The following is a 70775-nucleotide window of genomic DNA, read 5'->3' as shown; positions in this document are numbered from 1 at the left end:
TTTTTCCGCCTTTACAGCAGGAGTTACAAGTAATTCTATTTTGCCGATGTGAAGAATATGATTTAATCCGCTCTTGGTGCCAGAATATGGCATGGCAATGCTTGCATGTATAATCAGGAAATCCTAGATAAGACCTTTCAGGATAGGATCCTATTTTTTTCCATAAAGAACATGAGGATATCATTGTTGTATCAAGTTTGGATTGGAGGCCAAAAGAAGTAGTCAGAAAACCAATATGGTTAGTTGCTAAAATTAGCTTTTGCTAAAGAAATCAGTGGGAGATTAGGTAGAAAAGTACCATAATACCTTTCAGTGCATTAATGTATTCTTGTGTGAAATATCCACATTTCCGAGATAGATTGTGTTCAGATGTAGGATCTAGTGGTAGGCCAAGCGTAAGTATAATAAGTAATGGTTAATATAATTATATGTCCGACAAAGGAAGTGTGCAACCAATACCTGTTGTAGCAGCACGTTTCTGTTTCAAGATTTTAATCCTTTTGGCACGGCATTCAAATGGTGTTGATATGACAAGATCATAAGAACCTGTGTCGGCAAGTGTTCGTGGTCGTTTTGAGGAACCTCCACGATCATTTGGGTTTTCAGTACATGTATTCTTTGATGTAGACATTATTGGAATGTTTCTAAAGTTATATTTATTTAATTTGCAGTCTCCAACTCTTGTGGAGTATATAAACTGCAGGTGGTGTAAGCACATAAGTAGTAATTAGATATGTTGTTAGGACTGGCATATAATGGCTATGTCTCATTAGTAACATTTGGAATATTATAATTGACAGTACAAAGTACTTAGATGGTAATAATATATGTTTTTAAAATAAATTATGTAAACATGTATTTAGGAGAAAGAAGCTATTATAAATGGAAAGGAAGAGGAAAAGTAAATAGTAGTATGAAAAGGATATATGGATTAGAGGGAAAAAATACAAAACAGGAGGGAAGAATATTTAAAACTTCTCTCATCGAATTACATAGTACACAGTATTGGCAAATTAGAAATAAAATAAAATAGTTACAGCATACACATTAAAGAGAGGGAAAAAAAAGAAAAAAGGGCAGGTAGGTCTATGGCTATCTTTAGTGTGCAATAGCTTCAGTGTAAACATTTCAAAAAATAGGAATCTAGCTGTGCTTGTCTCTATAGTGTGGTTCTGTGCTAATTTTGGGCAAACGCTTCACTTTTAGTGGAAAATTATATGCCAGGAATTCAGATTGATGTTCTATGTTCAGTTCCCTATAGATAAGCATGCCAGCGCAATAATAGTTTGTTATTTTTAGATTGAAAAAAATCTGCAAGAATGACACTGCTTTTAGGCATGCTTTTGCATATGCTAAGGAGGGTTCAGAAACTAGAGGTTCCCAGAAAAAAAAATTCACGGCATGGGGCTATTAGTTCCCTCTGTGGTAGTTCCAATTCGACACGACATAGGACTGTCTGATCACTTGCTATCTCAGTGATGAGAGACACATATTGCAGGTGGCATTCTGAGGCCGCAGCATGAAGCAAGGCTATTGGAGAAGTTTCCTTTATGATCATGGTGTGCTTGGTACAATACGGCAGTGCCGCTTCCTGGGGCTATTTTACAAAGAGGAGGAAAAAAAAAGAAAAGAGAAAAAAATAGGTACACTAAGCACAGGGAAAAAGGTAGTTAGATAAGATAATTACTTTAAATTTTGGCTAATGTAATATTAGTAGTAAGAAGTGTAATTATGTAGTCAAGGTAGAGTAAGGAAGAGCGAGGAAAGGGATAAGATTTAGAGACACATACTGGTCTCTGTAGTATAGTAGACAATAGTAGTTTTTAGTTATTTAATATGAGACAGCATGCCTGATATAATAGCCGGTCCAGGCTACATATATATAGTATTTATCAATACGGTGTTCAACTTGATAGTTTAGATAGCAACTAGTGAAGATGTAACAGTAGGCAGTATGGTTTGTTTGAGGAGTATTAATATACCAATACGCATTAACTTGCTATGTTTTAGCCCGAGCTGTGGGCTGTGGCGCCCGCCGGTGAACCCGATTAGCCCGGTGACACAGCAGGCGACTGGTGGCGGCAGCGCCACCAGCTGCATGGATTGGCTCGACGCGCAGCCCCAGAGGTCTGTGTAGTTCGTGTCGTTCGCAGCGGCGGCGCGCTGGCCATGGCGCAGACGGGCGAGCTGGTGCGCGGCCGGGCTGCACTTGTGCCAACGGCGGAGCCAACCTGAGGAAGAGCTGCTAGTCTACTACGACGGGTCGAGAAGCAAGGACGACGCGCTGACCTGAGCTCGCGCGGGCTCCGGGGCGGGGCCATGCCGCCGGCAAACCAGCAGTTGCTGCGCTCACTGTGGCCAGGCGCTAGCTCTACTGCGGCGTGCGGCACCGCAGGCGGCAGCCCGTGTTGGATTCATTTTTCAGCTCTATTTAACGGCAAGCTAACAGGGATGCTAGAATGCTACAATAACGGAGGAAACTTTCGATACTAGTATCCTAAAACATAAACTTTCAATGATATTTTTCCAAGTTTCGATTCTTTTGATGGTACTCAACCGATTTATATATATGTTGCCATCACGATATGTATCATAGGATTATCCGGCCGGAGATCTTAATTTTGTAGAAATACGTATGTAGTAGTATACTGCTCCAGGTCTCCAACTATATATTGTTACCTAGTTTGCATCAGATACTTTACACCCCAGTGCCTAGCCTAGTGGCGCTAAAATCTAAATACATGTATCGAGACTAGTCGTGATTCGTACATGTAGCAAACACTACTGACGGAAAGATACTCTCTAGTGGCGTGAAACTTTGAGATTTCAGGTCAAAGCTCGCACCTTTGAGCAAAGCACAGGTGCTATATATTCCGTTTAATTTGTTTTCATCTCTTCCGCCCCCATCGACGGCCTCGATGCGTCCATGTCCATCATCCTGCCTGCTAAGTCTTGTTGTCGTGGCTGTGGCCCGTGGTTGATATTGATTTGCTGTAAGAGAAAAATATTGTTGGTTGGCTAGTGGCTGGTACTGATTTGGTGTGAGAGAAAAGCACTGCAGTGGTTGCCAGAATGCAAGCGAAACCTCTGTCGGTCGGATCGTGGCCCCCAGTGGCATGCAAGCCGGCACCACCTCCGAGAATCACGCCTCCATTTAGTTCAAATTTTTTTTACAATATCTGTCGCAACGAATACATGAAGCATTAAATGCGATTAAAAAATAACTAATTATACAGCCTAACTGATTACCACGAGATAAATCTTTTAAATCTAATTAGTCTATAATTAAATATTATTTGTCAAATAATAATAAAATATACTACAATATCAAAACTCAAACTTTTTCGCGAACTAACCACACCAAACCCAAACCGGAAAGGCTGCTCCGCTCACATCATATCCAGCGGCATGAACTGCTATCGTGTGGCCATTGGCCCTGGCGCGGCGGAAAAGTGCCGCCCGGCCGACAATGCCACCGCATGGAAAAAAATTTTGGGCGAAATTTTTTCGAGAAATCCAAAAATCCTGTTTCTCGACGGTTTGTTTTTCTTTTTTTCCTTATCGCTCGAAATTTTTGGCCTTTTAAATCTTCACCCAAACCAAATTAGTGCGGTCAAATATCAGGCCACCCCGTTGCCTCCTAACACTAAAACTTATTCATATTCCATTCCCCATCTCTCTCCGTCCCTCCACAACTCCATAGAAAGCCATGTCGGCAGCGGTGGTCATGTTAAACAGACTGTCCGTTGCTGCAAGAAGTCATATTTATATGCATTGTTGTATTTTGTTTTAACTATTAGATTGTTTGGAAATAATCTAGGTTATTTTCTGCATAAACTGAGGATTTTTTTCTAAATTTCGTCCGAAAGCAAAATGGCAAATCTAATAATTTTTCAAGAAATCCGATAAACACGTTTCTCGGTGACCTTCGGTTTTTTTTTTCTTACCGGTAAGGAAAACCTTGCCACCGGCCGGCTCATGCACGCGACCGAGGATTCCAAGCCCGACGTGGAGGGATGTGGCTAGCCTTCGCGGAACCATCACACGAAGGCAGCACCCACGAGCGGCCCATTTCTTCTCTCTTCCTCGTCCTATTTACTTCCTCCTTACCGAGCATTGCCAGCTCCCGCCATCCACACCACCCGCCGCCCAACCCTCTCGTACCCTATCAGCGCGTTCCAGCGGGATTCTAGCTGGCCGCCCTCCCACCCCATCCCCGCTGCCGCAACCGTCCACCGCCGTCGCCTCCCCCGCCTTGGCGCCGGCTCAACCGCCATCTCTCGCCGCCCCCGCGCCTGCCTCCTCCGCCGGGCCGGCCTGCCAGTGCCGGCCAGCAGCAGCCACCCAGCAGCCCCGAAACCCGAACATGAGAGAACTCTAGAAAACAAAAACGCCGGCGTTTTTCCAGTTCCAATAAAAAAAAGAGTAAATTGCACCCACCATACAATAACTTGGCATGCGGGTGCAAATTGGTCCAATAACTTGTATAGTTCTCAATTTAGTATAATAACTTGACAACAACTTAAAAAATGCTTAATTTAGTGCAATAACTTGGTAATTGGTGCATTCACGGTCCAAACATTACACAACAATGTATTTGCTAACGTCAGGTCATAATAAAGAGTATATTCACGTCAGAACGTACTATTTGACCATAGATTTTTCATGTCGTAATGGACGCCAATAATTTTATTCACAGAATAAACTAACTATGGTTTTATTAAAAATAATATATTACTTATCCACCAATACAACAGCAACATATTAAGCACAGTAGATGAACGTCAATAATTCTTAAATTTTATAAATAAAAATTATTGATGGTGATCCTAGAGTTGCTTTTCAACCATGTACAATTTCTTATTAGTTCAAATTCAATCAAATTTTAGAATTACACCATTAGCATCACTAAAACACTGAAGTCGATAAGAGAGACACCGGTACCTTAGATTTCTTCGGCGCTTCCGCTCATGTATTCAACAATGCTCATGTTTGTTTGTGTTTATTACTTTATTTAGCTCATTTTCCTTTCTAACGAATATAGGAGGCTTTAAAAATATATGTACCAAGCTCCTAAAAGGTATCTATAGTTTGTATCAACATATTGACTTTTTTACCTTAACAGTATAATCAAACATATCGAAAATAGTGAGGGTGAATTTTTCAATATTGAATATCAAATTAAATAGTTTTAATTAAAATTAAATCACTGTATAAAAATAATTAATGTAAAGACATAATATTAATTTCTAAACACAGAGGTTCTTATCTCGGCCAAGTACATTGCCACGCAGGCGCAGCACGAAAATTAATGGTTAAGTAATATTTAATAATTGTCCTAATGTGAACCTTGCTAGTTACACTATCGTGTACTTTTTGGACTGTGAATGCATCTATTTGTCAAGTTATTGCATTAAATTGGACATTTTATAAGTTGTTGCACTAAATTGAACATTTTACAAGTTAGACCAATTTGCACTCATCTGACAAGTTGTTGTATGATGTGTGCAATTTACTCAAAATCATCTGACTGTATTCCTACCAATGGCCCATGGGCTCCAGGCCATCGGTGTCCTCCATGGGCTTACCCATTCTCGGCCCAGGAATGTATTTGAGCGGGCGTCATTATATATTTTTTTTATCAGCAGCATCTGAGCAGACTCTGCTTCCTTCTCCACTCTAGCAGCAACTCTGCTCTACAGCAAAGAGGGTGTTCTGACGGAGTTTCGAAACGAGGGTTTTGGTATAATCCTCAGGACCAATTCATTCCAAATTTATGGAGATGCGTCGACCCTACTCATTCATACTCAGCTGTGCGGATACAGGCATGTGTTTATGTACCAGCGTCGCATTTGCATCTCCCGACAGAAATGTTAAGGCAACAAAGGCTAGTAGTGGTAACATCCCATTTTGTTTTGGCCATGTCATGCCAAAATGCATTCCATTGGCTGCTCACAAGAGGTCTTTTATGGTGCACGATACCACCACTCATAGGTATATAGTACAGTTCATCGACTGACTTACTTTACGAGTACTAAGTAATAACCTTCCTTAATCTAAAAAAAAAGTAAAAACCTTGTATTCCAATGCGCTGGAATTCGGATGCTCACACAAAACAGTGGCGAAGCTACATGACTCATCGAGGTTGTCAGATCCCGACGAAATTTGCAAATTCCTGTGTATAACACCGTTATATATGTATCTGACCCTGTCGCCGTCTCAGTGAAGCTGACGCCAGTGGCAAGCTCGGCTGGCTCTCCATAGAAGCAAAATAATCTCGCACAAAAGGGTGATCCATCAACTGAGCTGCAGTGGGGCGAGACTCTGGGTCACGTCGCAAGCACTTCCTCAGGAAATCTTTCCCTTCCTCCGAAAGACTCTCTGGGATTTCAGGTGTACCGTCAGAGTTTGCCGTCCAAAACACTCCCGCTTCCTGAAAGACAGGAGTTGGAGAAGATCAACTCAGCATCATCCATTACGGTTATCTTTTAAATACACCTGCTAAGTGAAAGCGTACCGGAGGATGGCATGGTTCCCCGGGTCTACAATGTTCATGCCAAGGATGATGCCCCGTTGCCATTTCAATAACAGTACATGCCAAACTCCAAATATCCGCCAATAGATTGTAACCCCTTCCACTGCCATTACTCTTTATAACCTACCCGATGATGAGAGAATTTTGTTCAGGAACATCTGGTAGGTTATGACAAATAAGGGAATAAAGTTTAGAGCTGATAAACAGCTCACCTCAGGAGCCATCCAGAATGCACTCCCTTTGAAAGAGTGTATTGCAGCCTCATACGATATCTGCTTCAACATAAGTAACGAAATGTAGGTGTTAGAAGAAGAAATCAAACCATTCCAATAAACGAAGAAATCAAAACAAGAACCAAATTCTGCGACCGTGAATGTTCTTTCTGATGGTGACCACCAAAAGAACAGCAAAAATTTTATGAGTATATTCGTCAATGTTTCAGTTTTTAAGCTACGTCCTTCATCTGGGCATGCACAACAAAGCGCAGGCAGTGGATGAGTAGGTGAAACAACAATTTTATGAAAAAGCGCTGCAGTCCTATGCTCCTGTGTTAAGTCTTCCATAAAAGAAAACTACAATGATCCTACAGCCGAGCCGTATCCACTCAGCTGCATTCATGCAGTGCTCCTTTGCCAAAGCGCAAAGCACTACACATTGTAATCTCTTCAAGGATTCACCAGCTAAACTGCATTTTAGGATAATGGAAAGCTACAAACCAGGAGGGATTCCTTTCAAAAAACACAAACCAGGAGGGAAAGGATGGAAAGGAAAAACTGCATACGTGCTTAGCCAACCCAAAGTCAGCAAGTTTGACTTCACCATTAGGGCCCACAAGTATGTTTCCTCCTTTTATATCTCTGCCAAGAAAAGTACTGGTATGAAGTGATTATTGCATTTTGAACTAAATATGGAATAAGCAAACAGTTTTAGACAATGCATATTACCGGTGGACAATTTCCATCCCATGCATGTAGGCCAGCCCAAAGAGAATCTGTCACACCCAGTTTATGAAGGGAAACCGAATGCATCTCAAATGTGCGCCAGGATCAAGTTTACACACATATGATAGACTATAAAGCGAATATCATCACAATGCAAAACGAAAGAGAGTATTAAGAATTTTATTACATGACCGAATGTCTTAACCTTAAGCGAATAAATAAACGTTTATAGAGTAGTAGCGGAATCTTCTTCTTCACAGGCAGATGACTGGGAGACATACGCCTAGAAATCCCCGAAGTCTTCGGGGTATACCGGGCAGTTATCTTGGTCTGAGCAGCAATTATGCAAGGGTGAGTACGCTTATGGTTGGTACTCAACAAGTGGTAGGGAAACAACTATAATACATGCAAGGCTAATTCAAGGAATAGTTGACACGGTTTAACTGCACTCGGCATTTTTAGTTGATCAAATTTTATTAGCAAGCATTAACTAGATATAAGTATATACCATTAACCTACAAGATAAGCATATGAAATAAATAACCGAGCATCATAAAGTAATAACATCGATTTAAATCAACTTCAAGTTCAATTATCATGTGAGGGTCCCAACCGCTCATGACCGTGAGCACGGCTGATATATCAGTTTTACACTCTGCAGAGGTTGTACACTTTCACCACAATTCGCGTAAAAGTTCAAAGAACTTTATACCCAATTTATGCAAGTGCGGGCCAAGCACCATATCACACTTCCTTAGGTATGACTGCATAGGGACGCTACGAGATCGTTACAAAGATTTCCTATCCTATGACAATCCGCTAAGGTTTCAAGCCAAAGTGGTCATAACACTTCCTAATGAGGTGATACCGTATCAAAGAACCAACATTGCCCCAAGAGGACCGAGCTATACCCCATCAATGCATCCCCTCTTGCCCTTTGGTAAGATTGTTACAAGCTAGAGTTTCTAATTAATCAGTCAAGACCAGAGCCATATGGTATTGTGGTTGTACGGTTTTCTTGGGTGGTTTTCCATGTTCCAATTAAATCACATGATCTTGTTTAAAACATGAGCCATTGAGAACATGAAGTAACAAGTATAGCATTTGTCTCATTATTAACCAACCATAAACCATAGTATAAGCAACTAGCAATACTACCAAACATGAACTAAATAACCAAAATTGACCAAGGAAATAGATAAACAAACTAGTCATGTCCTTAATCGGGTCCCATCTTATTATAGACACATGCATGCAATAGAAAATAAATGTCATTATTTAGTGTTTTGTTTGGGACAACAAACATGATCAAGGGTCCACTTGCCTTGCTCACAGTGCTGCTGGTCCGGTCCTTCGAAGCCTTGATCTTGCTGCTGCCCTTCGAACAGTGGATCGTCTATCGCACCAAACACGCACATACAAGCAAACAAGTATAAACAATAAGAAACAGTACACCAAACAATATAAACAGTACAAAACGATGGTATAAAACTATTGTACACATTGCAAGGATTGCATGAGCGCAAGAATCGTCAAAAACGGATCTAAAACGATAAAGTTAAGGCCAAAACAAGTTGTAAGGACTAAAATGTAAATAAACCTTATACGCAGGGGCTAGGATAGAAAACTAAGGACGGCGGGTTCTATTTTAGAAAGAGCTGGAGGTTTTATTTGCAAAAACAACATGGTTGACCGCTATTCCTCTGGTTGACTTGGATTGAATCTAATCTGGGCCGTTGGATGGAGATCTAGCGGCCAGGGTTAAAAGGGGCGGCGGCGCGCGGCGGCGGGGTCGCCGGACTTCGCCGAAAACGGCCGTCTGGGGCTCGAATCGAGCGCGGTTTGCACTAGGAGCACGAGCGCAATGCGGGTAGATGATCTAGGGCTTTTGGAAGTCGATTTGGAGGCGGAACAGGGTGTGTGGCGGCGGATAGCGGAGCAAGAACTCCGGCGAGTGATTCCCGGCGAAGGAGAGCGATAAAGATAGGGGAAAAGAGGTCGGCGGCTTCATTACCTCGACGCGAAGCTTCGGGAAGGCTCAAATTCGTCGGGGAAGCAGCGGAACGGAGAGATTCTAGCGGGGGTCGAGCTCGAGCTCAACAATGGCGGCGGCTAGGGTTTCGCGAACTGGGGCGGCGGCTACGGCTCGATGGAGCTCAAGGGCACGGGGTGCGCTTTATATAGGGGCGGGCGAGGCCGCTTGGCGTCCGCACCAAGGCGCAGAATGGTGGGGCGCTGCCAGACTCTTCCCGAGTCCGAGCCCGACGCGGGGTAGGAGAAGGCCCCGACAGGTGGGGCCCACCTGTCGGCGGCAGAGAGAGGGGAGGCAGGAAGACGGGCTGGGCCGAGAAAGAATGGGCCGGCGGTGGAGTTTGGCCCGCGGGGAGAAAAAGAGAGAGATAGAGGGAGAAAAAGGAGAGATGGGCCAGCTGGGCTGAAAAGAGAGAGGGAAAAAAGAAAGGCTTTGCATTTTCGAAAATGATTCAAACACATTCAATTTAAATTCAAATTCAAGAATTCGAATTCAAACTTAAATTGAACAATAAACAATAAAAGATGCAAAGGCAGCATGAAATGCACAAACCTATTTCCCTTATATTTATTTTATGGTTAAGTATTTTATTTAATTAACGATGAATGCTCTAAATTCAAGATAAATTAGATAAAACCTTATCGAACCTATAACAAATCTAATTAAATTTGTTTGGGTTTCTAATTTGAATTTGTTTGGGTTTCTAATTTGAATTTTTAGGGTGTTACAAATCTACCCCCCTTAAAAGGAATCTCGTCCTCGAGATTCAGCTGGGTTAGCAAAGAGCTGGGGAAATTCTGCCTGTAAGTCATCCTCTCGTTCCCAGGTAGCCTCATCTTCTGCATGACTCCGCTGAACCTCACACATCTGTATCCTCTTACTCCGAGTAATTCTCTCCAATGTGTCCAGGATTTTAATCGGATACTCAGTATAAGTCAGATCATCCTGTACATTCAATTCTTCCAGTGGCAATTCCTCCTTTGGCACTCTCAAGCACTTTTTGAGCTGCGATATGTGGATCACGTTGTCCACATCTGACAATCGAGATGGTATTCCAACTCGTATGCCACCTCACCCTTCCTTGCCAAGATCTTGAATGGACCAATATAGCGAGGTGACAACTTCCCTTTGACCTTGAACTTGCGCAAACCTCTAATAGGTGACACCTTTAGATACACATGATCCCCTTCTTCAAAGGTCAACTCTCGACGTCGAGTGTCTGCATAGCTCTTCTGCCTTGACTGTGCCACTTTGAGATTCTCTCTGACAACTTGCACCTGTCGTTCGGCCTCTTTAATGATCTCGGGGCTGAACAACTGGCTTTCGCCTGTCTCACTCCAATACAAAGGTGTTCTGCACTTTCTGCTATACAATGCCTCAAACGGTGCCATCTTCAAACTGGCTTGATAACTATTGTTGCAAGAGAACTCTGTGTACGGCAAACTCTTATCCCAACTTCCTCCGTGTTTCAGAGCATAAGCTCTCAGCATATCCTCTAATACTTGATTAGTCCTTTATGTCTGACCATCTGTCTGTGGATGATAGGCCGAATTGAAATTCAACTTCGTATCCATTGATTCATGCAATTTTTGCCAAAATCGAGACGTGAACTGAGTACCTCTATCAGACACAATCTTCTTAAGTACCCCATGTAAACACACAATCCTGGATATGTACAATTCTGCTAATTTAGCTCCGGTATAAGTAGTCTTCACTGGAATGAAGTGAGCTACTTTTGTCAATTGATCCACGATGACCCATATGGAATCATAACCATCCTTTGTATGGGGTAATCCCACAATAAAATCCATGCCGATTTCTTCCCACTTTCATTCGAGCACTTTCAATGGCTGTAACAAACCGGCTGGCCTTTGATGTTCTGCCTTGACCCTCTGACACACATCGCATATAGCCACATGGGCTGCAACATCACGCTTCATGCCATACCACCAATACCTTTCTTTCAAGTCCTCGTACATCTTGGTACTGCCTGGATGAATCGAGTAAGCTGAATCATGGGCTTCCTTCAGAATCTTCTCTCGCAAATGATCCACATCCGGCACACATATCCTTTTTCGGAACCACACTGTTTCCTGTTCATCAACCATGAAGTCAGGTGCCTTGCCTATCTCCATCAACTCCTTGATCTCCTTGATTTTGACATCCTCAAGCTGACCCTTCTGTATCTCCTGCTCAAGAGTCTGCTCGACTTCTATGGTGATCCTTTCGGTATGCGCAACAAACCCAAGATTGAGTCTCTCAAATTCCCAACACAATTCCTGTGGCATCTGACTGACCCTAGCTATATTGGCATAGCTCTTGCGACTTAGAGCGTCGACAACCACATTAGCTTTTCCGGAGTGGTAGTGTATCTCTAGGTCATAATCCTTTATAAGCTCTAACCATCTTCTCTGCCTCAGGTTGAGATCATTCTGAGAAAAAATGTACTTCAAACTCTTGTGATCTGTATATATCTGGCATCGGTGTCCCAACAAGTAATGTCTCCATATCTTCAAAGCATGTACCACAGCTGCCAATTCTAGGTCGTGAGTAGGGTAATTCTGCTCATGCTTCCTCAACTGACGAGACGCATAAGCAATCACATGTCCCTCTTGCATCAGCACACAACCAATTCCTTCCCTAGACGCGTCACAATATATATCAAAGCTCTTGTGAATGTCTGGCATAGCCAATACTGGTGCTGTAGTCAACCGTCTCTTTAACTCCTCGAAGCTGGCCTGGCATTCTTCTGACCAAACAAACTCTTTTCCTTTCTCCAATAGTGAAGTAAGGGGTTTAACTATCTTGGAGAAACCTTCAATAAACCTTCTGTAATAGCCTGCGAGTCCCAAGAAACTCCGAATTTCTGACACTGTCTGAGGGGGTTCCCACTTCAACACATCTCTGACCTTCCCTGGATCAACAGCAATACCTCCATTGGTGATGACATACCCAAGAAACGAGACCTGATCCAGCCAGAATTCACACTTGCTAAACTTGGCATACAGCTGATTCTCCCTGAGTTTCTGCAGAACAAGCCTCAGATGTTCCTCTTGTTCTTCCTCATTCTTGGAGTTACCAAAATATCATCAATGAACACCACTACGAACTTGTCAAGATACTCCATAAACACCTTGTTCATCAGATACATGAAATAGGCCGGAGCATTTGTCAACCCGAATGACATCATTGTATACTCATAAAGCCCGTACCTTGTAGTGAAAGCAGTCTTGGGAATATCTGATAGGTCGTATCCTCAACTGATGATAGCCTGACCTCAAATCAATCTTGGAGAACACCTTGTCTCCTTTCAGCTGATCAAACAAATCTTCAATACGCGGCAAAGGATACTTGTTCTTGATAGTCACTTCATTCAGTGACCTGTAGTCTACACACATCCTTTGCGTACTATCTTTTTTTCTCAACAAAGATCACTGGAGCTCCCCAAGGCGAATAACTAGGATGGATAAACTTCTTATCTAATAATTCTTTTAACTGTGCCTTAAGTTCTTCTAACTCAACAACAGACATTCTATAGGGCCTTTTTGCAATGGGTGCAGTTTCAGGTAAAAGATCTATGATGAATTCAATGTCGCGTTCGGGTGGCATACCTGGCAAGTCATCATGGAAAACGTCTGGATACTCGCACACTACCCTGATATCTTCAATAGAACTCCCTTGTTGCTGATTCACTGTACAGTCTGCTGCGGCTGGAAGTGTTGCCATGAATTCAAACCTTTCACCTTTTGACCTAGTGAGGAGCACTGACCTCTTGGCACATTGGATGACAGCATCATACTTGGTCAACCATCCCATCCCAAGAATGATGTCAATACCATTAGACTCCAGAACTATAGGATTTGCATCAAATTCTCTGCCCATGATTTGTATTCTAACCCCAAAGCACCGATACATAGCCCTCATGTTTCCCCCAGGTGAATTTACTAGCATGGTTCTAGGCATGGTGCAAAAAGGAATAGAATATTTGGCTACGAACTGAGCAGATATGAAAGAATGTGTTGCTCCGGAATCAAATAAAACTGAGGCAGGAGTACCGAACACAACGTCCTGTGCCTCCTGCACAGTCTTCGCAGCTACATGGTTCACCCTCCCGTGAACGTAGTTTTGCTGGCCTCTGTTGCTCTGGGGAGTCTGATTGCTGTTCCAGGGCTATTGCTGCTGTTGTTGTTGAGGAGTCTGCCTCTGCCCACTGTTATTGAATTGGCCTGGAGTACCCTGGGTACCCCTCTTGGGACAAGCGTGGGCAAAGTGTCCATGCTCACCACACTTGAAGCACACATTGCCTCCGGTAGGTGCGGGGTTGCTTTTCCTCACGGGAGTGCCTGCAGGGGTGTTCTGACGGTTCTACTGGGGATTGGAGCATTGAACCGACTGCAGGTTCTACTGGCCCTGCTGATTCTGCTGGACTGGGCGCTGGTACTGATTCTGTCCGAAGTTGACATTCTGCCCTCCAGAACGAAACTGATTTCCTTGTAGGGGTCCAAAGCGGGGCGGGAGTTACTGGATTGACCTTGCGACTCATACTTTCTTTTCATCTCCATGCCCATCTCCTTGCGGGCATTCTCCACCATGATGGCATTGTCCACCAACTTCTGGAAGCTCTCAAACGTATGCACCATCAGCTGGTATTTGATGGGTGTATTCAATCCCTGCCAAAAGTGATCCTGCTTTTGCTCATCCTTAGCAACATTTGCGGGGGCGTAACGGGACAACTAGATGAACTTATCCCAGTACTCACTTACATACATCCCTCCTTGCTTTAGAGCAAGGAACTCCTGCCTCTTGAGTTTCATCAGACTCTTGGGTATGTGATGCTCCCTTAACTGAATCCTGAACTCTTGCCAAGTGATCGTGTCGGCGTCAGCATGAGCTGCAGTATAGGCGTCCCACCTGTGGCAGAACCGCCTAAATTATCCCGGCTCAAGTGCGTAAACCATCACCATAAAGGCAACATTAGCTTAAACGCACTTCAAACGGAACAATTTTTGGTCTGTCGGGTAACGTCCCGATACAACCACCGATTCTCGGATCGAACAAGCATACCTCGCACGAAGGCGAGTCCAGAGATATTACAACCACAAATTTTACAACACAGGCAAGTTCAGTAGTGATTACAAAATAGTTCAAACCATTATTACAAAACCAACTTAAGTAAAACAGTTCTACAAAACATAATTATAAGTTCAGAGTCTAAACAGCGGAAGATGAAACACGATTTCTACAACACGTCGCCAAAAGTATACCAAGCTAGCCCAAGCCGGGTATCACTCGTCATAGTCATTGCCGGCCGAAGACGTATCCCATTCTACGGACCAGCCAGGAGGCAAAGCGCAAGGATAGGTCAAGCTAGCGATCTGATCCTCAAAACTCATACCTGAAAAAGGATTTCAACAGCAAGGCTGAGTATTCTAATACTCAGCAAGACTTAACCGACAACGGGTATAAGTAGCCCACCTTAGCTAGACTATGCAAGGCATTTGTAAGGCTCTGGTTTTCCTTTGCTGAAAAGCAATAAAGAGTAGGTCCTTACTTTCAAGTTTTAGCTTCAAGATTCTAGTTGATTAACCATTCTATGTAAGCATCTACTAACCAAACATGGTGGAACTTCTAAGCAAGCATCAAGATTAATAAGAATATTGTTGCTCTTATTACTCTGTGTGGCAAAGAGATCAAGCAGTCTCATTTCATCGTGAGAGGCGGACGATTCTGAATCGAAATTCAACCTTGCAAGGGTAACCTAGCACACACGTCTGGAATACCGTCGGGTCATTCCCAAACAACCGTTAACCTTTCTTTCCGGCTTGTGGATAGTGCCACTCTCCCCGACTACAGGGCTCCAAGGCCGAACCTTGTCCCTAGAAGTCGTAGTGTTGCGCAACATATAATAAAACCTATCCCTACTGAGAGAGTGGGAGGTATATCCACTCCCCGGTCCAATCGGCTACTAGGCTTGCCGCGTACCATATTTACGGCATGTGACTAGTACTTTCAAAAACTTAACCAGCACTACCACACACCGCGACCTTAGCAAGTTCATCAACACAGACGGGGTCTCACATAGGACATAATATCGAACACAACCCCGTCCGTCGTCCTTATATTGATAACAGAAAGTAAACAAGCAATTCCTATAAAGCTCGCGAGTGACAGGCAATCACTCGACTTTTACCGTTCCTATAAGCTTAGCAGATAGTCGAACTCAGGTCTAGTGTTCAGTACATAGGTTCCTAGGATCATGCATCTAGGGTTTTCAATTCAAATCCTAAGAACTGTAAATGCACAAGTAAGTAACAACAGTAAATGATAATAATTTGAAATATAGGTTATGTCCGGGGCTTGCCTTCTCGGTAATTGCTAACTATTTCAGCGCTAGGCTCTTCCGAACTTTGGTTCGGGGCTTCAGTTAGTTCCGCAGTGTTCACTTGAGTTTCGAGATCACCTCCGTCAGATTCCGGGATCAGCTCGTACGTCCCGTCCGATAAGGCAGTCGTGTCTATATGCAATGCAAGAACAACATTAAAAACAAACATGGGTAATCGTTTATAGAGTAGTTAAATAACAAATTTAACTACACAAGGCATTATGATCAACAGCACAAAAGAAGTTAACTAACTTCACAAAATGAGTGGTGGTGATTTTCCTATACAAGTAAGTCATGGTTTGTAAATAAATTAACAAATCAGAGTACAAATAGTACTAAAATCTACCAAAATTATCCTAAACAGAACGTGAACAAAGTAATCTACCCTGTAAAAATCATGCCAAGACATTTAACCATTTAAACACAAAAAAATCATTTACTACAATAACATCTAGAACAAGCAAGAATTACACAGGTCAAACTAAAGAAGATCAGAAGCTCAAAATTTAACATGAGATCTACACAGGGATGATCTAGCTACTGTGAATTTTTCATGATTTTATCTACACAGAATTTATTCTGAGAAAATAAACAAAACAGACATCAGTTTAACAAAAATCAATTTTAACTACTGATCTAGCCATGAACTGAAGCTTAAACTTCCTGGACAAACTAAACTACTCAAAAAGAACATGTCAAAATAAAATCATGATTTATTACAAACAGAAACTATTTACCATAAATAAAGTGTACTAAACAAAGATTAAAACAAATAAATAGCTACACAAGAGAACTGACCATGAAATTTTTATAGAAAAGCTAGTGTTACATAAGTAAACTACCACCAAAATTTCATAGCAATATCAGCTTTCAAGCACCAGGTAAGAAAAAGATTAAACATCTAGTATTTCTTTATCTAGTGACACAAAACCATTTATACAGCAAAAACTTGCAACTAAAGCCTAACATATTATGGTTCTACTGCATAGAGCTCTTCAAAAGGATTCCAAAACATCAAGATTTGCTATTTTACGAATTTTCTATGAATTGATCTAGAATTTCAAAGTTCACTGAAAATATTACAAAGCAGCCCCTACTGGCACTATTCATCTGAGTCTAGGCCTATGCAAATAACCCCCTGGGTTTTCTTTCCTTTCAACCCGAGGTCCCTGGGCCGGGTCAGAGAGGGGAGGCGGCGGTTGACCGGCCGTTTCCCGGCGAGGGGCTCACCGGCGGCGAGAGGGGAGGGGTGCGTGAGCTTCACGGGTGCAAGGCGCACCTCTGGGTGGCCTAGGGTTGCGCGGAGGGGCTCGGAAGCGGCGGCTCGGCGGAGCAGGGCGGGTCGGCGGCGGAGGCAAGCGACGGCGAGGGTGCTCCGGTGAGGTTCAGGCGAGGGGAAGTGGCCTGGGAGCTGCGCGAGGTCGAGGCGGTGCTAAAGGTGGGGGCTGTAGGGGTAGAGCGGGTCTGGGGTGGCGGCTCCGCGGCGGGGTGAAGCTCGCCGGCGTTCGGGGTGAGCGGCGGCGGCGTTCTGGGGCGTGGGGTTAGGGAACTGGCTAAAAGAGGAGGGGAATAGAGCGCGGGGCTTCTTGTAGTGCTCAGGCGCGCGAAAGATCGAGAGCTGGGCCTCGGGTTTGGGCTCTCCACGGCGGCGTCGCGGTGGCGGCCGCCGGGGAGGTTCTGGGCTCGGCGGGGGCGCGTGGCGAGGGGTGGGGGCTCCAGCGCGAGGCAACAGGAGGGGGAGGAGCTCGCCGGCGACGCGTGGGAGCCAGCGCACGGCGAATTGATGGCCGGGAAAGCCGGGAAGGCGTCGGCGGGCGGCGCTGTCGGTGGCCGGCGGCGAGAAGCAGAGCAGAGAGGGGGAGATGGTCATAAGGGCGATTTTGCAATTTCCAAAAGTTCCAGGGACCTTTCTGTAAACAAGCAATAACTTTTAAACCAAAGCTCAAATGGAAAAGTGCCCAACATGAAAGTTGTTCAACTTTTCAAGATCTACAACTTTTATGTTGTGCAAAAATTTATTTGACCAAAGATTCAAGAGTTAAAATTAAAAATCGTTGAAGGATTTTTGAATTCCAGGAATTTTGTCTTTTTCAAAGCAATTTCACTTCAAATGTAGACCTTTAAGCAAAATTGACTACCATGCATTAAATGCACTGAAATTTTGCACAAACACCCTCCACTAAAACTATAATTACACAACCTATTCAACACAACTGCAGAAAGGACCTTGCATAAAATCATAATTACACATATACCCTTTCATAATTACAAAAAGATCCTTTTTAAGCATTTCAAGCACATGATGCAAAGCAAACCTACACCATTACTGTGCGGACACTTATTTAATTACTGTGCAAACACCCGGGGTGTTACAGCATCCCCCCCTAAAAAGGAATCTCGTCCCGAGATTACAGGAAGAAAAGGGTGCAAAGAATTGGTACCTGGATTGGTTCTAAGAAAGTCGGGAAAGTTTCTTTGAAGAAAATTTTCAGTTTCCCAAGTAGCTTCTTCTACCGTATGCTGATTCCACTGGATTTTGTACATTTTAACTTTCTCCCTTCTAGTACTTCTTTCTTTTGTGTCAAGAATCTTGATTGGATACTCCGTATAAGATAGATCGGATTCAATTTCGATATCTTGTGGTTCAAGGATTTCAGTAGGTACCCTGGTGCACTTCCGAAGTTGTGAGACATGGAAGACATCATGAACGGCGGCCAACTGAGATGAAAGACGAAGTCGGTAGGCAACGGGTCCACAAGTTTCGATAATTTCAAATGGTCCAATGTATCGGGGTGCTAATTTTCCTTTTAAGCCAAAGCGTTGAACACCTTTAGTAGGAGATACTCGCAAATATACAAAGTCTCCTACCTCGAATTGTAAAGGATCTCTCCTTTTGTCTGCATAACTTTTCTGTCTTGATTGAGCTGCTTTAAGATTAACCTGGATAATTCTGACTTGCTCCTCTGCCTCCGAAACTAAATCTGGCCCAAAAATTTTGCGTTCTCCAGCTTGTGACCAATTCAAAGGAGTTCGACACCTTCGACCGTATAATGCTTCAAATGGTGCCATTTGCAAGCTGGATTGATAGCTGTTATTGTATGAAAACTCTGCCAGTGCTAGGCACTTAACCCAATTCTTGCCGTATTGAATAACACATGCTCTCAACATGTCTTCAAGGATTTGATTGATTCGTTCAGTTTGCCCATCTGTTTGTGGATGATAAGCTGAACTATGAATCAATTTTGTTCCAAGGGATTCCTGCATTTGCTCCCAGAAACGTGCTATAAACTGAGGCCCACGATCAGAAATAATCGTCTTTGGAATGCCATGTAAACGAACAATCTGATCGAGATAAATCTCTGCGTACTTCTTGGCAGAATAAGTGGTGTGTACTGGAATAAAATGAGCGGTCTTGGTGAGTCTATCAACGATTACCCAAACAGAATCATGCCTATGAGGAGTAATGGGTAAACCAACGATAAAATCCATACTGATGTCCTCCCATTTCCAGGATGGAATAGATAAAGGTTGGAGAGTACCAGCTATTTTCAAGTGACTAGCTTTAACTCTTTGACAGACATCACACTCAGAAACATATTTAGCGATCTCTCTTTTCATTCGAGTCCACCAGAAATTTTGTTTGAGATCATGGTACATCTTGGTACCACCGGGATGAATCGAGAATTTCGAAAGATGTGCTTCATCAAGGATTTGCTTTCTAAGCTGATGATCCTTAGGTACCACCAGTCGGGATTCAAACCATAGAACTCCCCTATGATCCACTCTGAAACATTTATACTTTGCTTCTCCTTGTGATAACTTTTCCTTGATGACCTTGATACCCTCATCATGTAATTGCCCCATGATGATGCTATCATGAAGTGTAGGCTCAAGGGATATATGGTTCAAACTTCCTTGAGATACCATTTCTAGGTTTAACTTCATCATTTCCTGGCATAGAGTTTCATTGAATGGTTCTACAGATAGACAGTGGCATTGTGACTTGCGGCTGAGTGCATCCGCAACCACATTAGCCTTTCCTGGATGATAGAGCACTTCTAGATCATAATCCTTTATCAACTCTAGCCAGCGTCTCTGCCTCATGTTGAGATCAGCTTGAGTAAAGATATATTTGAGGCTCTTATGGTCAGTGTAAATATTACAGTGAGTTCCCATAAGATGATGTCTCCACATCTTAAGAGCGTGAATAACAGCTGCTAATTCCAAATCATGGGTCGGATAATTCTTCTCATGATCCCGGAGAGCTCTTGATGCATAAGAAATAACCCGGTTGTCCTGCATAAGCACACAACCAAGTCCCGTACCCGACGCATCACAATAGACATCAAAAGGTTTAGTACTGTCCGGTGTAGACAATACTGGAGCGGTAGTTAATCTTGCTTTAAGAGTTTGGAAAGCTTCTTCACACTTATCATTCCAAACGAACTTCACTCCCTTCTCATCCCAAAAGATCTGGGAACAAGTCGCCATCTGAATCAAAAAGGATTCAAATGTGAGTAATGCAATTATCTCAAGACTTCTCAAATAAAGCTTTAAGAAGACTGCGGTAAAACAAATGTGATTCTAATTCACAAGATGATATGATTCCAACTCAAAGAATAATAAACCACAATTGGTACTGGTTCATCATTTGAGATTCTAAGGAATGAAAAGATCCTTATAACAACAAGATGGGGCTTAGGAGGAAGGCATGACTCGAAACCATATTTTTCATCCAAGGAAACCTATGCATTTTACAAGTATGCTTCTAAAATCAGATTTTCACTCACTCATGGTTTAAGCACACTAACACTTATCTTATAAGGATTCATACTAGAAATTCCTTAACAAGCTCATGTAGCAACTGCAAATATTATGAACCAATTAAACATCAACCAAATATGTATGCACTTCCTAACCGTCCTCACAAGATAGACAATTGCCCACTATGGTTGGGCTTACGGGGTTAGCACGGTGGTATACATAAATACGGCTCTCCCTATATAGCTAGTCGATACATTCTAACCGTTCTTATCTTAACAAATCGCGGTTAGTGTTCCTGCAGAAGATTGACAGAACATAAATATATATCCCCAATGAACCTTTCATGCCAGCACTCATGAAAGCGTTCCCAGACATTACCGCTCACTATAGAAGCGGCAGCCATACAATTTCCGCCGTATGGCCAACGTTAACATACGCTACTTAGTGGCGTATTCACTTGTTCCTTTACTCCCAATATAGTCGACCGAGATCGGTATATTGGCAGCAGCTCAAGTAAGTCACTGCTTGAGCGCAGCGTTCGGTTCGCATCACCGACGGGAAGGTCAGACTCCCTCAGCTGACTGAGGATCCTTACCATCTTACCTCACGTAGGTGCGTCGTTACAAGAATTAAGAGTTGCTTGTGAGTATGGTTTGACAAAATGTAAAGTGCTGGAAGTCAGATAACATAAACCATACAAAAAAAATAACCACCTAGTAATTCCCATAAATTCCCTAGGACTTTACGTTCTAAACACAACTCTTAACGAATCCAACGTAGTTTTCCGAAATTCTTTATGGTTCCAATTTTATATGGAAAACGATTTTTAAGGTTCCAACACCTCTGGTATATGCTTGTAGCTCTGATGCCAGCTGTGGCAGAACCGCCTAAATTATCCCGGCTCAAGTGCGTAAACCATCACCATAAAGGCAACATTAGCTTAAACGCACTTCAAACGGAACAATTTTTGGTCTGTCGGGTAACGTCCCGATACAACCACCGATTCTCGGATCGAACAAGCATACCTCGCACGAAGGCGAGTCCAGAGATATTACAACCACAAATTTTACAACACAGGCAAGTTCAGTAGTGATTACAAAATAGTTCAAACCATTATTACAAAACCAACTTAAGTAAAACAGTTCTACAAAACATAATTATAAGTTCAGAGTCTAAACAGCGGAAGATGAAACACGATTTCTACAACACGTCGCCAAAAGTATACCAAGCTAGCCCAAGCTGGGTATCACTCGTCATAGTCATTGCCGGCCGAAGACGTATCCCATTCTACGGACCAGCCAGGAGGCAAAGCGCAAGGATAGGTCAAGCTAGCGATCTGATCCTCAAAACTCATACCTGAAAAAGGATTTCAACAGCAAGGCTGAGTATTCTAATACTCAGCAAGACTTAACCGACAACGGGTATAAGTAGCCCACCTTAGCTAGACTATGCAAGGCATTTGTAAGGCTCTGGTTTTCCTTTGCTGAAAAGCAATAAAGAGTAGGTCCTTACTTTCAAGTTTTAGCTTCAAGATTCTAGTTGATTAACCATTCTATGTAAGCATCTACTAACCAAACATGGTGGAACTTCTAAGCAAGCATCAAGATTAATAAGAATATTGTTGCTCTTATTACTCTGTGTGGCAAAGAGATCAAGCAGTCTCATTTCATCGTGAGAGGCGGACGATTCTGAATCGAAATTCAACCTTGCAAGGGTAACCTAGCACACACGTCTGGAATACCGTCGGGTCATTCCCAAACAACCGTTAACCTTTCTTTCCGGCTTGTGGATAGTGCCACTCTCCCCGACTACAGGGCTCCAAGGCCGAACCTTGTCCCTAGAAGTCGTAGTGTTGCGCAACATATAATAAAACCTATCCCTACTGAGAGAGTGGGAGGTATATCCACTCCCCGGTCCAATCGGCTACTAGGCTTGCCGCGTACCATATTTACGGCATGTGACTAGTACTTTCAAAAACTTAACCAGCACTACCACACACCGCGACCTTAGCAAGTTCATCAACACAGACGGGGTCTCACATAGGACATAATATCGAACACAACCCCGTCCGTCGTCCTTATATTGATAACAGAAAGTAAACAAGCAATTCCTATAAAGCTCGCGAGTGACAGGCAATCACTCGACTTTTACCGTTCCTATAAGCTTAGCAGATAGTCGAACTCAGGTCTAGTGTTCAGTACATAGGTTCCTAGGATCATGCATCTAGGGTTTTCAATTCAAATCCTAAGAACTGTAAATGCACAAGTAAGTAACAACAGTAAATGATAATAATTTGAAATATAGGTTATGTCCGGGGCTTGCCTTCTCGGTAATTGCTAACTATTTCAGCGCTAGGCTCTTCCGAACTTTGGTTCGGGGCTTCAGTTAGTTCCGCAGTGTTCACTTGAGTTTCGAGATCACCTCCGTCAGATTCCGGGATCAGCTCGTACGTCCCGTCCGATAAGGCAGTCGTGTCTATATGCAATGCAAGAACAACATTAAAAACAAACATGGGTAATCGTTTATAGAGTAGTTAAATAACAAATTTAACTACACAAGGCATTATGATCAACAGCACAAAAGAAGTTAACTAACTTCACAAAATGAGTGGTGGTGATTTTCCTATACAAGTAAGTCATGGTTTGTAAATAAATTAACAAATCAGAGTACAAATAGTACTAAAATCTACCAAAATTACCCTAAACAGAACGTGAACAAAGTAATCTACCCTGTAAAAATCATGCCAAGACATTTAACCATTTAAACACAAAAAAATCATTTACTACGATAACATCTAGAACAAGCAAGAATTACACAGGTCAAAATAAAGAAGATCAGAAGCTCAAAATTTAACATGAGATCTACACAGGGATGATCTAGCTACTGTGAATTTTTCATGATTTTATCTACATAGAATTTATTCTGAGAAAATAAACAAAACAGACATCAGTTTAACAAAAATCAATTTTAACTACTGATCTAGCCATGAACTGAAGCTTATACTTCCTGGACAAACTAAAATACTCAAAAAGAACATGTCAAAATAAAATCATGATTTATTACAAACAGAAACTATTTACCATAAATAAAGTGTACTAAACAAAGATTAAAACAAATAAATAGCTACACAAGAGAACTGACCATGAAATTTTTATAGAAAAGCTAGTGTTACATAAGTAAACTACCACCAAAATTTCATAGCAATATCAGCTTTCAAGCACCAGGTAAGAAAAAGATTAAACATCTAGTATTTCTTTATCTAGTGACACAAAACCATTTATACAGCAAAAACTTGCAACTAAAGCCTAACATATTATGGTTCTACTGCATAGAGCTCTTCAAAAGGATTCCAAAACATCAAGATTTGCTATTTTACGAATTTTCTATGAATTGATCTAGAATTTCAAAGTTCACTGAAAATATTACAAAGCAGCCCCTACTGGCACTATTCATCTGAGTCTAGGCCTATCCAAATAACCCCCTGGGTTTTCTTTCCTTTCAACCCGAGGTCCCTGGGCCGGGTCAGAGAGGGGAGGCGGCGGTTGACCGGCCGTTTCCCGGCGAGGGGCTCACCGGCGGCGAGAGGGGAGGGGTGCGTGAGCTTCACGGGTGCAAGGCGCACCTCTGGGTGGCCTAGGGTTGCGCGGAGGGGCTCGGAAGCGGCGGCTCGGCGGAGCAGGGCGGGTCGGCGGCGGAGGCAAGCGACGGCGAGGGTGCTCCGGTGAGGTTCAGGCGAGGGGAAGTGGCCTGGGAGCTGCGCGAGGTCGAGGCGGTGCTAAAGGTGGGGGCTGTAGGGGTAGAGCGGGTCTGGGGTGGCGGCTCCGCGGCGGGGTGAAGCTCGCCGGCGTTCGGGGTGAGCGGCGGCGGCGTTCTGGGGCGTGGGGTTAGGGAACTGGCTAAAAGAGGAGGGGAATAGAGCGCGGGGCTTCTTGTAGTGCTCAGGCGCGCGAAAGATCGAGAGCTGGGCCTCGGGTTTGGGCTCTCCACGGCGGCGTCGCGGTGGCGGCCGCCGGGGAGGTTCTGGGCTCGGCGGGGGCGCGTGGCGAGGGGTGGGGGCTCCAGCGCGAGGCAACAGGAGGGGGAGGAGCTCGCCGGCGACGCGTGGGAGCCAGCGCACGGCGAATTGATGGCCGGGAAAGCCGGGAAGGCGTCGGCGGGCGGCGCTGTCGGTGGCCGGCGGCGAGAAGCAGAGCAGAGAGGGGGAGATGGTCATAAGGGCGATTTTGCAATTTCCAAAAGTTCCAGGGACCTTTCTGTAAACAAGCAATAACTTTTAAACCAAAGCTCAAATGGAAAAGTGCCCAACATGAAAGTTGTTCAACTTTTCAAGATCTACAACTTTTATGTTGTGCAAAAATTTATTTGACCAAAGATTCAAGAGTTAAAATTAAAAATCGTTGAAGGATTTTTGAATTCCAGGAATTTTGTCTTTTTCAAAGCAATTTCACTTCAAATGTAGACCTTTAAGCAAAATTGACTACCATGCATTAAATGCACTGAAATTTTGCACAAACACCCTCCACTAAAACTATAATTACACAACCTATTCAACACAACTGCAGAAAGGACCTTGCATAAAATCATAATTACACATATACCCTTTCATAATTACAAAAAGATCTTTTTTAAGCATTTCAAGCACATGATGCAAAGCAAACCTACACCATTACTGTGCGGACACTTATTTAATTACTGTGCAAACACCCGGGGTGTTACACCACCAATCTACGGCGGTTCCTTCCAGTCTTCCTGAGGCATACAGTACTTTCTCCCTGTCGGTGCACTAAACTATGTTCAGCATCTTCTTAATGGTCTTGATTCAGTCGTCGGCTTGGAGAGGATCTGGTGAATGGGAGAAAGTAGGAGGCTTATGACTCATGAAATCCCGATGACTATCCCTCTGTTGCGGCTGAGGTAGTGGAGCTTGGTTCATCTGGGCATGTATGTTGACCATAGCATTAGCCATATTGGTCAACAACTGAGTCTGTGCAGCGAAGAACTGCTCCATTCCTGCTGGTGGTGGGGGTGGTGGCGGCCCCTGATTCTGGTTGTTGCGTGCTCCACTCATGTTGTTGGGTTGGGAGTTGTTGCCTCTTCTCTGACGTTGCACAGGTGACAGATCAATCCCTGATCCAGACCTGGTGTTCACCATCTGATCGGTTAGACAAGTGAGACTCATGAAATAAATCATGGTAAAGTATAGGTGCAAGGATGAGATAGAGACAAGAAATAAAATAGATAACCCCAAACTTTACTAACTAGCTAATTTTATTAAAACTTGATGCAATTATGGTCATCACTCCATAATTCCATCACATTCATTACAAAGAAGCAACTCATAAATGTTTCACAAGACCAAACATAAAAGCACACTTATAAAACTAACACACTTTAACAAAATGTTTAAAGACTAACGATTACAACTGACTCTTAACAAGACTCAACCTAGAACTCTTAAGCCAAACATCTAGTAGAAGCGGTTCTGGTAGCCACGGTAGCCGAAACGAAGCCTCTTTGCGTGGGGGTGACAAGGCGGGAAGAGGAGGCTCTTCCTCCTGAACAGGCGGGGGCGCTACACCTGCAAGCTGGGCCTCAAGCTGGCGGATCCTATGATGAGCTTCCCTTAATCGATCCAGAGTCTCGTCCAGCTGGTCAGTGACGTGCTCCAGATCCGTGTTGAGTGCGGCGCAGGCCCGCACAGTGACATTAACGCGGCTCTCCCCGCTTCCTCCAAGTGTCAACTCTGTGTCCTCAGTCCCACGAGCACGGCGAGGAAGATGCTGGTAATCTGTGTCCTCCAGGGCCCGGCGGTTGGTATGGCAGAGGGACCAGAGAGCCCTCCTTGCTGCACTGCTGACTGCATCACGGTAGGTGGCCATGGGTGTAGAGGAGTCGTGCGCTGAAACGGTCCTCCTGCCTCGGTGCCCATCATCCACCCTGATGTGGATGCGAGTGACGTAGTAGTCGCCGAGCGTGGGGTCTTCATAGTGCGTCGTGTGGTACATAGGGGCCACATGGTTGTTAAGCTCGTCAAGCACGTCCCGTAGCATCATGGGGAAGTAGCTGTCTTCATGGAATGAGGTATGCTCACAACATGGCTCCCTCTGTGCTGCAGGCCGTCATCCTGGTTGTTCTCCTCTTCTTCATCTCCTGGGTCCTCTAGGTCTCCTCCAGCTGGTGCAGGTGCTGGAGCTACAGGGGCAAGCGGTGGTGCTGGGTCCTCCTGTGCTGGTGTTGGCGACGGCAGTGGATCCTCGGTGAAGAAGTAGTCCCTCCCCGGCACCTCCTCAAGCTGAACTGGAGTAGGTGCAGGCACTGGAGCTGGGGCTGACGCAACAGGTGTAGGAGCTATATGGCGAGCGAAGGCGCGAATAGGTCCGGTGCGCTTGCGAGCTGTTTGGCGAGACCTGACCATCTGCAGCAAAGGACAAGACAGAGAAAGGGAGTTTATTTAGAAAAATACATACTTGAAGGAAAAGTTACAAGTATGAAACCAAGGATAAGATAAAAGATGTCAATATAAATAAGGATTATGCAGTTTTCAAAATAAGCAAGAAAGAGCATGACTTCTAAGCAAGATAGACCTTAATTTCGACCATTCCTAACTAGGCTAACATCCTACAGTCAACACTGCTCTGATACCATTTCTGTCACACTCAGTTTATGAAGAAAAACCGAATGCATCTCATATGTGCGCCAGGATCAAGTTTACACACATATGATAGACTATAAAGCGAATATCATCACAATGCAAAATGAAAGAGAGTATTAAGAACTTTATTACATAACCGAATGTCTTAAACTTAAGCGAATAAATAAATGTTTATAGAGTAGCAACAGAATCTTCTTCTTCACATGCAGATGACTGGGAGACATACGCCTAGAAATCCTCGAAGTCTTCGGGGTATACCGGGCAGTTATCTTGGTCTGAGCAGCAATTATGCAAGGGTGAGTACGCTTATGGTTGGTACTCAACAAGTGGTAGGGAAACAACTATAATACATGCAAGGCTAATTCAAGGAATAGCTGACACGGTTTAACTGCACTCAACATTTTTAGTTGATCAAATTTTATTAGCAAGTATTAACTTGATATAAGTATATACCATTAACCTACAAGATAAGCATATGAAATAAATAACCGAGCATCATAAAGTAATAACATCGATTTAAATCAACTTCAAGTTCAATTATCATATGAGGGTCCAAGCCGCTCATGACTGTGAGCACGGCTGATACATCAGTTTTACACACTGCAGAGGTTGTACAGTTTCACCATAATTCGCGTAAAAGTTCAAAGAACTTTATACCCAATTTATGCAAGTGCGGGCCAAGCACCATATCACACTTTCTTAGGTATGACTGCATAGGGACGCTACGAGACCTCTACAAAGATTCCCTATCCTATGACAATCCGCTAAGGTTTCAAGTCAAAGTGGTCATAACACTTCCTAATGAGGTGGTACCTTATCAAAGAACCAACATTGCCCCAAGAGGACCGAGTTATACCCCATCAATGCATCCCTTCTTGCCCTTTCGGTAAGATTGTCACAAGCTAGAGTTTCTAATTAATCAGTCAAGACCAGAGCCATATGGTACTGTGATTGTACGGTTTTCTTGGGTGGAGCTCCATGTTCCAATTAAATCACATGATCTTGTTTAAAACATAAGCCATTGAGAACATGAAGTAACAAGTATAGCATTTGTCTCATTATTAACCAACCATAGTATAAGCAACTAGCAATACTACCCAACATAAACTAAATAACCCAAGTTGACCGAGGAAATAAATAAACAAACTAGTCATGTCCTTAATCGGGTCCATCTTATTATAGACACATGCATACAATAGAAAATAAATGTGATTATTCAGTGTTTTGTTTGGGACAACAAACATGATCAAGGGTCCACATGCCTTGCTCAAAGTGCTACTGGTCCGGTCCTTCGAAGCCTTGATCTTGCTGCTGCCCTTCGAACTGCAGATCGTCTATCGCACCAAACACGCACATACAAGCAAACAAGTATAAACAATAAGAAACAGTACACCAAACAATATAAACAGTACAAAATGATGATATAAAACTATTGTACACATTGCAAGGATCGCGTGAGCGCAAATCATCGAAAACGGATCTAAAACGATAAAGTTAGGGCTAAAACAAGTTGTAAGGACTAAAACATAAATAAACCTTATACGCAGGGGCTAGGATAGAAAACTAAGGACGACGGGTTATATTTTAACAAAAAGCTGGGGGGTTTATTTGCAAAAACGACATGGTTGACCGGTATTCCTCTGGTTGACTTGGATAGAATCTAATATGGGCCGTTGGATGTAGATCTAGCGGCCAGGGTTAAAAGGGGCGGCGCGGGCAGCGGCGCAGAGCGCCAGCGGCGAGCGGGGCGGCAGCGGGGTTGCCGGACTTCGCCGAAAATGGCCGTCCGGGGCTCGAATCGAGCGCGGTTTGTACTAGGAGCACGAGCGCAACGCGGGTAGACGATCTAAGGCTTCTAGAAGTCGATTTGGAGGCCGGAACAGGGTGTGTGGCGGCGGATAGCGGAGCAAGAACTCCGGCGAGTGATTCCCGGCGAAGGAGAGCGATAAAGATAGGGTAAAAGAGGTTGGCGGCTTCATTACCTCGACGCGAAGCTTCGGGAAGACTCAAATTCATCGGGGAAGCGGCGGAACGGAGAGATTCGAGCGGCGGCCGAGCTCGAGCTCAACAATGGCGGCGGCTAGGGTTTCGCGAACTGGGGCGGCAGTTGCGGCTCGATGGAGCTCAAGGGCACGGGCGGCGCTTTATATAGGGGCGGGCGAGGCCCCTTGGCGCGCGCGCAAAGGCACAGAACGGTGGGGCGCGGCCGGACTCCTCCCGAGTCCGAGCCTGACACGGGGTAGGGGAAGGCCCCGACAGGTGGGGCCCACGTGTCGGCGGCAGAGAGGGGGGAGGCGGGAAGACGGGCTGGGCCGGGAAAGACTGGGCCGGCGATGGAGTTTGGGCCACGGGGAGAAAAAGAGAGAGAGGGAGGGAGAAAAAGGAGAGATGGGCCGGCTGGGCTGAAAAGAGAGAGGGGAAAAAGAAATGCTTTGCATTTTCGAAAACGATTCAAACACATTCAATTTAAATTCAAATTCAAGAATTCGAATTCAAACTTAAATTGAACAACAAACAATAAAAGATGCAAAGGCAGCATGAAATGCACAAACCTATTTCCCTTATATTTATTTTATGGTTAAGTATTTTATTTAATTAACGATGAATGCTCTAAATTCAAGATAAATTAGATAAAACCTTATCGAACCTATAACAAATCTAATTAAATTTGTTTGGGTTTCTAATTTGAATTTTAGGGTGTTACAGAATCTGTGCAGTACAATGGCGAATCCTATTTTCGTTAAAAGGGCCAGCTTTAAGTAACTTAAGGATTGAACCCTCGGACATATATTCCATATAAATTGAAAGAATGCCATCAGTCTGTATAGAAAAATGCACAATTAGAAAGCCTAAACAGGTCGACAAATGTGTAATGTAACTCCAAAACAATTGATAATTGAACAGGGAACTAAAATCAGCAAACTAACCCTTCATGAAGAATAATGCAAAATAAGCACAAAAAAACGCGAGTCAAGAACAACATAATTTTTTTAATCAAACATTGAAGCACCGCTTACCCTCTTTGTTACATGCATGCCCTCTGGACTTCAATTGTAAGTATAATGAATTATACTGTACAACCAAAAGATGTTGCACTATCACAGTATTCTACTTATATCTGTAACTCCCAAGTGGAAATAATATCATTTCTAAATGCTAATACCCTCCGAATTGTTGAATCAAAGTCCACACAGTGTGCAGTTACATGCTTTGGAGGGCAGGATTTTGCCACTCCACATTTATATAATACCAGCTATATATGTTTTATGGATTTATTGTTAACTGTTAACAATGTGCCGGACATATAAATGGCCTTAACAGATCACAAAAATGATCCTATCAAACAGTATACATTGAACAGATTGCATGACAGGGAAAAACAGGCACGGGAACTGCATGGCTGCACGGAGACAAGTGCAATGCATTTGCTTATGAAATTGAACTTACCAATTTACTTCCATAGTATTGCACAATGTTTGGGTGTGAGAATTGACTAAGAAAATTTACTTCCTGTCAATACAAAAAAAAATCAAGTTGATCAGTCCATCAAACAAGAGATACAAATACTGTGATACTCATTAAACACCGGCTACTAAGCCAACTAAAATGGATAACAAGTACCGAATATTATTTCTTGATCTGTTCCTTTGAGTATGCATCTATTTGTATTTCCTTAATCGCACAAAAGATCCCACATAGCCTGCATTGTTGAACTGAAAAAGTTATGCATGTTTCTAAACTTGCTTCCAAGACAGGTAATACATACCAACAATATGGTAACTTAAGGATGATTAATCGAATGGGTGTTCAGTGGACATTCCTTTAACCATGAGGAACTTTTAGACAACGAAAAGCAGCACGTCGATGATACACATGTAGCCATTACAAAGAAAGAAAAGATTAACACTCAATATGCACAAAGCAAAACTAAATGTCAACACAAGACTAACAGTCCTGACAGTGAAATTTGGCTGCAATGTCAACACAAGAAACAGTTCTGACAGTGAAATTTGGCTGCACTTTCCACTACTCATTCATCATGAATAGAGAGGCTCTCGAAGACACTCTAGAAACAGGCCGATGTACATCCACAAATAGGCGAAGAATATAAAGAACTAAAGCTTCTCAAAAGTCAAAAGAACCCATAAGCTTAAGAATTACATGCATACTTAAACTTAAGCCCATGGAGAAATATGAATATTTATGTGCACCATCGTATATATCAACTAGTGTATAAGCTTGGAATGTGGCTCTAATACATGAATTTCACACGGTGGCACTAATTTGATTTTTCATGGTCAAAACACAGAAGGGATCAATGCTGTACCTGTTAGAAGCGAGGTAAACCTGTCCAAATGAACCACTCCCAATCCATTTCTTTTTTTTTCCACTGTGACCAATGAACGAAAGATGGATGCGCAGTTGCATAATGGTGTTCGTAGAAAAAGGACGCGGACGCGATCAGGAACAGGATAGGATGTAGAGCCGCCAATCTATCGCCTGAAGACGTGTTTCAGCAGCATGATTATTAGATGCTTGCAACATCCCGACGATACTGCGAATTCTGAGAGCAGGGCATACTCGGGAAATCATGACACAAGATGATTAAGTATTAGACTGTTAGTACATAATTACCATCTCCTTGTAAACGATCAAGATAATGTTTGAAATGGTGAAGGCTCCCGACGATGTTAAGGAACATAAGAAGAACGGAGATGATGCGCAGGGGACGGATACCCTTTGGACGCTTGCTCTGCGCAAACTGATAACCAGCAACAGAAAAATAAGCACAAAACAGATGAATTAGTGCGCTCGTGCAGAGCTAGGTTGAATATATAAGAAAGATTCACGGGACGACTGGACTAGAGCTAAAGCGACCACTACGCGAGCTGAATCCGGCGCGCAAGCATACCCCGCTCCAGATCTTCAGTATCCGGGTCCGAGTGTTGGAGTGGCGATTAGAGCGAGGAAATTCTTCTCGGACTCTCGGAGGGCGAACCCCGTCGCTACCATTCTATCAACGTCAGTCATGGTGCCAGAATGATAGGAGGAAGAAGGTGGAGCTGACCTCATGGGCAGGGTTTCATTTACCGACTGGACCGGCCAAACCGCCGGGGTCCGGTACCGGTATACCGGTCCGGTTTGGCCGGAAATCGGTCGGTACCGGTCGAATTCAAATTTAAATTCAAAAAACTCAGTTCAACCGGTTCGTACCGGTATACCGGCAGGTTTGACCGGTTTACCGGCCGGTTTGACCGGTTTGAATTCAAATCCAAATTTAAAATCGCATGTGTAACCGGTTTAGAACGGTATACCGGCTGGTTTGACCAGTTTACCGGCCGGTTTGACCGGTTTACCAAGTGGACCTTAATGGACCGTCTCATTTTTTCCTTTTCTTTTTTGGTTTAACTTTAAATGCCCGAAAAGTATGTTAAACGAACGAATTTTTGAGAAAATTTGACACCATTAGATTCGTCGCACCTTAAAGTATTTTTAGGAATTTTTTAGAAATTTTTCATTTTTTTGAATTCAAATTTGAATTTTGAATTTGGGCCGGTTTGGTACCGGCCCAAACCAGAACCGGACTAGACCGGTTTGACCGGTCAAACCAGACCGGTTCCCAATGGTTTTGTAAATCCTACTCATGGGTAAAGAGTAACCGGTCAAACCAGACCAGTTCCCAATGGTTTTGTAAATCCTGCTCATGGGTAAGGAAGACGCCCGCCGCCGCCACAGCCATCCCCGACGATCAATGTATCCCCTTTCTTCCTGGCTCCGTCTGTCCTCGCTTCGCTTCAGGACCTCGTCGGCTTGGTTCAGGACATCGTTGCTCCCTCCATTTTTTAAGAAAAATGTGATGACGGCAACTTTGACACGGTCCTCCTATTGGTGGCGCCATTAGACCCAGCGACAGCGACAGCGACTAAATCAGATCCTCTAAATATTACAACATAGATTGTCTTTAATAGTTTCTAAATTTGCTTTCACTTCAGCAATAACCCTCCACTGTAATTTATAATATAGGGCAGATCCCACAAGAATAGAGGATAGAGGAAGGAATTTTTATTTTATGAAATAGGAGGGGTGGTGCCCCTGCTAGTTATATATTTAAAATACGAGTTTACAAGTCCAGCAAACAATTTCAAGAAGAGGAAGGGATTTAGAGACCTTCCGAAAATAGAGGGTATAGTAGAGGGAACCGGTTCCTATACAGTAATTGCAGAGGGACTCGGTCGATAACTAAATTCACCTCTGCATCTACTGTCTCAATCCATAGTAGAGGGTTTGCTTGAGTTACTCTTTGATGTTTAAAGTTTTATCAATTCTTTGGGTATCGTAAGGTTCAAATACGATGAGTGGTGTAAGAATATGGGGTAGCAAAAACAAAAAATTTCTATCGCATAAACTAGGATTACTGTAGTTATAGATCACGGGATTATCACTAGATGCGCGGTTGCGAAACTTCTGTAGCGCATCGGTGTAGTGCGAGAAAAGGCTAGGGCTAGCCTAGGTGCCCCCTTCCCCTTGCTTTTATAGCCCCTGAGCGCTCTCTTAGGTGGGCTCCTCTTGGGCCCCACCTTGGGCGCCTCTTTTGTGCCTGAGAGGCTCATTAGTGCACCTAAGCCCAATCTAATTTGGATCTCATCCTTATTAGGCTTCTTTTCCTTAAATGTGTGACCCTATGGGCTCACATGCGAATAGACATGGCCCGAGTACTCTTACTCGGCCCAATAGTAGACAGCGGCCTCTAGCAAGACATGTCAACTCCTATACGCACGCAAAGATCATATCAGATGAGCCGTCACAATGTCATATACATGTTGTTCCTTTTGCCTCACGATATTTGGTCTAGCTCCAAGCCAACCGCTCTTTCTTGATCCTGTGATTCGGAATCCTTGGTTAACTCTTAACCCCAGCATGGCCATGCATTTCCTGATCCGAATCACTCGATGGGCCCAGAGATATCTCTCTCTTGCAGAGAGGGGCAAATCCCATTTTGACCGACCATGTCTCACAGCATGCTTCTTGACAGACCCGAAAGCCACCTTTATAACTACCCAGTTACGGTGTAGCGTTTGATGGCTCCTAAGTAAGTCGGTTCACATCTTAAGTACATACGACGATCTCAGGTCTTAGGACACAGCGTACATATTGTGTAATGAGAAGTTATCATCTCGTGTTGGGTCAGTTCAGTCTCATGTCTCACATGAGACCACATTATTAGTTTGACATCCCCATGTCAATGACTTGTGAAACGTAGTCAATCAACTAATACATGTGCCAATCTAATATTCATGTGTGTCCTCACATGAACTCCGACTAGGAACATTTTAGAATATTCATATAAGTAAAGAGTTTCACAAATACTTCACATAAGCATTAATCAATGCAAGTTGTCATCCATGAATATTCAAGGAACACTTTATTAACCATGAATACAAGGAAATATGATTGCTTCTAGGACATATTTCCAACAGTCTCCCACTTGCACTAGAGTCAATCCAGAATGTATCTAATACCCATTGCTCTTGTGTGCCTCTCATGCTTGGGCTGTGGAAGGGGTTTTCTCAACGGATCTGAAATGTTCAGGTCCGTGTGTATTTTGCATATCTTGATCTCACCCCGATCGATGAACTCTCGAATGAGATGAAATCGCCACATAACGTGTTTACTCTTCTGGTGATTCCTTGGCTCCTTGGCTTGCGCAATGGCTCCACTGTTGTCACAGTAGAGATCCAGCGGGCTAGAGCCATTAGGGAACACACCAAGCTCAATAAGGAACTTCCTTATCCAAACACCTTCCTTCGCAGCTTCTGAAGCTGCGATGTACTCGGCTTCTGTTGTAGAATCGGCCACCGTCTCTTGCTTGGAACTCTTCCAGCTAACAGCACCACTATTTATTGTGAACACGAAACCTGATTAGGACTTTGAATCATCTTTGTCAGTTTGGCAGCTAGCGTCGGTGTAACTCGTTACAACGAGCTCTTCCTCACCTCCATAGACCAAAAACGCATTCTTAGTTCTTCTTAAGTACTTAAGAATGTTCTTCACAGCTGTCCAGTGACTCTCACCCGGATCAGACTGGTATCTGCTCGTAACACTTAGAGCATAAGAAACATCTGGGCGTGTACTTATCATTGCATACATAATAGATCCAATTGCTGAGACATATGGAACTTTGCTTATGCGCTCTCGCTCATCAGTCGTCGTAGGACACTGAGTCTTGCTAAGATGTATGCCATGTGAAATAGGCAAGAACCCTTTCTTTGCCTCTTCCATGTTGAACCGCTTCAACACTTTGTCAATGTAAGTATCTTGGCTTAATCCTATAAGCCTCTTTGATCTATCTCTATAGATCTTGATGCCCAGTATGTATGCTGCTTCTCCAAAATCCTTCATCGAAAAACTATTTTTCAATGAAGTCTTTACGGACTTAAGCATAAGAATATTATTTCCAATCAGTAGTATGTCATCTACATACAAGGATTAGAAATGCAACATAGCTCCCACGTTCCTTCTTATAAACACAAGGTTCTTCTTCGTTTTTAATAAAGCCAAACCCTTTGACTACTTCATCAAAACGAATATTCCAACTCCGAGATGCTTGCTTTAATCCATAAATGGATTTTTGAAATTTGCATATCTTTCCAGCATTAGTCGGATCGACAAAACCCTCGGGCTGCATCATATGTACGTCCTCAGTCAGATTTCCATTAAGGAAAGTTGTTTTGACATCCATCTGCCATATTTCATAATCGAAATATGCAGCAATAGCTAGAATAATCCGAATAGATTTAAGCATCGCCACGGGCGAAAAAGTCTCGCGGTAGTCAACTTCTTGAACTTGTCGAAAACCTTTTGCGACAAGTCGAGATTTATAGATGTGAACATTTCCCTCTATATCTTTCTTCTTCTTATAGATCCATTTGCACTCGATGGTTCTCACACCATCAGGCGGCTCTATCAAGTTCCAAACTTGATTTTCCTTCATGGATTCTATTTCGGATTTCATGACATCTTGCCATTTCTCAGAGTCAGGGTCTGCCATCTCCTCTGCATATGTTGCAGGCTCATTATTGTCTAACAATAATAATTTCCGCGCTGCGCGGAGCCTTGCTGACCTTCGTGGTTGCGGAGGTGCTTCTGTTGCCATAGACATCTCAACTTGTTCAGCTACATTAGCGTCACTTGTAGAGTCTTGTCCTATTGGCTCATCTCGAACTTCTTCGAGTTGCACCGTTCTTCGACTTTTCTCTCCTTTGAGAAACTCTTTCTCTAGTAAAACTCCGTTCCGAGCGACAAACACTTTGACCTCAGATCGATTGCAGAAGTAATACCCTAAGGTCTCCTTTGGGTATCCCACGAATATGCATTTATCCGATTTGGGTGCAAGCTTGTCAGACTGGAGTCATTTGACATATGCTTCACAACCCCAAATCTTTAGAAAAGACAAACTGGGAGTCTTGCCAGTCCATATCTCATATGGTGTCTTATCTACGGATTTTGATGGCACCCTATTTAATGTGAAAGCTGCTGTTTCTAGAGCGTAACCCCAAAACGATAACGGTAGGTCCGACTGGCTCATCATTGATCGAACCATGTCCAACAGAGTTCGATTACGTCGCTCAGACACACCGTTTTTCTGAGGTGTTCTAGGCGGCGTAAGTTGTGGAACAATTCCGCAACTCTTTAGATGATTGCTAAACTCGTGGCTTAGATATTCACCTCCACGATCAGATCGTAAAGCTTTAATTTTCTTGCCACACTGATTTTCAACTTCACTCTAAAATTCTTTGAACTTTTCAAAAGTTTCAGACTTATGCTTCATCAAGTAGACATAGCCATATCTACTCAAGTCATCAGTGAAAGTTATGAAGTATTGGAATCCACCTCTAGCAATCGAGCTCATTGGTCCACATACATCAGTATGTATGAGTTCCAGTAAGTCCGATGCTCTCTCTGGAAAACCTATGAATGGCGTCTTGGTCATCTTGCCTAGCAAACAAGCTTCGCATATCTCGTATGATTCAAAATCAAACGAAGTTAGAAGTCCATCTGAATGGAGCTTCTTCATGCGTTTCTCGCTTATATGACCGAGACGACAATGCCACATGTAGGTAGGATTCAAATCAGTAAGCCGAGACCTTTTAGCATTAATATTACAGATAGGTGAATCATCAAGATTTAAAACAAATAGCCCATTCACAATAGACGCAAAAGCCACAAACATATTATTCTTAGAGATAGCACAACCATTGTTTTCACTCGCAAAAGAATAACCATCCTTCATCAAACATGAAGGAGACAGAATGTTTCGACTCAAACTAGGAACAAAATAACAATGACTAAGCTCCAAGACAAATCTTGACGGTAGGTGAAGTTGCATCGTCCCGACGGCCACAGCAGCAACTCTTGCATTATTGCCGACGCGGAAGTCAGCTTCTCCTCTTTCAACGCTTCTACTCTTTGTCATTCCCTGCATCGAATTGCATATATGAGCAATCGATCCGGTATCAAATACCCAAGAATTAACATAAGAGTCAGCGACAAATATTTCTGTAATATGAACAACAAGCGTACCCGAGGTGGAAGAACGATTCTTCTGTGTGGCTAGGTACAGCTTGCAGTTCTTCTTCCAGTGTCCTGGCTGGTGACAATGAAAGCACTCCTTGTCTGCATTTGGTCCAGGTTTATCCTTGGGTGTAGGGTTTGGCTTGGGGTTCTCAACCTTAGCCTTGCTCTTCTTCTTCTTCTAAGAAGAACCTTTCTTCTTGAAAGTAGGTTTATTCTGGACAGCCATCACATGACCACCACTTGTGCTTTTCTTGATGTCACTCTCTGTCGTCTTGAGCATGCCGCACAGCTCATTCAAGCCCTTCTCAGCCCCATGCATGTGGTAATTCGAGATGAAGTTTCCATAGCTTGGCGGTAAAGAGGCGAGAATAAAATCAGTGGCCAACTCTTGGCCAAATGGGAAGCCCAGCTTCTCCAACCTCTGTGTGTAACCAACCATCTTGATTACATGCGGACCCACTGCAGCGCCTTCTGCCAGCTTGCTCTCGACAAAGGCCTTGGACACATTGAACCTTTCAGTCCTGGCCTGAGTTTGAAACATGTCCTGAAGCGCCACGATCATATCGTGTGCCTCATGGTTTGTCTCGAACTGCATCTGTATGTCAGGTTCCATGCAAGCGAGCATAAGGCAGCTTACTTCAAGGTTGTTGTCACAAGCCTTTCTATAAGCAGTCTTTTCCTCAGCAGGTGCATCATCAGCAGGCTCTTCTAGTAATGGGTATCTAGAACATCTTCTTTTTTCTCTGCCCTGAGAACAATTCTCAGGTTGCAGATCCAATCCGCATAGTTAGTCCCATTCGGTTTGTCCTTCTCAAGGACCGAACGCAATGAAAAGGATTTGGTGTTATTGCGGACCATGATCTACAAAAAAATAATAATGCAAAATACTAAGACAAACGTATTCATGATGGAGTGAACAATATTAAGCAATTAACAGAATTTACTCCCACTAAAATCAATATCCCTCTATTGATTCTTAGCGATTCAAGACCCACAACTATCAAGTCGATTAGTGAGCTTTAGCATCACCGCTAGAAGACTAGATAGATCGGTAAGCAACTCTTTGCTAATCATATCACATATGACTCTTGTTGTTGGGCGACAACTCCATGTCTCGCTCCCAACCTTTATGCCCCTAGGTCCTTAACCGTTAAGATGACCTTGTCAAGCTAACCAACCCTTTATACGTGCATGTATCTGATACAGCCCGTCTAGTCAAGGAAAACCAGTGGCACCCTAATTTCAGACCCACCACCAATCGTACAAGACATGTGACAGTGCAAGGTTTAGTTGGTAGGGCATGATAGCTCGAAGTTTGTGAGGGATCGTTCTACTTCTACTATGACGCACGTAGTAGTAAAACGTCAAGAACGGCAAGCACATAATTATGAATCAGTATGACCCTTGTTCTTCTGGTATTCTTCATCTCCATAGAACTTGTTCGCCATGTAGATCTCCATCTTCATGGAATTTGTTCACCATGTTGATCTCCATCTCCATGTATATGTGCACCATCCTTCATGTGATGAAAACTCCAAGAACTAGAACTTTCTATTACACCTAATAGCTAGTAAATAAAATTACATTCACGACTTGAATCATCACAGGTTGGCACGCAGACCATTACATCAAATGCAACAATTCATATGGTTCCGGCCGAATTGTCATAGTCACGACACACAGGTCATGAAATAATTACACACATGCATCACATACACATAGGGGTCATACCGATCACAAAACCTGCAAAACAGAGTTATGCGATTCCGACGTCCGAACTTAAAACGCCGAAAACTCTATCTTCCAGGCCGAATTTCGCAAATCAAAATTTCGCGAAAACAGCAGTTCTGTTCTGAACCAAGTCTAACTTTTTCTATAGATACAAATTGATATAAAGTTTGCCTAAATCTGAGTCCGTATGCAAAAGTTATGACTATTTTACTGTAAAACACGCTTTTGCAACAAAACGGAATTCGCAGTAGATCCAATCTACTGCCCTATGCATCTCATGCATCTAGCTTATGCTCAAAGTTTCGATTCGACCAATCACATTGATCTCCAACCGCAGCGACCGGGTTTATGTGCATCACTTAACTCCGATGGCGGAAAACCGACCGGTAGGAGTATGTTGTTGCACAACCTTCGCAGCTAGTTTACGAAACTGGGTCATAGATCGATCTGAAAGTACGCATATCTCCATATGCACATATCCGAATCTATAACGAGACAGCACTGGCTCTTAATACCACTGTAGGAATATGGGGTAGCAAAAACAAAAAATTTCTACCGCATAAACCAGGATTACTGCAGTTATAGATTACGGGATTATCACTAGATGCGCGGTTGCAGAAGTTCTGTAGTGCGTCGGTGTAGTGCAGATGGAAGCCGGCAGTGCAATTGCGTGAACCACCTCACGAAAGGCTCGTCCTTGTGCAGCAAGCGCAGCACCTCCATGAAGTCCACACGTACGGGAAGAAGCGTCGTGATCCGGACTGCTAGGTCCGCGAGGGCGACCTAGGGCTTAGCGCACAAGAGGGAGGGGGCGGCCTAGGGCTTGGCGCACAAGCGCGCGAGAAAAGGCTAGTGTTAGCCTTGGGTGCCCCTCTTCCCCTTGCTTTTATAGCCCCTGGGCGCTCCCTTTTGGGCCTGAGAGGCCCGTTAGTGCACCTAAGTCCAGTCTAATTTGGATCTCATCCTTATCAGACTTCTTTCCCTTAAGTGTGTGACCCTATGGGCTCACATGCGAATAGACATGGCCCGAGTACTCTTACTCGGCCCAATAGTAGACAGCGGCCTCTAGCAAGACATGTCAACTCCTATACGCACGCAAAGATCATATCAGACTAGCAGTCACAATGTCATATACATGTTGTTCCTTTTGCCTCATGATATTTGGTCTAGCTCTAAGCCAACCGCTCTTTCTTGATCCTGTGATTCAGAATCCTTGGTTAACTCTTAACCCCAGCATGGCCATGCATTTCCTTATCCGAATCACTCGAGGGGCCCAGAGATATCTCTCTCTTGCAGAGAGGGGCAAATCGCATCTTGACCGACCATGTCTCACAGCATGCTTCTTGATAGACCCGAAAGCCATCTTTATAACTACTCAGTTACGGTGTAGCGTTTGATGGCTCCTAAGTAAGTCGGTTCACATCTTAAGTACATACGACGATCTCAGGTCTTAGGACACAGCGTACATATTGTGTAATGAGAAGTCATCATCTCGTATTGGATCGGTTCAGTCTCATGTCTCACATGAGACCACATTATTAGTTTGACATCCCCATGTCCATGACTTGTGAAACGTAGTCAATCAACTAATACATGTGCCAGTCTAATATTCATATGTGTCCTCACATGAACTCCGACTAGAAACATTTTAGAATATTCATACAAGTAAAGAGTTTCACGAATACTTCACATAAGCATTAATCAATGCAAATTGTCATCCATGAATATTCAAGGAACACTTTATTAACGATAAATACAAGAAAATATGATTGTCTCTAGGGCATATTTCCAACAAGTGGGCCCACATCTTGCTATTACTTAACCCTCGCAATACACGGTAGAAAAAGGATAAATCCTAAAAATTCTAATCACCGTTATTGGATGCATTATGTTTTCTAGAAAATAACCGCTTCTATTATTGAAAAGAACGGTATAAAGTAACGTGCTAACTTTATATCTAAATTAGCTACTCCCTCCGTCCAATACAAGTCACTGCAGAATTCAAAATTTGTCCAAAAAAACAAGTCATCCTATCCTATATGGAAAGTGTGTGTGCATATAAGAATCAATTAGTACCAAATATAGATAATAAATAGAGGTAAATATGGTCATTTTATGTTCTTATTAATCAATTCTAACATTTCTAGGATGGCTTGTTTCTTGGGATGGAGGAGTACATCTCTAGCTCATTGAAGGAAAAAAAAACTTGACCCCCCCCCTCCCCCCCTCCCCCCCCCCCCCCCCCCCACCAAAAAAACATCTAAATCATTCAAGCCCTAAGTTTGCACATAAATTGCACATTTCTGTCAATATTAAAATGACTTAAACCCTAAACTGCATCTGAATTGCCCATATAAATAATCCTAATCTGAATTAACCATGTTTCCATTCATTGATCCACATAAATATCCTGTTGTCCAAATTCCATTTCAAAGGCTAAGCACCAATCTTACAGTTCTGCTACACTAACAGAACTGAGCCTGTACCCCAGTGTCAAAGCACAATGCTTCATACAATACGATGCAATCTAGACACATTTGCTGGCTACAAAACTTTTCAAAGTGCAGCAGCTGTTCCCAAACAAGCTCTCTCCGTGCATTCCAAAAGTTCATGCACAGGGAGTTCAGCTCCACTGAATACCATGCAATTTGGTCAATCTGAATATATCTGTGCTTTGCAGGTAAGGATCTTCAATGATCATGATGAGCCGACCGGAATCAGCTTGACGACGGCAGCAATGGGCATCCCAACCAGGCCGAGGAGCACGCTGGCGAGCCACTGGTGCAAGTTGAGGGGTGTCGTGTTGGCGAACTCGCCCAGGAACTGCACCATGATGAATTGGAAGATGACCGTGCTGGTGAGGACAGCCATGAAGACATAGTTCCTCGTCATGCCCTTGAGCACGTTGATCTTTTCCATCTCCCTCGAGCTTATCTCATTAAAGACCTGGAGCAGCATATATCAAATCAGAGTGCCTAAAAGAATGTTGATTTTATTTTCCACAAAATTAATTGTGCTGCTATTAATCTCCTGCTTTCTTTTTTAAGCTAAGTGTGTTAGGTCAATGAATTCTACTCAGAGTTCTGACGGCCAAATTTTTTTTCCAGTAACGACAATATTGCAGGACAAAAGAATGAAATTGACTTGGTGTGAGGCATAGAATAGGTCGTGATGAATTTACTAATACTACAAAATTAGAAATGTATAACTGCTTCTAGCGCAAGCTAAGGTGGTGATGACATTGCTACTGAGAAGACAGATCCCTAGTGGAAAATAAGTGATTTGCAGCAGTAGTCATACCTGGCAGAAGACAAATGAGTTGAAAATTATTGTATTTAGTGCAACATCGGTATCAGAGCGTTCAAGCCCAAAAAAGTTTTTCCCTTGTGTCTGGAGATACCACATAACAAAAAATTGGTAGAAAGACATTCCCAAAATGTTCCTCCACATCACATTTGTAATGAATTTCCCTGTCCTTCCTACAGGCTCTCTCTTCATCAGGTCATTGTTAGGTGGTTCCGTTGCCAGTGCAAGAGCACCAAGGGTGTCCATGATCATGTTGACCCAAAGAAGCTGAACAGCTGTCAATGGTGCATTTCCTGGCATTACAAGTACATATCATTAGACAAAGAGACATCCGAACTCTGAAGTTAACAAATTAGCAGGGCTAGGAGTCCAGGAGGCATACCTGTAAAGCAAGCTGAGGAGAAGTTAACTAGTAGCGCCACAACATTGACAGTCAGTTGAAACTGCACAAACTTTTGAATATTGATGTAAACAGAGCGTCCCCACTTGGCAACAGTTACTATTGTAGAGAAGTTGTCATCTAGAATTATAATATCAGCACTCTCTTTTGCCACCTGAAAAGGCTTATATTAGATCCACTGGATGAAACAAGCAAGACCAGCAGGGTATGATATCAAACTAGCAACGCCAAGGTCCAGCGAAAATGAACAAAATCCTACACGCATGTACCGCATAAAGCAGGAAAAAAATGACACCATGGCATATCTGCTAGTTAATGAATATGACTTATTCGCACCTCAGTCCCTGCAATGCCCATTGCGAGTCCAATATCTGCTTCATGCAATGCAGGAGCGTCATTTGTGCCATCACCAGTAACAGCAACAACATCGTTGAATGTTGTGCGCAAATGCTTTACAAGTGTATGCTTGTCGAGTGGTGATGATCGGGCCATTACCTTCAACGCACAGAATCAGCAGTAGGTGAGACTTGTTGATAGATTATCGAAGTGTCTGGAAGTTAATAAGATATCATGTAGACAACAAACCTGGATTTTTGGAACCAGCTTAAGGAGTTCATCTAGGCTTTTCTCTCTGAATTCTGGTCCTTCAATAGCTATGCCTTCTTCAGTAAGTATACCACATTCACGAGCGATCGCCTTTGCTGTATTTATGTTATCTCCTGTGACCATTCTCACCATAATTCCGGCAGCCTGGCAAGTAGCAACAGACTCCCTCACACCTGGACGGACAGGATCTTTGATACCTACAACTCCAATGCATGTGTACCCTTGTGATGGTATATGATCTAGGATGGAAAAACCTTCTTCCATTTCCCTATAAGCAAGGCACAATGTCCTTAGAGCTTCACCAGCAAAACTATCAATAATACCATTGAGCTTGTCAGCGGTTGTTTTATCCAGAGGATGAACACTACCTGTATCATCTATGAACTTATCACAAGCAGCCAAGACTATTTCTGAAGCACCTTTACAGTGTGCACGGCGTCCTCCTCCAGGAAGCTCAAGAATGACACTCATCCTCTTTTTTGTCGAATTAAAAGGTTCCACTTTCACAATTTTAGTTTCATCACGTTTTGACTTAAAATCTCCACCTAGTGCCAATGCAAACTCCAATAAAGCTGTCTCTGTAGGGGTACCCAGGATCTGATATTTCCCATCCTGGTTGAATACAACCTCACCACCTGTATTGTTGAATATAGACTCCAGAAGAGTTTTGACAACAATCTCTGGGAGTTCAGAACATAACTTGGATGCGTTCTGAGGACCATTAACTTCCTTGATATTTCCACAGATGCAGGCCTTAACAACAGCCATATGATTGGTTGTCAGCGTTCCTGTCTTGTCACTGCAGATGGTAGTAGCTGAGCCCATAGTTTCACATGCAGCCAAGTGACGAACCAGTGCCTTGTCATTCATCATTTTCTTCATGGCAAATGCAAGGCTCAGCGTGACTGCTAATGGCAATCCCTCAGGGACAGCAACAACAACAATGGTAACTGCAATAGCGAAATGCTCCAGCAACTCCAGTGCTTCATCTCCTGACCAGCTTAAAAGCAGCCCCTCATGGTATTTCTTGCTGAATAGCCCTTGGGATAGGACGATGAAAGTTATAACAGCAAAAAATAGTCCAATCTGGCCAATAATAGTAGCAACTCCATTAAGTTTGACCTGCAGTGGGGTTTCATCATCCCCACCTTCACTTAGAGTGGCCATCAGTTTTCCCCATTGAGTACGCATGCCCACTGTTGTGACCAGCATCTTGCAAGACCCATCTTGTACTTTGGTCCCCGACAGAAGAAAAGGATTATCTGCATTTACAGCAACAGGCTCACTCTCACCAGTTAGGCTGGATTCATTGATCAATAGGGAGAATCCAGAAATGAAGAGCCCATCTGCAGGGACCTGATCTCCAATTGCTAAATGGACAACATCTCCAGGAAGAAGATCATATATTGACAATCTCTGCCTAAAGCCATTCCTTGTAACTTGGACTTGGATTTTCTTTTTCTCCTTGTCCAGGTCCTTGAACTGCAGCGACTGCCGATAGTCACTTGCTGCAGTCACGAACACGACCAAGAGGATACTTGCAACAATTCCAAGACCATCATGAGCACCTTTTGGCCACCCTTCCATCGCAATGCCAACAACCAGAGATACGAACGCGCAGACAGCGAGAATTATAAGAGTAGTATCTTGAAGCGCTTCCCACACAAACACCCAGAAACTGCGGACCTCACTTTCTGTGAACTTGTTTACCCCGTATATGTCTTGCCTGCGTTTAATGCTGTCCTCATCTGTACTTAGCCCATCTGTTTTCGATGTTGAGAGCTTTTCCGCAATTCCATCAACTCCACCATGGATGATCAACTTCTTACTATCATGGCCCTCGACAATGGACCCGAGCTCATCGGCGCAGATCTGAAACCCAGCAGCCTTGACTTCCTCAGGGACGACATACTCGCTCCGAAGAGAGAGACCTGAACATTCAGAAATATGGTTTTAGGTGCGCTGTGTTAGGAAAATAAAAGACCTGGAGTAAAAATTCCAAAAGCATGGCGAATCCAGGTCGTGGTGCCTGTTGGTACACAATTACCCTGTATAAACTGCAGCGCAGCCTTGGAGACGAGCACAGCAACACGCAGCTTCTCCTGTGATACACCAGCAGTGTGAGCTTGAGTACGTTCTTAAAACATTGCAGAAGAGAAGCTAGTGCTATTATAGTAGGGGAAAATAGGCAGCAAGGCCAGAACCGACTCGGATCGCAAGCTTCACCGCTGAAATCTGGAAACAGGAGGGCAAAGCTATGCATGTTGCCGCACTGTTTCGGGATTAGCTAGCAAAGTTTTGGAACGAGGCTTAATGTTATGGTTCTAGTAAGCTTATAGTGGAGCTGATATCAGCCGGTTCCAACAGCCCACTGAAAATGTGCTGCTAATTTAGCCAATTGGTGAAGCAAGGCTGGGATTACCCGAACTAGCAGCGCTAAAACAGAGCAAATCCAAAGAAGCTAAAGGTATGTTGTAGCAGCACTGTGAAAATGGAGCAAGAATCAACTACAGTCCCCCGTAGCTGAACAACAATCATCCTCAATTTTCAGCCCCGTTAAGCTCCCACGGCTGATCCCGCTCAAAAGTGAAAAGCCCCCCAAAAATGGTCATCAACAGGCCGCCAAAAACAGTGCTAGTTTTCAGTATGAAAAAAAAATCCCCATCCGTGTACGCTGGAGAATCATGGCCACGGCCACCACACTCCGGCGGCGTTGTGCTCGCTGGCGAAGCAACGCGACAACGATCCACTCCACCACTAGGCGCCCGTGCCGCGAAGCGCGCCGCGAAGCCCCAGGCCCAGATCCCGCGAGCGCTCAGCGCCGCGGCGGCGGATCCTAGCGGAACTAAGCGGGCAGCGGCGGGAGGGAGGGAGGGAAGGGAAGGAAGTGGGGAAGCGGCGGGAATCGGGGAGGAAAAAGACGCACGTGGTTGGCGTGCTTGATGGCCTCCGCCTCGCCGCGCTTCTCGAGGTTGGCGGTGAAGCGGAAGCGGCGCTTGGGGTTCTTGACGACGCTGCAGAGGCGGCGCCACCGGCGGAGCGCCTCCTCGGAGGAGTTCTTGGCCTGCACGCCCCCGAACCGCTCCTCCAGGTAGCTCTCCATCCCGCCGCGCTCCCCCCCTTCCTGCCCTGCCTGGCCGCCCCGCCCCTCCGCTACCCACAGCAGCCTGCTCCGGGTCCTCCCTCGCTCGGCCTCGGGGTCACAGCCGGCCAAGCGCGCCAATCAGGCGCGCGCGCGCATGGGGCCGGGGCTGACTCGCGCGGCTGCCGGTCCGGTCGGTGACGAGGTCTGTGGCGGCGGTTCCCGCGAGCCGCGACCGCGGAGGGAGCAGGAAGGGGCGCGGAAATTGCAGCGGGAAGACGACGACGCCAGAGGAGGCGAGGAGGGCGACCCAATAGCGCGTCCGCCGGAGCCTCGGTGACGTCACCTCGTCGTTTCAGTGGAGTCAAAAGCGAAAGTAGCCGAGACTCCGGAACCAGATCCTCTGCAGAGTGAGGTTGGAGGAATGGGAGACGTCCGATCCGGAATGTGCGGATGAGATCGTGTACTACAGTGATGAACAGAGTATAGCGAGGACTGTTCATACCACTTTTCCTACTACGGTAACTGCAGAGGATACTGTAGCACCAGACTCATTTTACTGTTCTGCTGGCGCACCTGCAGAGGACCCGGATCCACCCCGCCCTCACCCTCACCTCAGATTCTGCCTTTCTTCCTTCCCGGCAAGTGAAAAAAAAAAAGAGCTTGATTTTTTCAAGAAAAAATGGAGCTTCATTCTCATCATTAACAAAAAAAGTGTATAAATTCGCAAAACGAAGAAGCTTGATTAGTGGCAAAACTTGCAAAAATATATGTGCATGGCAACTGGGATAGAGGTCACAGAGAAACTTCTAGGTTGATTTCAGGAGGAGTTCTGCTAAATAGTTTTTTCGAAAAATGGAGTGATCTAAGTGGATGCAAGAAAAAAGTAATTTATCCTTATTCGCTTGTCTTGACGTTTAAAATATAGTATTTTATAAAAAAAAACTATAGTAGATAATCACACGGATGTACGAAAATCCTACCTCTATGAGCATCTTCAAAGATTGAGCCGGCAAATTCTCGAGATTGACGAAGTCACCACATGCGTTTCGCTGCCGACAAGAACATCGCCTACCCTTTAATGCACAACGCCATTAAATCTTGAAATATTTGCTCCTTTCAAAGAATTGTAGGTACCATAGAGAATTCGAAGCGGATGCAACTGTGACCCAAAATATCCACATTCTGCATCTAATATAGGTGGATGTATATAGAAATATGGAAATGTCATTTTTGCCCTTATTAGATTATGCTATTGTTGTGCCTGCAAGTGCATGGTGAGGGGTAGTTTGGATATTTTTTTTTGCAGTTCACTAGTTGGTTTAGTCCAAATTAAGTGGATTTTAAGGACTTGGGCTAAATTTTAGTTGGGTGGAACTGAACTTCAATCAATATTTTAATCCACCTATTTAAATCATTGAATAAAACTAAAATTCTTAAAGTTTAGTCCGTAGATGCAAATGCAACTTCGGAACCTCACTCGTTGTCCCGAATGTCATCTGAATTACTCTCAGGGAGTGAGTATGTGTCCCTGCTCATGACTGTTCCTCCTAACCTACTCAGCCTGGCTTTCACGGCTGAGAGCATGACTTTTAGGCCTTGTTTGTTTCCGGCAACTTTTTTAGTCCCTATTACATAATTTTTTTTACTATTTTAGAGTATCAAATAAAATCTGTTTATAATTTTTTTGACAGTTGAGTGCTAATTCGCGAGACGAATCTAATAAGTCTAATTAATTCATAATTTGCTATAGTGACGCTACAGTAACCATTTGCTAATCATGGATTAATATACCTTATTAGATTCGTCTCGCAATTTAACTCTAGAATTCTGCAATTAGTTTTATAATTAATATTTATTTAATACTTCTAAATACTAAGATTTCTTTTGATGTGATATGAACTAAAATTTAGCCCCTTGAACCAAACAAGCACTTAGAGTTCGAGGTGGTGAGCCCAGGACCGGCCCCGTGTGATAGTGTCACAGTGCTCTTGGTAAATATCTTTCAGCATAGCTATAGCTCTTCCACAACAGCGATGTCTGGATATTTTTTAATAAAGAAATAAATCAACATATATATCCATCTAATGGGCATATACAGGCAAAGGTTATATAAGTTCTTAGGTTATAAATATCAAATGATGGCCTCAAAATATAAGAAAGAAAACTAGAAGACTAAACTCTAATTTCCTTTTTCAAGAAATCAGCAGCGAACCATTACATCTCTCGTCTTCTCAGAAACATGACATCCAGATCGCCTAATACCGCTAAGTAATGAAATCAGATCAAAATGACCTCCAAAGCCACACTTCAAGAAGAAAATGGCCTCGAAGTTGCTGCCGCCGCCGCCACCTCATACGGCAAGCTAGAAAAAGATTTTCACCTAGAGATCCACCGATAGTTTGGACATGTACAGGTTCCTGTGATTTGGTACCTAATATTTGGCACGAGAAGAATAAATGAAAAAAATATAGTATTTCTAAGAGAATCGATAAAAGATAAGCAAGTTTGCGCACCAGGTGAAAAGAAGGCCACACATTTCGCTTTCGGAACCATTGAGAGTCTTAATCTTTTTATTCTGCTTGAAAAGGATATACTCCCTCCATTTGAAATCAGCAGCAACGCGAGTGCTTTGAGAGATTAAAAAAAATTTGGATGCAACACAGAGATTCAAATTTTGTCGAGCGTGTATTTTAAATTCGTATCAGCGAACGAGGGTCAGATTCAGATCAGACCGCGGGGCTTTCAATTTGATCGGTGACACAGTACCCAAAAAAAACAAAGGGGCCGTTCCCAAGATCTGGATCGCCTGTCGTGTCGTCTTCGGCTCTTCGCCGTCGCCACTCACTCTCCCCGATCAAACGCTTATGATAAACAACCAATAAATCCATGTCAACCTCTCTTTTAACCAACTACTCTATGCTGATGGTGTTTGTTTTTGCTAGCCTCGAGGCCTGTCGCAGTTGGTCGCATCGCACGCGTTTTGGGCACATGCCGGCGGCCATGTGAGTGCCTCGACGCCACCAATCATTCCTGCCAAGTGCCACGCTTTTGTAGGGCTCATCATTCACCCAATCGTAGTTTATGGTACGACCAACCCACCATCACTTGGTTGGTGTTCTTATTGCCTTTCCATGTTTTATGCTGTCCACTTTTTGTTCTTCAAAAACTCTAAACCATACAAAAGAAGGGGAAAAAAGGCGTCTTGGGAATTTCTAATTTGATCACCACTAGGTTTTGTTCCCCACCAATGGCGGACCGGGGAGATTTTAGGAGTCTCAACTCCTAAAATGTTTACTCTGATATTAGAGTTCATAAAACATGTTCTTAGTTCAATTTCAACAAGAAGTAGCGGATTCCTTCTTAATGAAAAATGTGCAGTCACAAAAAAAAAAACAAGTAGCTGATTGTAAAACACGCATATGATTCAATAGGATGACAAACTTTACCCAAGATTTTACATGGAAGTCGTTGGGTATATCTTGTATGTTTACTGAAACAATAAATCTCTAACAAACTTAGATTCCGCATCACCACCCTTTGAGTGGCGAGAGCTTTACACGCCATGCTCATGTTAATGGCCAAGGCAAAAAGGTTTTCATCAAAAAGGTGAGAGAAACGTTCCACATAAAGTACAAAAAGGATCAAAATTGCCAAGAAAAGTGTTCCTCCTTGATAATTGAGGCGATGGATGCAACAACAGGGATAGGAAAAGAGAGAGCCGGCCAGGTGGTATCGGATCTGCAAACATCGTTGCCAGCCAGGATTATCGGAGAGAAAACCTGGCCCCCTGCATAAGGTTCCAATGAATCTAGAGGGTAACCCAACAATGCATTCAGCAATTCGAGATCGTGCACACACCAACAAAAGGTTTGCATATCCTTTTTTTTATCTATACAACGAAGGGTGTGATTCCAATGACACCTCTCGTCGATCTTGGACATGCAAAGTCTTTATAGCTGCCCTCTTGTTTCGATCAATCTAAACTTAATTGCAAGAACTTGTTTCTGTCTGGATTGATACAGATGATATGAAGATCTGATGCGTGTCTTCTTGAAGGGAAAAAGTTTTTTTTAGATTAGACCACTAGATGCACGGTTCAGAGTTCAGACTGATGCCTGTGAATGAAGTTAAAACGAGCAGATAACGGTTCTTCAGTTTCCACAGCTGCGGTTTGCAGGTACAGCACAGATCCGGACCTCTGCATCAGAGCTGAAAATTGCAGAATGTTACTACAACAACAGCTGCACGTGGCAGCGCACGTGAGCGTCGCCAAGATTCACGTGCACCACATGCGGAGCGCTGACATGGTCACACGCCCAGACACTCAGATCCCATCTCCGGTTTCCTCAACAGATACACGGTCATATTTCAGAACTACTTGTACTGCTCTGCATCTATTGAACACATATAAGAGGAACTCATCACAGCAAGACATCTCACCACGGCTACATCACATTAGTTCTCCCCACAGACCAAAACTGACCCGATCTTTGCACGATACACTGGCAAAGACGGTCCATCTACTCAGCGATACACTCGCAAAGATGGTCCATCTAGTCGGAATCTGACGATAGGTCCATCTCAGGGTAAAATGGGCGCAGCATCTTCGCCAGGTGCTCCCCCATGTCCTCGACCTCCTCCTTCCCGAAGCCCCAGTCACGGAGGACCTGGGAGCCCAGCCCGCCCCTGGACATCCCAAGCTTCTGAAGACTTGCTGATCGCCTCTCGATGAAGGGCACTATGGCGTTGCTCGATCTCAGACGTGCAGCCATTGGTATTGAGACGACATCGAGTGAGCCCTTTGGCCTCATTCCTTCTGGGAGGTTGTTGCTGAGGATTTCCCCGTGTTGGCCTATGCTGCTGCTGAAAATTGATGGGAATGGGAGCGGGACTGGGAGGGGGCAGGGTGATACTGAGAGATGAGAGAACTTTGGTTTTGTCTCCCTGCCTTCCAAAGCTGAACAGACAAAGTCCTTCACTTGTGATATGGAAGCCCTTTGCCCGCCTGTGTTAACAAAATGTAGGTTAAACGATTTTACTTCTACATACAAAAGTTTGCCAAAAGTCTGCTAACAAAGTAGTATTTTCCAATACAAAATCTAGTAGAGTAACAAAGAGTACAAATAAAACTGATTATAAGGAAAAAGACCTGAACCCAGAGCTCCATGGAACACCAACGATTCAACAGCATATGGATCTTCATCCTCATCACTGATTTCAGGGGTCAAAGAGCGCAAGCTCCTCTGTATGGTCCTCAGACCTTTTCTATCTGGAAAACAGGAGCATGCAGTAAGCAAACAAAATAAGTTTTTCCGTTCAAACTTGATCAAACAAGACATATATTATGTACCTGTCAAAGAAGGGGCAGGCATAGCTACATCCAGTGCAGTGACCATGTTCTGCCTACCTTGATCAGATAATATGTGCACAAGCTCACCAATATCAAGGTTACCAGATGAATGTGCTGAATCTGAGGCTGGGCCGACATGTTGTAGCCTAAATGGAACAGATAGTGAATGTATTGCTGCAGCACAAATGGCACTAGAGTGGAAGTATTTCTCATCCTTTATAGAAAGCAAAGGTGACAAGTAACCTGCAGAAGCAAGGTTAAAAGGAAACTATTAGCTGCCCAGATATGAAGAAGTCTTCACAATGATTGAAAATAATACTGTATAAATAAAGTGATAAAAATAGTAATAGACATGCTAATTAAGCTGCTTTACGATGGAATGTGAATTGCATTCACCAATAGTAGGTGCACGTGAGTTAATTAAGTTAAAGGCTACAACCATTGACAGCTTACTAGGCTAAGGACCAATGAACAAGAAATTACTTATTTAGTAGAATTATAAAAATCTGCAAAGTTAGACATGCTACATGGGAAAGGGATAACAGAAGCACATAATTGAACATGAAAATCTATGTAAAAGATTATAAGGAAATGGAAGCATACTTAGCGAAGCCAGTCCCATCGGTACGATCAGATTACAAGAGGATGAAAGTTTGGAAAATGACACAGCATCATGCAAAGATCTTATGACAGTTTCACGTTGATTTCTGGGCGACCCATGGGAGACTGGATCCCTCACACAATATAGCAATACAGGAGTATTTGTGTAATCATCAGCAATGCTCTCCAAATATTGTGCAGCTACACTGGAAAAACCTCCTGAATCATCCACAATAAACTGGATACCCTGCAGTAAATCAAGATAAACAGTTTAAAAGATCAAGATCTCAAAACAAAGGCAAGATGGAAAGTTCCACAAAATTCAGTAACTGCATAAGTGAACATAGCCCACAGTACAAGACTAGCTGCAGATAGAGTGTTTATTGATAGTTTGCTGTAAAAAAAAGGACAGGACCTGAATATGGTCACATTCTTCAACAAAGAACCTGAGCCTCTCACTCAACTCTTCCATTTGAGACCATTCTGAAACCACCTCCCTTGCAGTGCCATAGTTATCGAACTTATCAAAGTCTGTCCATGATCCATACAACTCACACAAGCTCTGAGGGTGATATTGAACTTTCGAATAATCAGTCCAAAATTTGACTCCATTCTCTAGACTTTCAACCAAATCCTTATCGTCGACACTTTTCTTGGCATTGTTTTGGTCATTGCTAGAGCTTGTGTTCTGTTCTTCTTCAGATAAACTTTGCAGAAACAAGTTCCGCTCATGAGGTTTTGCCACTGATTTCGTTACATTTCCGGACCTGCAACAATAGAGATCAGCTCATCAAAAGTTTCAATGGTCCTGTCATATCATGCTACAGACTTGTGCTCCCTCATCACTCAATAATCAGTATACATCTTATCGCATGAATAGTACAAAGCAATATTTCCAATGATAGGCAATTATAAGCCAAAAGCTGGGGGATGTTCCAGGAAAAAAGTAAGCAGGGGCTGAATGAGTGTGTGCAATGCAACATTACAAACCCCAGAATGCTTGCACAAAGAGGCTAAGGCTGGTTAATTGTTCCTTCCGGAAGTAATAACTTCCTACAATTATATGAACAGCTGAATTTGTTTATTTAACAGGAATATAACGAGCCAGACATACACATACAAAACTTCAATCTGTAACTAGTGCAATTTTAGCCCCATTGCACAAGCAACCCCAAGCATACAAAACAAATTGCCTATCTATCGTTAGCTCATAAACGCCAAACACCATAGACCGATGATGCATGATGGATTAGTAGTTAGAACATATAGGCTTGAGGATAGAACATCGCTTGCCATGTAAAGACGTTAGGCTGATCAGCAGCAGCACTACTCGAACCCAGAGTACCGGAGGAACTCAAAGAGCCAAGAGACCCTGCAAATACCATCAGCACGTGATTTACATGACAGGAAACAAAACAGCATCGAGCTAGTAATATTCCGCATGAGCAGAGTAGCGGACGCAAAGTGAAGGAAGAACACGGCCGGGTCAATTACCTCGAGAACCGACCGATACCAGACGGGGGCAGTAGGTGGCCACACCCTGAAGAAACCGAGCAGCGTCAGTAGAGGAAACACGAGAAGCGTAGTGAAATACTGACCGCTACCGACGCAAGCGGGCGGGCGCCTCCACCTGTTGCGAATCGCCGGCGCGGTACAGCACGTCCATGTCCAGCGCGGCGGTCCTGAACACCGGGTCGGCGCCGGGGTCGTCGGCGAGCCCGAGCAGCTCATCCTGCGGAGCGGGAGGAGGTGAGCAGGAATCGCAAGGGGGAGGCACCGGAGGCGAGTCGAATCGATCACCTGGAAGTTCCAGAAGTGGGAGCCGACGAAGTTGGCGAAGCCGCCGACCTGCACCGTCACCACCTCCCTCATCCCCCTCCTCGTGCTTTGGAGACCGCAGCGGGAGGGCTCCGGATGCCCCGGCGTGGGTTGGGATTCCTGGGGTTCGCCGTGCCCCCGGCGTCGACGGCGGCGGCGTGCGGAGGCGGCGGGCGGCCGCGGCGGTTTCGACTGGTGGGGAAGGGGACAAGTGACGAGGAGTAGGGGGTTTGAGGATTGGCCGATCCAACGGCTGCTGTGCTGATCAGGGATCGGACGGCTAGAAATTTACGTGAATCCAAGCGAAGAGGGTCAAAATTACCTGCGTTCCTTGACTTTGACTTGCAAATAGGCAAACCAGTGCTACAGTCAAATTAGCATTCTGAATCCACCAAAAAAAAAAGCATTCTGAACATGCGAACTTTTCAAAGAGTCGTGTTCTTCGCAGCAAGGTCCAGTTAACATATATAATAAATAAGTGACTGTCAATACTATCAAAATCATAAATATAAGAAGGACATGGTGCAGATCTTTTTTAGAAAAATACATGATATCTAAAACAAAAAGGCAATGTCTACGTGTTATGATATTTTTTTAGTAATGCACTTGATAATTGTAAGTTCATCTGATTATTTCATATAATTTGAAGCGTTTGACTTGATAGGAATCATAAGACGACATAAACATTTGGCTCACTAGGAATAATTAAAAAAACAACCCATGTACGTAGCCTCAGTTTCAAATTATAGTTTATTTTACTTATTTATCCTAAATTTAACCGCTCGTCTTAATAAAAAAATTTGCTACAAATATCATTTTTTACTGTGGTTTGTTTTATCAATACAAGTTCTTTAAAAATGACTTAAATTTAACTATGTTTGTACAAATTTTTTGAATAAAACAAGTGGTCAAACTTGGAGTCGAAAAAGTCAAATGAAGTAGAATCTGGAATGGAGTAGGAGAGAATACAATTAGTTAACTTTGGTGCAATTAAATTTAGGGCCTGTTTTAGGAGCTAATTCTGTTTTAGAAGTGATTTTGTGCCTTAAAGTGATTATCTAGCGTAAACTCTTAAAATCAGGATGGAGAATCACTCCACAGAATCAGGAGAAACTACTTTTTTCAACTTTCATCCTCTTAGTTCACTCCACAAAATCACTTCACAAAAATTAGCAGCTAATCACTTCTCTCTGGAAAATTGTTTGGCAGAGCTCCTGCTGGATTCAGAACAGAATCATCTCTGGGAGCTCTACCACATGCACACTTATACTACCTTCTGTAAGCATCTAGGCCCTCTAGGTATGTTTCGGTGATTAATGACAACCATTATTGTGACTAATGAGTTTGTGCAGCTTAATGAAACATTATCGCTCATTTGGTCATATGTTAAAGAGGCCTCTCAATTTCATTATTCAAAAAGACGATCTCGGTATTCAACTCAAATATATAACAAGACTAAGTATCTTTCTAGCCCTAAGTGTCGCAAGGTTGAGAAGGACACTTAGATTAGTATAGGGTTTATAGTTTTGTAGAGGTCGCACTATTAAGAGGGGTTAAGGCTAAGTAACTTGAGCATGGACATGGTCAATCAAAAATGGATGCACACTATGGTCACTCAGGTTCTTAGAAGTTCAAATAAGTGGTTTTCAACTTATATCTCAAGAATATTTGGATTTCATTCAAGACTCAAATCAGAAAAGTCAAAATCAGAAAAAGTCTATACACCGGCTTAACCGACGACTCCGATTTTCTATACGTCGGTTAAACGCAGTTATCAGAGTCTGGACAAATACATACACCGGTTAAACCGACGCTATTTGAAAATTAACGTCGGTGTAATTGTCCAGAGAGTTGGTTTTTCCAGGGATTTCAGAAGTTATACTCACCGGTTAAACCGACGATGGAATTGAGTTAACGTCGGTGCAGTTGTCCAGAGAGTTGGTTTTTCAGTTGATCAGTGGACAACTACACTCACCGGTTAAACCGATGATACGTCGGTTAATCTGTCCGAGTTGTAACGGCTAGTTTTCCAAATGGGCAGTTTACATTCATCGGTTAAACCGACGATAACTTTTGGAGGACCGTCGGATTAACCGGCGTTGCGTACTTTTCTGGCAGCTTTTCTCCAATGGCTCTATTCGTGTGAGCTGCCTATATATACCCCTCCAATGGGTCATTTTGAGGTCTCTTGACACCAGGCAACATTCATACACTCATACTATTGTTGAGAGCCACCTTGAGCTTCATATTCCACACATTTGATCATTCAATCATTCAAGAAGCAAGACTAAGGACTTGAGTAGAGAGAAACTTGTGTGCATCTGTTCTTGGTGATCGGTTCTTGCTCAAGTGAAGGCCCTAGCTTGTTACTCTTGGTGATTGGCAGCACCTAGGCGATCTTGGTGATTGAGGTGTTTCTTCCGGAGCTTGCCAAGTTGATTGTGGGAGCCCGAAGAAGTTTGTACGTGGCTTGAGCTCCACCACGCCGGGATGGTAAACGGAGACTCTTAGTGAGCGCCCTCGTCTCGGTGACATGGGAGGTGACAAGACTCTTAGTAAGTGTCACAACGTGGATTAGGGGTGTGTGACAACATATCGACACCATGGGGAAAAAATTCGGTTGTCTCTTGCCCTCTCTTTACTTTCAAGCACTTACTTTCATGCAATTATTCATGTGCTTGATCTTAGAGATCATAACTTAGCTCTACTTTGCTTAGTTTCATATCCTTTATAGTTTGTGTAGTTTGTTTAGTTAGCCGGTTGGTGAATTGAGCCTTACTAGCATTGCATAAGTTAAGGTTGCTTTAATTTGTTTTAGAAATTTGAAAAATGCCCAATTCACCCCCCTCTTGGTCCATCGATCCTTACACCTTCAGTCTAAAATATAGAAACTTTTAGATTTGATCAAAGTCAGATATTTTCATCTTTAGTTAAAGTTAAAAGGTTTGATTTGGAAAAATAAAAATAAAAATAGCTATATTCTAGAATAGGAGCAGTAGATTCCAACGAAATATTTTTATCAAGTTTTTTTATGGAAATATTATTTTTTTATCAAGTTGGCAAACAAGCAAGATGCATTCCGGACTTACTAGCATACTGAAAAACACAGTTATTCTAAAAAAATGATGCGATTTAATTCATAAAAAAATCTTAAATTTCGTCGCAGTGCCGTGACCCGTGGGGCCACTGCATCGTTAGGGTGAACTGATGACCCCTAACCAGCAGGCAGCAGCGACCGGGCCACCGGCCGGTTCCCAACCTGAAATAAAAACCCGTACGGCCTGAAATAAAATCCGATCTAAATCATTCCCATCATTCCACTACATCTCGAAGCATGCCTTCAGTTCTCCATTTTACAGGGAGACTCAAAACACCATGAGGAGGACAGGAAGAACATCAGTAACGAACAGTCTGACCGGGTGAATGAATCTGCATCAGATTACTAAGAACACGCGAGATCAGCAGATGGATAGCTCCATTGTCAGGCAACAAGGCCAGCAATCCTCCTAAAAATGTAAAATCGATCGGCCTCTCGACCACACTGATTCGACTCAACCTGAAGATTTCTGCAATGTAATGCAGCAAACATCTCATCTCATATCTCACACCCACAAACAACACTCGACAAATCACTCGCATCGGTTCATCTGCAAAATGAAAAGAATCCTCTCAACGACTGTACACAAAAACACTCTCATCTGCAGAGTTTGTGGCTACCATCATCTCATCATCTTCTGTAGCCATCTTCTTCGCCGTCTAAACTGCTGCTGTTACAAGGATCAGGAAGGATTTTCAGGACGACGAGGCCTTCGTCCGTGCTGCTGCGCGCCGAAGCCGCTCTAGCTCTCGGACCAGCCGCCCTTCACCTCGTCGCCGTCGCAGCTGTCCACGGCGGTCGCCGACATGGCCCGGCTCGACACCGTCAGCTGTAAGGGAGCCCTGGGGCGACACCGACTGCGACGTGCTGTGCTGCGACGCAGTGTACTGCTGCTCCGGCACGGCCGACAGGTCCGCAGCCAATGCCTGGAGGTCGCCGCCATCCGACGGCGACGCCCGCCGCGTGTGCAGCCGGTATTTCTGCAGGTGGCTCTTCACCTCGTCATTCGTCAGCCCGTCCACCTTCATCAGCTGCCTGATCTTCTTCGGCGTGGCAACTGCAGTGACACCACCAACCGGAGCAAGCCAATAATTCAGCACGGCCAATCAGGAGCTCAATTTCTTAGCAATCGCACAACGAAATCCTCACCTTGTGCGCCGCCGAGCCGCTGGAGCGCGGCGACGAACCGGCAGTGGAGCTCGGGCGACCAGGACCGACGGGCCTTCTGCGGTTGCGCCTGCTGCTGCTGGCGCTGGCGCAGCAGGCGCTGCGTCGTCGCGGCGCCCCCGTCCGTGACGGCGCTGCTAGTGGCGCTCGAGACGGCCGGGCAGGCGGCGTCGATCGCCGGGGATGAGAGGGTCAGGTCTGGGACCGGCAACGCCGCGGGCTTCTCCGCCGCGTCGTCCGGCGATCCCGCCAACGCCGGTGGCATGAATGCGCCCGACACCTGGTGGTTTGGAATTTGCCAAAGCAGGTGAGATGACAGCATGTGGTCTGTACAGACAGTGGCGGAACTAGGATTGAGTCGAACCCCGGGCCGAGTTTAAAATATAGACGTCCACAAACTCACAGTTCAAAAGATACATGAAAATATAAACGGAAAGATAGATAACATACAAAAAACGCCATCGCGAAGTAATATATTTATTCTTCTTCAACAATTAATCCAAGTACTTCTTCAGCAATTGATCCAAGTCCAGAGGTAGAAGCTACTGCAAAATAAAAAAGATATATTAAATATCTAAAACATGCAAAATTTGGGCCGAACCCCGGGCCATGGCCCGGGTGGCCCGGGGTGTGCATCCGCCCCTGTGTACAGACAGCTCTTGTAATGTAAGAACATATGATGTGGATGAATAGTATGTTCAATTGTACACTATCTAGATAATCTGATTAACAAGGATGAACAAAAGAGATTAGATTAGGCATCGTTTAAGAACAAATGAGCTAAAAAGATCCCAGAACAAATCCTCTTGCTTGGGGTTTCTGCTGCTGTAATTTCTCTCTCTCTCTCTCTCTCTCTCTCTCTCTCTCTCTCTCTCTCTCTCTCTCTTTGAAACAAGCAAAGTTTTTTTTTCCTTTTTCTACTAGCTGTACTACTACCACAAAATCCGCCTCTTTTTACTAAGCAGAAAGATTCCTCCTTTTTATTTTGTTTATTACAGTATCACATGTCCTCCACATAAATTTGGAATCTCGGCTGAAACAAATTCGCTCAAGTGGCAGTGTTCTTTGCTCCAAAAGAAAATCAAAGCTTTTCTTCAAGTGTACTCATGAACGAAGGATTTACCAATTGAATCTCAGACTATGCAACCAGACAAACTCTCGAGCAAAATCACGTTCCACGGAAAAATGAAAGAGCTGCCATCGCCCCCTACCTCGCGCGCGGGCTCGGCGGCGGCGCCGCTACTGGTGCCGGCGGTGCTGGTGTCGTGGCTCCCGCAGCTCCAGAGCTGCGCGGAGCTCATCCAGCTGCGCTTGTCGTTGGCGCCGGCCCCCGCCTTGACGGCGCGCTTGGCGAGGAGTGACGGATCCGGGGGTGGCGAGGACCCCGCGGCGGCGGAACGAGAGGGAGGCCGCCGGGCGCGCTGCCGAGCGGGAGGAGGATCCGAGGAGGGGTGTCGGGCCGGGTGCACCACCGGCGGCGAGGCGGCGCAGGAGGGAGGGATGCGGAGAGCGACGCAGGGACTGAGGGCGAGGCCGGCAGGGAGCCAGGGACTCGCAGAGCCAGGGAGTAGTTGTTTGGAGGGGGTTGGCGTGGGAGCGTGGCCTTCCTGGGCCGTGGGCCGGGGGATGCGATGGGAACTGGGGTTGGGCTGCTGTGAATTCAGAATTCCGTGGGATCCGCTCTAATTCGGTCGGGAAAACCGTTTTCGATCCCGGCCGAATTTTCCCATTTTTTATTTCGTTTTTTTCTAAAAAATGCAGTATTTGATCGGAAAAATCGCGATACGATATCGGTCGGTATGAAATTTTCCGGTTCACGCTTTCATCCTTGCGTTCTTTGATTTTGATTTGCAAATAGGCAAACCAGTGCCATAGTCAAATTAGCATTATGGTGAACAAGGGAACTTTGAAAGAGTCGTGTTTTAAGCATAGTCCAATTAACATATATATAAATATGTGACTGTCTATACTATCAAAATCATAAATATAAGTATGCTGGGAGTTCTGGGGGTGCTTGATCTGGAGTGGTTCAGTACGGCCAGGGGCGGAGCACCTGTTATGGCGCACTATGGCGCGCGCCATACCTAAAGTCTGAGTCCGAATTTTTTTCTCTCCTCCTCGTGCTGCATTCCGCCCACTGCCCGCCCCGAGGCCGCCTCCGCGCCGCTAGCCACCTCCGCCCTCCGTGCCGCAGCCGCCCCGCCTCCGCGCTGCCAGCCACCTCCGCGCCGCAGCCGCCGCCCCGCCTCCGCGCCGCAGCCGCCGCCCGCCTCTGCGCCGCCGCCGCCGCCCCGCAGCCTTCTTCGCGTCGCCGCTGCCCCGCCTCCGCCATACCTTAAATTTCATCCGTCCTCCGCCACTGAGTACGGCTCTACGGCTCAGGTGGTTGTGGTTTTCATGGACTGGAGTGGTTCAGTAGGGGTGGTTGTGGTTTTTATGGACTGATCCTGACAGATCATGGGTTGGCGCAGATGTTCCCTGTTCTGCTCTTGATCGACGGCTTTTTAGATACGGCACTACTGTCACAATTGGAGATGGGAGAAAAGTGTTGTTCTAGGAGTCAGCCTGGTTTCATGGGTGCGCCAAGAGATATGGCGCCAAATTTGTATAAGCTCGCCTGGAGGAGAGGACTGACAGTTCGGGAAGAAATTGAAAATCGAACATGGATACGCGGGCTCTGGCGAATGTCAAATGCAACGGAGATGGCTGAATTTGTGCTACTTTGGGAGGCCGTGCAGGAGGTCCATTTCTCGGATTCGCCTGATGAAATTGTGAGAACCGCCCAATTTGCACTCGGTTTAAGTGAATATTATTGATTAATCCATTAAGATGAGAGTTAACACGTGTCCGTCTCTCAACATGCCATGTATTAATCCACATCTTAGAGGCACTTAATCAACACAATTCACCTAAAACGACCACAAATCTGGTAGCCCCGATACGTGTTTGCCACATACCTAGGATTAAGCACACATACCGTTATACAAGCACGTACATTGCCGATGATCCACAAGAGTAGTTTTACACATTTAACATCACAAGTTTGATATATGTGGGTTCAAGGCTCACGAAAGACATATTAAACCGAAATTTAAAGTTTATTAAATTTATATACTCTCACGGAGCTCAACTACGATAAAGACATACTAAGATAATGATGTCTTGTTCAAGGACATCATTACAACCACAACGACCTACTCCTTCCCTGCATTTGGATCGGCAGGGTAGAAATGGCCGTACACCACTTCCGGCGCACCTGCAACTAGGTTTAGAAAACAATCTGAGTACAAAAGTTACTCGCAAGACTTACGCGATTAAATAAGTAAGGATTATGCAAATGCTCAATTGAAAACTTTAGGGTTAAGTAATTATTGCATAGCAAGAGCTCTCTAAACTATTACCTAGCAAGATCAATTATTCTTGCCCAAACCCCAAAAATTTTAGTTGATTAAGAGCATAATATAATGAGTCACAGAAGTGCCATGAACCATTTCCAACCGAACCAAACTTTCTACGAGGAGTTCATGGAATAAAGAGCTTGCTCATACCTGAGAGCGCGGCAATTCGAATTGATTAAAACATTGCAAGAGTGTACAACTTTACCCACACGACGCGAGAACCATGCGGCTCACCCAATCGAACACGTCGGGCAAAGGGGTACTCACATCAACCGTTCCCAACAAGGCTCGATCATTGAAATCTTCACACCTAACTTACGCGTAGTGACTTAGTTTCCACCTGGGACATCTCTAAACTTTTCTACACATAGGTCCATCCGGGGACACCTCTAAACCTCTCTGCATAGCCCTTAGCCACGTATCTAGGACTGCACATCAATGATCAAGTCAAAGAAGATAATTGGCTCATCCGTACCATTATATTGGATATGTGGTAGTACGAAAAGTTGCTCAAAACCAACGTCATCCACGGACGGTCCTTAATCGGTCCAAACAGACTATGCCCATGTGAATTCATTCTCTAGGCCCTACCATTCCGCTCGAACCTCGATACTACCATACCTTTACCACCAAGCCGAACCAGTGCGATCAAGGGTAACCGGTAAATGTGATCATCCAAACTATTCCTGTCTAGCGAGCAATATAAATATTCTAAGCAGGGATAAGCATCTAGTCAAGTTAAGTAATTAACTGACTAACTAGTGACAAGGACATGGATAACAAATCAAAGAAGGATAATGCACGCAGATAGGTACAAGAATGCAATACATACATACTATATATAACCCAACATTACCCGGTGAGATAACTAATTGAATCAAATTAGATAGGAGCAAGGATTCATGCTTAGCTGCTTGCCTCGGTTAACTTCGGGCTTGGCCGCGAACTGGACTCCGGGTTCAGGCTCAACGGACTCGGCGGGCTCCACGGGTTCGACCTCCGACAGTTCGGTCGCTAAAATGCATGAAGCGATGCGTATGCATTAGCATGATGCGGTGACATGGAAATGACATGCTACGAGTGAAACGTGATGAAGCACTATGCAAAGACACATGAACTCAACACATGCGATGATGCACAGACGTAACCCGCGCGACGACAAATGATCACTATGCAAACACGAACGAGGAAGCTAGAGCAAGAATTAGGAAATGAACTTATACACCAAGCATAAATCATGGAATAAAATTGATTATGAAGAGGACATTGCAAGGAACCCAAAAAAATTAGTTTTGCAGCAAAAGCATTTTCCTATAATTAATCATAAATATATTAGTTTTCAGCTATTCAAAACAAGATAAATCGGAAAAGGCATGCAAAATTAACTAAACAAATCCAGGAAAATTATCATAGATACTAGGCATGAACACAAGGCTAACAAAACTAGTTTTGCCATTTTATCACTTTCCAACAAAAAAAATCTACATTAAATTATTTTCAGACAGAGCATATGAAATCACACTAAAACCTTAACAAACAGCAAGGAAACATATGAGAAATCTACACTACTGGAAAGAACATCTCACAAGGAATCTAACAAAATTTAATTTGTATTTTTCTGATTTTTCTACGATTTACTATGATTTTCCAAAATTTCAGCCGATTTATTGCAAAAGAGCCCATCGCAGTACTATTCACCTGAGTCTTGGTTTGTGCAGTTAGCCCCCTGGACTTGTTTGAATTGCTGCACGAGGTCCTTCACGTGAACTGAAGCAGAGGAGGCACTCAGGGAGCTCGATTTTGACAAGGGGAGGCCATGCCGGCTGCAAGGGAGGGGTGTGGGAGCATGAAGGGGATGAGGGCTAACTGTAGGTGTGCTCGGTTAGAGCTGGGGTGGCCGGGGGAGGGCTGGCGGCGGGAGCAGCACCTCGGCAGCGGTGGTGGCGGCGTGCGGCGGCGCTCCAGTGAGTGGTCGACGACAGGGCGGCCATGGGAGGGTTCAACAGGGCCGGGCGGAGTGGAGGCGCTCGGCGGCGCGGCACAGAGGCGCGTGCGCGTGGCTTGCGGCGAGCAGCAGCATGCCGGCGGCGGCATGGCTCGGGAACTTGTAAGAACGAGGAGAGCACGAGCATCAGTGAGTCGAGGGGTGTCGATTTCTATACCTAGGTTGGATGGAGAAGGACCGGAGGTAGGACTTCGACGGTGAGGGGAGGAGCTACTGTTCATGGTGGTCTAGAGCTTCAATTCCCGTCGATTGGGCCGAGGAGGAGTTCGGTTGGGGTTTGGGAAAGTTGGAGGAGGTGGTGGGGAACATCTGGGCATAAGGAATCGAAGCAGGGCAGCCGGAGGGAGGAGATCGATGGGAGGGGCGGTGGCGAGTCTGCTCTGCTCGAGCTCTTGCACGGGAGGAGGAAGAAGAGGGGCGCGTGTGAGTGAGAGAGCAGTTGGTGGCTCGAGATAAAGATGAGGATGGCAGGGGCAGCAGCGGAGTGGCGCAGGACGGCACGGCAGCGAGCCGATGGTCGCCGCGCGTCGAGCGCGCATGAAGGCCGCCCAACATTGTTGACTCGGTTTGAAAATCTTAAACTTAATTAGCATGTGCTCAAACACCTGGGTGTTACAGAAATCACTTGGGAATGGACGGCTAACAGGGTGTACTCGTCACAGTCGGCATATAGCACTCAGTTTGTAGGGAGGTTTTGCACGTTCAATAGTCGTGCGATCTGGAAGGCAAAGGCCTAAGGAAAACATCGTTTCTTTGCATGGCTTCTCGTTTAGGAAAGGATCCACACGACAGATGTCTTGCTTCTCAAGGGGATACATTGCAACCCGGTTTGTTCCTTGTGCGACCAGGAGCTGGAAACAACGGCTCACCTTTGCCTGCACTGTTGTTTCGCTCGAGAAGTTTGGTGGCTAGTGCATACATGGACGGAGAGCCTCATCAGCATACCTGAGCTAGGCATTACAGTGCAGGAGTGGTGGAACTCGTCGATTCAAGCAGCAGGAGCTCAAGATAGGAGGAATAAAGTGGCGGCCATCCTCATCTACACGGCTTGGAAAATTTGGAACGAAAGAAACCGCCGCATCTTCACCGGGGCTTCGCTATCGCCATCAAGGTTGCTGGGCATGATCAAATTAGAGATGGAAGAAGGCCTGCCTGTGAGGCCCGTGAGGTTTTTAAGTTCTTATCATGTGTATTAATCTTAAGAGTGTGAGCATTTTTTATCTTTCATGTAATTACAACTTTGTAATTTTCAACCTTCTGCTTTTTCTTATATTATTCGGCAGTACTCCTGCCTTTAAGTTCTATATATATATAAGTGCGATATGGTGCAGATCTTTTTTAAAAAAAAAACATGACATCTAAAACAAAAAGGGAAATGTCTAGGTGTGATTTTTTTTAGTAATGGACTCAATAATTGTAAACTCTTATGATTATTACATATAATTTGAGCATTTAACTTGATAGGAATCTAAAACGACATAAGGATTTGATTCACTCCGAATAAGAAAACAACCCATATCTGTGATGGGAGAGAATATAATTAGTTGAGAATTATACCATCTGCACTCCAGAAATAGTAACTTTTAGATTTGGTCAAAGTCAAATAATTTCATATTTAACCAATAACATCTCCACGTTAATTGTTTTTAAATAGAAACTGTAGCATGTTATGATAGTTGGTTTTGTTATGAATAAACTAGTATCATTTTCATGCTGTCAATGTTTATAATTCTTTACTTTCACTAAGTATCATTTTCATGCTGTCAATGTTTATAATTTTTTACTGTCTATAGTGAAAGTTTCAAAGGTTTGATTTGGAAAAAAAATTAAAATATCTATATTCTAGGACAGAAGGAGCAGAAGATTCAAAAAGATTTTTACCAAGTTGGCAACCAAGCAAAACGCCAACCTGAAATTAAAAAACTGTACGGCCTGCACGGCGGATCAAGAATCCGTTCTCAATCATTCCCATCAGGTACCACACCGCCGATCCGTATGAGATACCAAATCGAGATCGATCGGCTCAAACAAGAGCATCTCGAAGCATGCCTTCAGTTCTCCATTCTACATGGAGACTCAAAACACCATCAGGAGGACAGGAACAAGGCCAGATAGCCCATTGCATGAACGAACAGTCTGACCGGGTGAACGAATCTGCATCAGATTGCAAGAACAGGCGAGATCGGCAGATGGGTAGCTCCATTGTCAGGCAACAAGGCCAGCAATCCTCCTAAAATGAAAAATCGATCGGCCTCTCGACCACGCTGATTCGACTCAACCTGAAGATTTCTGCAATGTAATGTAACAGCGTCTCATCTCTTTAATTTCAAAAACAGCATCTCATCTCATATCTCACACCTACAAACAACACTCGACAAATCACTCGCATCAGTTCATCTGCAAAAAAAGAAAAGAATCCTCTCAACGACTGTACACAAAATGCCTCTCATCTGCAGTCCATCTTCTTCGTCTTCTATACTGCTGCTGTCAGCCTGTCACAAGGAAGGATCAGGCAGGATTTTCAGGACGACGAGGCCTTCGTCGTCCCGTGCTGCGCACCGAAGCCGTAGCTCTCGGACCCGCCGCCCTCCACCTCGTCGCCGTCGCAGCTGTCCCCGGCTGTCGCCGACAAGGCCCGGCTCGACACCGTCAGCTGCAGGGGGCCCTGGGGCGACCCCGACTGCGACGTGCTGTGCTGTGACGCCGTGTACTGCTGCTCCGGCGCGGCCCACAGACCCGCCGATGCCTGGAGGTCGCCACCGTCCGACGACGGCGACGCCCGCCGCGTGTGCAGCCGGTACTTCTGCAGGTGGCTCTTCACCTCGTCGTTCGTCAGCCCGTCCACCTTCATCAGCTCCCTGATCTGCTTCGGCGTGGCAACTGCAGCGACGCCAATTCAGCACGGCAAATCAGGAACACGATTTTCTTAGCAATCGCGCAGGCAATAGAAATCCTCGGCGATCCTCACCTTGCGCGCCGCCGAGCCGCTGGAGCGCGGCGACGAACCGGCGGTGGAGCTCGGGCGACCAGCACCGCCGGCCCTTCCTCTGCTGCTGCTGCTGCTGCTGGTGCTGGCGCTGGCGCAGCAGGCGCTGCGCCGCGGCGCCCCCGTCCGTGACGGCGCTGCAGGTGGCGCTCGGGGCGGCCGTGCAGGCGGCGTCCATCGCCGGGGACGAGAGGGTCAGGTCCGGGACCGGCAACGCCGCGGGCTTCTCCGCCGCGTCGTCCGGTGAGCTCGCCAACGCCGGTGGCATGAACGCGCCCGACACCTGGTGGTTTGGAATTTGCCAAAGCAGGTGAGATAACAGCATGAGGTTTGTACAGACAGCTCTTGTAATGTCGAGAACATATGATGTGGATGCATATGTTGTCAATTGTACACTAGCTAGATAATAATCTGATTAACTTGGATGAACAAAAGTGATTATTAGATTAGGCATCGTGTAAGAACAAATGGGCTAAAAAGATCCCAGGACAAAGACAAACCCTCTTGGCTTGGGTTTCTGACTGTAATTTCTCTCTCTCTCTCTCTCTGAAACAAGCAAAGATTCTTTCCTTTTTCTACTAGCTGTACTGCCATAAAATCCGCCTCTTTTTACTGAACAAAAAGATTCCTCTTTTTTTTGTTTACAGTATCACATGTCCTCCACATAAATTTGAAATCTCGGTGGAAACAAATTCACACAAGTGGCAGTGTTCTTTGTCCCAAAGAAAAAATAAAGCTAATTACTTCAAGTTTACGCATGAATGGATGATTACCAATTGAATCTCAAACTATGCAACCGGATAATTTCTCGAGCAAAATCACGTTCCGCAGAAAATAAACGATCTCCTCTGTAGTCTGTAGTCTGTTCCATTCGCCTACCTTGCGGGCGGGCTTGGCGGCGGCGGCAGCGCCATTGGTGCCGGCGGTGCTGCCGTCGTGGCTGCCGCAGCTCCAGAGCTGCGCGGAGCTCATCCAGCTCCGCTTGTCGTTGGCGTCGGCCTCCGCCTTGACGGCTGCCCCCTCCGGCGCCGCCTTCCTCTTCGCCGCCGCCGGGGCGACCGGCGCGAAGAGCTCCGGCGCCGGGGCCGGGGCCGGGCGGCGGTGCTGCGCGAGCTCCTCCTTGAGCCACTCGATCACTGCGCGCAAGGACGGAGCAAGCTGATGAGCCAAACCCGCGATTTTTCATTTCCCCCCTTCCTCGCGGTTGGCGAGGAGCGCGCGGCTACGTACCGTCGGCGACGAGCTGGACGCTGATGGGGAGCTCCCGGCTGAAGACCTCCATCTTGGCCTTCTCGGCCTCGAGGCTCCGCACGCAGTCCTCGAAGCGCGCGGCGCGCTCGGCGGGCGTGGCGGCGCGCGGCGCGGCCGCGCGGAGCGAGTCCGTGACCGCCCGCGCCGCCAGCGCGCGCAGGTGGTGGCGGTGGTGGTGGTCCTCCTTCCGCGCCATCATCGCCGCCGCCGGTCCAGCCTCCGCGCCGTCGGTTCCTGCCACGTCTGGGAAGGCGAGAGGTTGGGGACGGTGCTCGCTGCTTGCGCGTTGTTGGTGGGGATGCCTCCTCGGTTTATACCGGGAGGAGGAGGAAGAAGAAGATGAAGAGCCGGAGGGTAGAAGGGTCATTTTGGGGTGGAAATTGGCCGGGACTGGAGGAAGATGCTTGTGGAGGGCAGGGGTAGGGAGGTCATTTGCGCGGGGTGGGAGGGTGAGAAAAGATGCCGCTGGTGCAGAGGCGTTTCGTCGCGTAACAGCGAAGAGGCGTCCAGAGACCGCTTCCCCTGCCGGCCGGCTGCGGTGCCCCGACTCCGGCCTGGGAATCTCTCTCTCTCTCTACTATTTGCGGTTAGGCCCCTCGGCTCTCCAACAGTTCGGGCTAGCCCACTTCCAACCTCCTGTATGATACACATACACCTAGGATGAACTACTATACTACTTTCTATAGTTGTAGGATTATTACAGCGTATGCTTAGCGTGGGTTCACCTGCTTTGACTCATCTTTCATTTATAGGCTACCATGGAGATTGAGGCGAGAGAGGTGCATGGGGGTAACTGAGGCGCTGATGATCAATTGTTGGATGGTAAAGCGGAGGAGACACCAAAGCGAGTTGCCCCTATTAAGTGGAGTCGCACATTACAGATTAATCGAATAACAATGGTACAAAAGATCAGTTGTGACCTTTTTCCTGTGCGGAATGCTCGAGAGGGGTCTTTTAAGGTTTTTTTAGGTATTTCTTTCGTCCATGTTATTTTTGCGATTTTTGCATCTCTAAATATAATTTGGGATGCACGGTCTAAGGAAAGTTTTGTGAGATAGGACTGCTGTGCAATATTGCAAAAGTTAGAGGTGGCGGTAAGGTTTTTTTTCCCATGGCTGGAAGATTCTCTCACGGCCTCACCCTTCCTTGTCGGTAGCGATGAGGTCCTCTGTGCAGCCTATTCCACCCAAGGAATTGCCATGCTGCTTCTTCTACTTCGGCTGTGTAAGGCCGTGTTTGGTTTTGGCTAGCGTAGCATAGCACACAATTCTCGAGAAAAGAATTTTACATGTATGGAGTACTAAACGAAGTTTATTTGTAAAATTTTTTCACGGATGGGTGTAACTTTTCACGACGAATCTAATGATAGTAATTAATCGATGATTGGCTACAGTGATACTACAGTAACCATCCTCTAATCGTGCGGTCAAAGGCCTCATTAGGTTCGTCTCGCGAAGTAGGACAGGTCTGTGGAGTTAGTTTTGTAAATTACCTTTATTTAATACCCCTAATTATTGGTCAAAATTTTTATGCTACTAGTACTACTACAAACCAAACAGGGCCTAAGATCCCATCCCGGGGGTTGGTGCGGTGTAGGCGTCACCGTGTCACCCAAGGCTCGGGACCTGTTTGGTTTCACTCGCGGTACCAAAGAAATCTTGCATGCATAGAGTGCTAAATAAAATTTATTTGCAAAATTTTTTCATTAATGGGTATAATTTTTCGCAACTAATCTAATGATAGTAATTAATTGATGACTGCATACAGTAATACTACAGTAACCAACCTCTAGTCGTGCGGTAAAAGGCCTCATTAAGTTCATCTCGCGGAGTAGCGCAGGGGTTGTGAAGTTAGTTTTGTAAACTGTTTTTATTTAGTACCACTAATTATTGGTCAAAATTTGTGCTACGTGTACTACTGCACAAACCAAACATGTATCTTTAAATTTTGCAAGCTGCATTCTCTCAAACACAAACCGCCAGCAGCTAAGACATTCACTTACAATTCCCACAATTTTTCTACATTCAGATTTCGGTTTGCATAAACATTCATGAATTATTTCATCTTCAACTATGATAGCATCGCATTTGTCAG

The 70775-nt window shown here is 44.6% G+C and overlaps 4 protein-coding genes, 2 long non-coding RNA genes and 1 pseudogene across 7 annotated transcripts; all 7 read right to left on the bottom strand.

Moving 5' to 3' along the window:
* Positions 1–5830: 5830 nt before the first annotated feature.
* LOC120699952 lies at positions 5831–7497 on the bottom strand. The gene is made up of 3 exons (XR_005685742.1): positions 7317–7497; positions 6748–6807; positions 5831–6658 (listed from the first exon to the last, which is right to left on the bottom strand). It is a non-coding gene; the product is annotated as an uncharacterized LOC120699952 (long non-coding RNA).
* Positions 7498–30296: 22799 nt separating this feature from the next.
* LOC120699951 lies at positions 30297–32070 on the bottom strand. Its single transcript, XR_005685741.1, has 4 exons — positions 31942–32070; positions 31634–31806; positions 30928–31006; positions 30297–30816 (listed from the first exon to the last, which is right to left on the bottom strand). It is a non-coding gene; the product is annotated as an uncharacterized LOC120699951 (long non-coding RNA).
* Positions 32071–41976: 9906 nt separating this feature from the next.
* On the bottom strand, positions 41977–47346 carry LOC120699950 (calcium-transporting ATPase 10, plasma membrane-type). Its single transcript, XM_039984064.1, has 7 exons — positions 46851–47346; positions 45972–46026; positions 43904–45855; positions 43655–43813; positions 43301–43472; positions 42913–43211; positions 41977–42558 (listed from the first exon to the last, which is right to left on the bottom strand). Exons 1-7 carry the CDS (start codon positions 47025–47027, stop codon positions 42310–42312), a joined length of 3063 nt encoding a protein of 1020 aa, XP_039839998.1. The 5' UTR covers positions 47028–47346; the 3' UTR covers positions 41977–42309.
* A 3785-nt stretch (positions 47347–51131) lies between these two features.
* LOC120699949 (protein misato homolog 1-like) lies at positions 51132–55011 on the bottom strand. Of its 2 annotated transcripts, none has more exons than XM_039984061.1 (9): positions 54760–55011; positions 54590–54691; positions 54454–54499; positions 54253–54331; positions 53375–53726; positions 52963–53206; positions 52360–52602; positions 52159–52278; positions 51132–52014 (listed from the first exon to the last, which is right to left on the bottom strand). In XM_039984061.1, the coding sequence occupies exons 1-9, from the start codon at positions 54829–54831 to the stop codon at positions 51563–51565; spliced, it is 1710 nt and encodes a 569-aa protein (XP_039839995.1). In that variant the 5' UTR covers positions 54832–55011; the 3' UTR covers positions 51132–51562. The 2 variants fall into 2 exon arrangements, with proteins under 2 accessions (XP_039839995.1, XP_039839997.1); XM_039984063.1 differs by having other exon boundaries at positions 52159–52269; positions 54760–54978.
* Positions 55012–58189: 3178 nt separating this feature from the next.
* On the bottom strand, positions 58190–61123 carry LOC120701115 (annotated as a pseudogene).
* Positions 61124–62020: 897 nt separating this feature from the next.
* LOC120699948 lies at positions 62021–64905 on the bottom strand. Its single transcript, XM_039984060.1, has 4 exons — positions 64307–64905; positions 64138–64206; positions 63358–63453; positions 62021–62297 (listed from the first exon to the last, which is right to left on the bottom strand). Exons 1-4 carry the CDS (start codon positions 64569–64571, stop codon positions 62236–62238), a joined length of 492 nt encoding a protein of 163 aa, XP_039839994.1. The 5' UTR covers positions 64572–64905; the 3' UTR covers positions 62021–62235.
* A 1807-nt stretch (positions 64906–66712) lies between these two features.
* Positions 66713–68993, bottom strand: LOC120699947 (transcription factor HHO2-like). The gene is made up of 4 exons (XM_039984059.1): positions 68661–68993; positions 68310–68566; positions 67413–67713; positions 66713–67324 (listed from the first exon to the last, which is right to left on the bottom strand). The coding sequence occupies exons 1-4, from the start codon at positions 68878–68880 to the stop codon at positions 66966–66968; spliced, it is 1137 nt and encodes a 378-aa protein (XP_039839993.1). The 5' UTR covers positions 68881–68993; the 3' UTR covers positions 66713–66965.
* Between the last annotated feature and the right edge of the window lie 1782 nt (positions 68994–70775).

Source organism: Panicum virgatum, chromosome 3K, assembly GCF_016808335.1.
Source record: "Panicum virgatum strain AP13 chromosome 3K, P.virgatum_v5, whole genome shotgun sequence".
In the NCBI taxonomy this organism is placed as follows: domain Eukaryota; kingdom Viridiplantae; phylum Streptophyta; class Magnoliopsida; order Poales; family Poaceae; genus Panicum; species Panicum virgatum.
This window is presented reverse-complemented; position numbering and strand designations above follow the sequence as displayed.

Coding starts and splice junctions, on each gene's coding strand:
- LOC120699950 (XM_039984064.1), bottom strand. CDS start 47,027: ATGGAGAGCTACCTGGAGGAGCGGTTCGGGGGCGTGCAGGCCAAGAAC. Junction 43,814..43,903: donor AGCTGGTTCCAAAAATCCAG/GTTTGTTGTCTA, acceptor TGTGCGTTGAAG/GTAATGGCCCGATCATCACC. Junction 42,559..42,912: donor ACTCATTTGTCTTCTGCCAG/GTATGACTACTG, acceptor ATGCTGCTCCAG/GTCTTTAATGAGATAAGCTC.
- LOC120699949 (XM_039984061.1), bottom strand. CDS start 54,831: ATGAGGGAGGTGGTGACGGTGCAGGTCGGCGGCTTCGCCAACTTCGTC. Junction 53,727..54,252: donor CAGCCTAACGTCTTTACATG/GCAAGCGATGTT, acceptor CTATTGTTGCAG/GTCCGGAAATGTAACGAAAT. Junction 52,015..52,158: donor CCATGGAGCTCTGGGTTCAG/GTCTTTTTCCTT, acceptor TTGTTAACACAG/GCGGGCAAAGGGCTTCCATA.
- LOC120699948 (XM_039984060.1), bottom strand. CDS start 64,571: ATGCTCGTGCTCTCCTCGTTCTTACAAGTTCCCGAGCCATGCCGCCGC. Junction 64,207..64,306: donor TCTAACCGAGCACACCTACA/GTTAGCCCTCAT, acceptor CCTCTGCTTCAG/TTCACGTGAAGGACCTCGTG. Junction 62,298..63,357: donor CAAGCCCGAAGTTAACCGAG/GCAAGCAGCTAA, acceptor ACCTAGTTGCAG/GTGCGCCGGAAGTGGTGTAC.
- LOC120699947 (XM_039984059.1), bottom strand. CDS start 68,880: ATGATGGCGCGGAAGGAGGACCACCACCACCGCCACCACCTGCGCGCG. Junction 67,714..68,309: donor CCGCCAAGCCCGCCCGCAAG/GTAGGCGAATGG, acceptor CCAAACCACCAG/GTGTCGGGCGCGTTCATGCC. Junction 67,325..67,412: donor GCGGCTCGGCGGCGCGCAAG/GTGAGGATCGCC, acceptor GCGTCGCTGCAG/TTGCCACGCCGAAGCAGATC.